This window comes from Pipistrellus hanaki (assembly GCF_964339955.1).
Source record: "Pipistrellus hanaki genome assembly, chromosome: X".
NCBI classification, from domain to species: domain Eukaryota; kingdom Metazoa; phylum Chordata; class Mammalia; order Chiroptera; family Vespertilionidae; genus Pipistrellus; species Pipistrellus hanaki.
Genome location: NC_140524.1, coordinates 71,457,516 through 71,524,498, shown reverse-complemented (window position 1 = coordinate 71,524,498; position 66,983 = coordinate 71,457,516). Strand labels below are relative to the sequence as shown.

Genomic DNA, 66,983 nt, shown 5'->3' with positions numbered 1-66,983 from the left:
AAAGCATGGAACAGACTGTCAAATTACAGCTGGAAAGCTGAGGAGTGTTGGGGAGGAGGGAAAAGAGATGAATCAAAGGACTTGTATGCCTGCATATAAGCACAACCAATGGGCACAAGACTCTGGGCAGGGGGTTGGGTGGGATGAGGGCATTTGACAGGGGTAGGGGATGCTGGGAGAAGGTCAATTTGGAAAGAAAAAGGAGACATATGTACTACTATATGTAATACTTTAAACAGTAAAAAAAGAAAATAGAAATAAATTTTAAAATGGTATTAGTAAAATTGGACATATTTATGCAAAAATGAAACTAGACCACTTTCTTATGCCAGAGACAAGAATAAACTCAAAATTAATTAAAGACAATGCAAGACTAAAAGAATGAATTTGAAAGAATATGTTACTCCTATGTTCATTGCAGCATTATTTACAATAACCAAGTTGTGGAAGCAACACAAGTGTCCATGAATGAATTAAGAAAATGTGGTTTATACTGCCGAAACCGGTTTGGCTCAGTGGTAGAGCGTCAGTCTGCGGACTGAAAGGTCCCAGGTTCGATCCTGGTCAAGGGCATGTACATTGGTTGCGGGCACATCCCCGGTAGGGGTGTGCAAGAGGCAGCTGGTCAATGTTTCTCTCTCGTCTACGTTTCTAGCTCTCTACCTCTCTCCCTTCCTCTCTGTAAAAAATCAATAAAATATATTTTTTTAAAGAAAGAAAGAAAATGTGGTTTATACATACAATGGAATATTATTCAGCTTTATAAAATAAGTAAATCTTGTTATATGCACATCATAAATGAACTTTGGAGACATTATGCTAAGCTAAATAAGCCATTCCACAAAAAGACAAATATTGGCCGAAACCGGTTTGGCTCAGTAGTAGAGCGTCGGTCTGTGGACTGAAAGGTCCCAGGTTCAATTCCGGTCAGGGGCATGTACATTGGTTGCGGGCACATTCCCGGTAGGGGGTGTGCAGGAGGCGGCTGGTCGATGTTTCTCTCTCATCGACGTTTCTGGCTCTCTATCTCTCTCCCTTCCTCTCTGTAAAAAATCAATAAAATATATTTTTTAAAAAAAAGACAAATATTGTATGATTTCATTTACATGAGGTATCCAAAGTAGTCAAATTCATAGAATCAGAAAGTGGAGTGGTGACTATCAGAAGATGGGGAAAGGGAGAAAGCAAATTTGTTGTTTAATGGTTATAAAGTTTTAGATTTGCAAAATGAAAATTTCTGGAGGTCTGTTTCACAATAATGTGAATATAGTTAACACCACAGAACTGTGCATTTAAAATTATTAAGGTGTCAAATATTGTTTTATGTTGTGTGTTTTTTACCACGATAAAAAATAACTTAAAAAATAAAATCCTTGACTAGTAGAGCACCTGGCTTTAACTGGGGCACAGATTAGAGAGAGAAAATCCAGTAATAAGCCTGTAACAATTGTCCAGAGGAGAGATGCTAAGGGCTTAGAACAGGACAAATGAAAAGGAATGGAAAAGAAGCGAGGCTTTCAAGAGATGATTAGTAAGTAACTCTGCCAGTAGTTTACAGAAGGCCAGAAAAGTCAGAGTGGCTGAGATTTTGAAAGCAGGTGAGTGAGGTAACTATACCATTAACAAAAATAGAGAAAGGAAGTGATTTGAGGAGATAAATTTTGTTTTGAACACACTGGATTTGAGGATTGCATGGATAACAAAGCATAGATGTTTGGTAGGCAATTGGAAGCACAAGTGTGGAACTCAGCAGACTTCCCTCCAAAGAGGTGGGAGCTGGAGATGTCGATTGGGAGTTTTCTGCTTAGAGGTAGTGGTTGAAAGCAGGGGTCAACTATAGCTCACAGTCCAAATCAAACCCACGAAGTTTTTGTAGAGATTGTGAGCTAACAACAGTTTTTCCATTGTAAATGTTTACCTACATAAGTACCTACACAATTGCCTTGATTTTGCCTAAAGCCAAAATATTTATTCTCTGACTTTTAATAAAAAGTGTGCCAACTCTTAGTTGAAACCATGGGAGTAGAAAGCTCACCAACTGAGCGGTGTCAAGGAAAGAGCATCATGAGTAAGGAAGATAATAGAGGAAAATCCATAATAAAGCAGCAATGGAAATCAAGGAAGGAGAGTGATTCAAAAAAGACAGCTAGGCCAAAGTGGCAAGTGCTGTATGGAGGATAAGGATTGTCATCTGAGTTTGGCAGCTAGGATACCTTTAGTGGTCATTAGGTTGGAAACTAAATAGAGTGGTGAAAGCAGAAGTCATTATAAGGGATTAATTAGTGAGTAAGAGATGAGTAGGTGGGCAGAATGTGTAGAATATTCTTTGAGGAAATGTTATGTTGGCATGGATTGGCTTCGGATCGTATCTGAGGGGAAGGCCAAAAGAGTGGTTTTAGAATGGGGGAGATCTGAGTTTGTTACCTGCTGGGAGGAGGAGATGTAGAAAGACCAACTGGAGAGCCAATAACAGGGGAGAAAGACCTCGGGGAGGCTCTATACAGTGGGAGCCAGGGCACCTGTCAGGAAGACTGATGGCAAGGAAGGGGATGATTCTTTCTTCGTCAGGGAGAGATATACAGACTTTCCGGTGAGGAGGGTGCTCTCATAACATAGGAGGAAATGACTTTTTTCTCCTGCAAACTTGGACATTTGGATGCTAAAACAGTAAGCAGAGTTATCCTAGTCCCGGAGGTCATCCAAAGAAAGGGAATGTGGAAATGCAAAGTGGTGGTGAGAGCACAGTGGAATGGCTAGCCATGGGGTTCTGGCTTGTCAGAAAGGTTTCTGAAACCAGACCATGGTGGTCTCAGAGAATGAGGATGGCTTGAGAGGCTATTAGCCAAGCGGGAGGAAAGTGACTTTTGTGGAAGAAAACTGAAAGAATCAGAGGTTATACTCAGAAAAGAGGATTTCCAAGTTTAACTTTTGAAAATGAAACTTTGGTTGAGTAAAGATGGCATCCTAGGTGTGATTAAATGTGTGGGAGGGTGAATAAGAGTAGAGATGGAGATTACTGAAATCGAAAGGAACAGAAATGGCCTCATTCTTCATTACATACCTAAGAAATAGAAAATGAAGAAACAGGCACTGGGAGTTTTCATAGCCAGTCCAAAGTCATACTGCTAGGAAATGGCAGACTTGAAATTTGAACCCAGATCTGTCACTCTGATATCCAGTTAACTGCGTCACAGAAAAGACCTGGTGCTCTTCTGTCACTACGGAGAGTAAAAAGATGGCACGGAAAGAAGACAATGTCCTACAGGTGAAGGCAGAATTAAGCACAAAATTAGTTTCAACAGAATAAAGCAATAAAGAGAGTTTCATCTGTAGGACCAACTTCCCAAATTAGGGGCTTAATTTTTTATAACTCTTGTTCTGGGACATTTTTAACTACAGTGCTTCTTAAGAGGTTGTTATTAGTGTAAAGTGCATGACAATTTGCAGAGCACTTTCACTTCTCTCTTTACCTTCATGACAGTCTCTGAGGGTAGCGATTATTATTGTGCTCATTTTACTAAGAAGAAACAGAAGCTTAAAGATTATGATTTGTCCCTTATTGCACAAGAAGTCGCAGATACAGGCGTGCAGTGAGATATTGTGTTCTTTTGTTGAGCAATCTAAGTGAAAGTAGGATTTACTGCCCCTCACCATGACTCTGCTGAAGACCTCTCCAGCTCCAGCACAGTTAGGCTGAGGTGACTGAGACCAGGAGGAGGTCTGAAAGAATGAGGAGCCCCCTGTGCCTGAAACCATAGCCTTGGAAAGAACTATTGAGAATTTTACAAAATGAAATAAAGAACTCATCAGTGGAGAAGAAAGAATTGTTTTTCAAATTACAGTCTAGTATGCTAATTTATACTCCATTCTAGTGCACACTGTACTATGAAAGCCCAAAGGAGAAGCAGTTACTACTGCATTGTGCATTCAAAGCCAGCTTCTGAAATGATCAGCTTCCTGATGGATAAGGAGGCAAGTAAGTTAGGGCAGAGCAGAGGGCAACAGCAGGCACATGGCACAGTGAGGAGCCCTGACCTGTTTGGTGAATGAACTTTGCAGCATGCTTGTAAAGTGAAGTCGTTGTTAAGGAGACAGTCAACCTTGTGTGGCCAGCTCAGAGCATCAGCTTATGTGTATACAGAAGTGGGCAAAAGTAAGTCTACAGTTGCACTGTGACATTCTTTTGAGTTAATAAAGCCATTATAATAATCATAACCTGCCTGTGGTTTTCCATACCAAAGACTGTAAACCCTCTTTTGCCCACCCCTGTACAGAGGACAGTGGAGAAGACCATTATAGTTTTGAATAGGGAGGTGATATGATTGGGTATTCTGAGCAGTCTTTCCATAGCGTGGCAAGTCTAAGTACTGGAATATCAGACGGGAGGCTGTCACAGTGAGCTAGGTGAGAGATGCCAGCTTGAACCAGAAGGAAAGCTACAGATGAGGAAAGCTATTTGAAGACAACTTTGTATGCATGTTTTTGAGCACTTGTGCTATTGGGTTGCTGAATCATAGAAGGTGTGCTTGTTTAGTAGAGACTGCCCAATTGCTCTCCAAAAAGGCTGGCCATTTTATGTAGGCACTGTTGGGCATCCTGACTATTTTTCATTTTCTTTTAGTGTTCCTATAATGATATTTCATATAAACTGTTCCATGGAGGAGATTATATTCTGTGATTGTGGATAAATAAAATCAAAAGCTTCATTTCAAGCATATGATTTTCTATATAACCACATGGTTTCCTTCTGCTTTCTCTCCCCCTGTGCCCAAACTCCTCTGTAGATTGAAAATTGTGTTTTTCTTATCAATCCCAGACCATAATCTAGTATGCAAGAAATATTGCCCTTCTATTGTTTTTCTAAATCAACTTAATTTCAATTCTGCACCCCACCTCGGTGGAGTGTCTGGAAATTCTACCTGACTCATTCTTGTAGTTCTTGCCTCCCTGAGATCAAGACGAGGTCTGGGAACCTTCAATAGTCCCAGACACCTGGTTATCAATGGTTTGGAGTATGTAAGTTGCCAGTCAGCCATTTATTGTTCCCTCTCATTGTTTCTTCTGTGGGAAGCTGAGGAAATCTGTCAAATGGCTGCCAGCCCTGATGTTTCTGGGTAAACCTGGGAGGAGGGCACTCCACTTTGGGGAATTAACAGCTCCTCAGAATATTAGTAGGAAGCAGAGTGAAGAAACCCATAGTTCTCTCTCTCCTCTCTTTACCAGATTGTGGAAGGTGGTATTAGAACAGATAGCCCACCTCTGGCCCTGGCCACATGAGCTCTTAGAAATCAATGTCCTTTCCTTGCCCTCCAATCCATCCAAAAGGCAAGTCTTGGCTAGAGACAAATGCTGACGGGTGGCAGAGCTACAAACACGTTCTCCTTCCAGGCACATGGTGGGACTGCACTTCCCATCTCCACTGAAGTGAGGAGTGTCCATATGGCTTGCCTTAGTCAATGAAGCTTTAGGAGATAGTGTGCAATTCATCTCATTCTCATCCCATTGCTGCAGTGACCATGAGAGCATGAGCCAAGATAGGGCCACCAGCAGCCTGGGTCCTCGAGTGATTATAGTGAGCCAAGCTCTCACTGACTGCTGTTGAATATCTAACGTGAGTGGAAAATAAAGTTCTGTTTGGTTAAGCCTGTGGGCCCAGGGGATTTTTCCATTATCACAGTATAGCCTTGTTTCACCTGCACTGGGTCTTATCTGGAGCTCTCTCTCTCCTGGCCAGCCTCTTCAATTCATGTGGCCACAAATGGTGGAGCCTGAGCTTCCTCACTTTAGGCACGACTATGTGCAATATGGACTCTGGCCCCAGCCTCATGCCTTTTGTCTCACTTGAATCCAACTGACCTCTGCATTCCCATGGTCTACTCTGGGACACTGTATCAATGAGGATGATTTTGGCTGTGAGTAAAACAAGTAAGTGATAAGAATTTTTATTCTCTCACTTCATAAATCCAGAGTGATTCCAGGGTTTATTCAGGAGCACAAAGACTGCATGAAGGACCCCAGACTTTTTCTATCCTTCAAGTTTGCTAAGCATATTCACATTTGTTCTCAGGTTTGTTACATCACAGCTGCTTCATACAGCTGTGCTCAAAGATAAGAGGGACACCTCTCACCAGGGTCTCTTTTAAAGCATAAAAGCCCTTCCCTGAAGTCTTCTAGCCAAGTCTTTCCTATGTATCATGGTTCAGAACTCAGCCATCATACATGACTACTCTCACCTGCAAAAGAAGCTGGGAAAGTGAGTACCTGGCATTTCCAGGCTCTTTTGTGGGAGAAAGGCTCTTCCAGTGGGGGGAAAAGGGAAGGAGCTTGGATGTCAGGCAAACAACCAACAGATTTCCAGAACCGCCATCTACCACATTCAGCCAGCTTGCTTCTACACAGGAGCACCTTCAACTGGATAACCTGCTCCTTCCCACACCAAGAGAGACCCCTTTCTTCACTTTAAGTTGTGAATGTGCTTCTTCTGCTCCCTCCCTTCACCTGTAGGACATGCTGGTGAGATGACCTGGGTTATGGCACACCGGAAACACAAAATGGAATGTGACTTGTAGCTGAAACACCACTTGAAGGTTTAATGGCAGTTCTTAGGGAATTTGATTCCTCTAACTTTTGTGATTATTGAAGGGGCTGGCATTTCCTTTGAGACAGGCAAGAAAAATAGGGTTACTTTTAGGAGGTTTCCCACGCACTTAAATGCAAAAATTTTTTCCAAAATGTCAAATTTTTGAAAAGGTACTTGCCTCCTTCATGTCTGGTAGTAGCAGCAGAGATGGAAGAAGTGAGGGCCATACCTTTTGTAAGAAATTTGCTTCTCAGATTTAGCCTGGACAGAAAATTCCAGGCATGAACTTGTTTCTCTTTCTCCTTCAAGCTCCTTCTGAGATCTATAGTAGTAATGTTCAAAAATAAGCATGCGCTATTGGAGACCAGGATGTCAGGAAGCCTTAGGAGGCAGAAGGTATGGGAAGAGAGGAGAGAGACCCCAAAACCTTCCTTTTGGTCAGAAACAGCATAAATGTCACCCAATCAGAGGATCTCAGCCATCTGGTTCTGGGGGCTTGTGAAGATAAAGAGAAAGCATTCTCCATGATGGCCTTCACTACTGGGCCCAGTCCAAACTCCCGAGGGTGTGAATGGCCAGTTCATAGGATAACTAGAGGTGAAGGTGGAAGAGTGGAGAACAGGGCAATTGTTTCTTTGGAGGCCACCTAGCCCAGCTAATGAGTAGGACTTGTGTCAAGCCAGCATTTGAATCCTGGCCCTGCCACGATTTGCTGTGTGATCCATTCTGAACCTCACTTGCCTCTCCTGCAAAATAATAATCCCTATTATAGCAACATTATTCACAATAGCCAAAAGGTGGAAGCAACCAAATGTCCACTGAAGGATAAATAGATAAAGTATAGTATATCTATACAAAGAAATATTATTCAGCCTTAAAAAGAAAGGAAATCTTATCACATGCTACCATGTGAAGAACCTTGAAGATATTATGCTATGTGAAGTAAACCAGTCACAAAAGGACAAATACTGTGTGATTCTACTTATATGAAGTCCCTAGAGTAGTCAATTGCACAGAAAGAGAGTGGGTACAGAGGTTCAGTTGAGGAAAATGAACAGAATTCTGGATATGGATGGTGACAATGGTTGCACAAACTTGTGAATATACTTAATGCCACTGAACTGTACACATAAAAATGGTTAAGATGTGAAAGTTTAATTATACATATTTTGCTACAATTTTTTGAAAAATTGGATTCTAGCCACCTAAGTAAAAGCACTTACATTAAAATACTGAATGTCAAACCTAAATAGATACTTTTCAAAAGAGGACATAAAGAAGGCCAAGAGACATGCTCAAAGTCACTAATCATCCAAGAGATGCAAATCCAAACAACAATGGGGTACCATCTCACACCTGTCAGAATGACTATCATCAACAAACAACAAGTGCTGGCGAGGATGCAGAGAAAAAGGAACCCTTGTGCACTGTTGGTGTGAATGCAGACTGGTGCAAGCACTGTGGAGAACAGTATGGAGTTTCCTCAAAAAACTAAAAATGGAAATTCCATTTGACCTAGTGATACCACTTCTAGGAATATACCCCACGAAGCTAGAAACACCAATCAGAAAGGATATATGCACCCATATGTTCATAGCAGCACAATTTACAATAGCTAATTTGGAAACAGCCTAAGTGCCCATCAGCAGAGTGGATTAAAAAACTGGGGTACACAATGGAATACTACACTGTGGGAAAGGAACTCCTGCCATTTGCAACAGTATGGATGGACCTGGAGAGCATTATGCTAAGCGAAATAAGCCAGTTAGAGAAAGATAAATATCACATGATCTCATTCATTTGTGGAATATAATGAACAACATACATTGATGAACAAAAACAGATCCAGAGACAGAGAAACATCGATCAGACTGTCAAACCTCAGAGGGAAGGGAAGGTCGGGTGGGGGTATGAGGGAGAGATCAAGCAAAGGATTTGTATGCATGCATATAAGCCTGGCCAATGGACACAGACAACAGGGGAGTAAGGGCATATAAGTGTGTGGGGGGGCGGGGAGCAATGAGGAGATAAGAACATATGTAAAACCTTAATTCTATCTAATAAATGAGTAATATGCAAATTGACCATCATTCCAAGACACAAGATGGGCACCAACTTGTGGTCAAAATGGCTTGTCCCCATGTAAACACGAATGGCTGCCACAAGATGGCTGACAGGGGAAGGCAATTGTGGGGAGTTGGGGGTGATGGGCTGGCAGAAGAGGGTAGTTGGGGGAGATCAGGCCAGTAGGGAGAGCAGTTGGGGGAGACCAGGGCAGCAAAAAAGGGCAGTTGGGGAGAACCAGGCCTGCAGTGGAGGGAAATTGGGGGCACCAGGCCTGCAGGGGAGGGCAGTTGGGGGGCACCAGGCCTGCAGGTGAGGGCAGTTGTGGGTGATCAGGCAAGCAGGGAGGGCAGTTAAAGGTGACCAGGCCGGCATAGGAAGGCAGTTGGGCGAGACCAGGTCAGCAGGGGAGGGCATTTGGGGGGGACCAGGCCTGCAGGGAAGGGCAGTTGGGGGGGACCAGGCCTGAAAGGGAGTGCAATTTGGAGGGCCAGGCCTGCAGGGAAGGGCAATTGTGAGCGATCAGGCCATTAGGTAGGGCAGTTAGGAATTATCAAAGCAGAGGAAGGAAATTGAAGGATACCAGGCCAGAAGGGGAGGGCAGTTGGGGAAGGAGGGGGTTACCAGGCCTGCAAGAAAGGGAAATTTGGGGGAAGGTCAAGCCTGCAGGGAAGGGCAGTTGGGGGGACCAGTACAGCAGGGGAGGGCACTTGCGGGGGCGGGGGGGACCAGTACTGCAGGTGAGGGCAGTTGGGGCGATGATGCCTGCAGGGAAGGGCAGTTTGGGGGAACCAGGCCTGCAAGGGAGGACAGTTGGGGGGTTCCCAGGCCTGCAGGAGAGGGCAGGTGGGGGGAACCAGGCCAGAAGGCACTTGGGGTGGGGCTGCGGGGGCGGCCTGCAAGTAAGGGCAGTTGTGGAGATCAGGCAAGCAGGGAGGGCAGTTAGGGGTGACCAGACTAGCAGAGGAGGGCAGTTGGGAGAGACCAGGCCAGCAGGGGAGGGCAGTTGGGGGAGACCAGGACTGCAGGGGAGGGCAGTTGGGCAGGACCATGCCTGCACATGGGGGCAGTTATGGACTATCAGGCAAACTGGGAGAGCAGTTAGGGATGACCATGCCGTCAGAGAAGGACAGTTGGGGGAGACCAGGCCTGTAGAAAAGGGTAGTTGGAGGGGGAGAGGCCTGCAGGGGAAGGCATTTGGGGGTACCAGGAGTGCAGGTGAGGGCTCTTCAGGGAGACCAGGCCTGCAGGGGAGGGCAGTTGGGCGGGACCATGCCTGCACATGGGGGCAGTTGTGGATGATCAGGCAAGCAGGGAGAGCAGTTAGAGCTGACAGGGCCGGCAGAGAAGGGCAGTTGGGAAAGACCAGGTCTGCAAGGGAGGACAGTTGGGGGGTTCCTAGGCCTGCAGGGGAGGGCAGATGGGGGGAACAGGCCTTCTGGGGAGGGTGGATGAGGGGGGGAATCAGATATGCAGGGGAAGTAAGTTGTGGGCGATCAGGCCAGCAGGTAGGGCAGTTGGGGGCTACCAGACCAGCAGGGGAGGACAGTTGCGGGGACCAGGCCTGCACATGGGGGCAATTGTGGGCAATTAGGCAAGCAGAGAGGGCAGTTAGGCATGACCTGGCCAGCAGAGGAGGGCAGTTGGGGGAGACCAGGTCAGCTGAAGAGGGCAGTTGGGGAGGAATAGAACTGCAAGGAAGAGCAGTAGGAGGGGGCACCAGGGCTACAGTGGAGGACATTTGGGGGGAAACCAAGCCTGCAAAGGTGGGCGGTTGGGGAGGACCAGGCCTGCAGGAGAGGGCAGTTGGGGGGACCAGGCTTGCAGGAGAGGGCAGTTGTGGGCAATCGGGTCAGCAGGGAGGGCAGTTAGGTGTGACCACAGCAGAGGAGGCAATGGGGCAGACCAGGCCAGCAGGGGAGGCCAGTTGGGAGGACCATGTCTGAGGGAAAGGGCAGTTGGTGGAAGGCAAGGCCTGCAAGGGAGGGCAATTGGGGAGGACCAGCCCTTCAGGGAAGGGCAGTTTGGGGGACCAGGCCTGCAGGATAGGACAGCTGGGGGTTCCCAGGCCTGCAGGGGAGGGTTGTGGGGGGCAGGATCATGCCTGCAGGGTGGGGCAGTTGTGGGCAATCAGGCTAGCAGGAAGTGTAATTAGGGGTGACTGGTTGGGCAGAGGAGGGCAGTTCGGGGAGACCAGGTCTATAGGGCAGTATAGTTGGGGGGGGGGGGACTAGGACTGCAGGGGAGGGCAGTTGGGTGGGACCAGGCTTGCAGGAGAGGGCAGTTGTGGGCGATCAGGCAAGCAGGGAGAGCAGTTAGGGGTGACTGGGCTGGCAGAGGAAGGCAGTTGTGAGAGACCAGGTCAGCAGGGGAGGGCAGTTCAGGGTGAATAGAACTGCACAGAAGGGCAGTTGGGGGCAATCGGGCTAGCTAGGAGGGTAGTTAGTGGTGACCATTCTGGCAGAGGAAGGCAATTGGGGAAGACCAGGCCTGCAGGGGAGGGCAGTTGGGGGAGACCACGTGTGCAGGGGAGGGCAGTTGGGGGGGGACCAGGTGTGCAGGGGAGGGCAGTTTCGGGGGACCAAGCCTGCAGGGAAGGGCAGTTTGGGAGATCAGGCCTGCAGGATAGGACAGTTGGGGGGTTCCCAAGCCTGCAGGGGAGGGCTGGTGTGGGGGACCAGGCCAGCAGTGGAGGATAGTTGGGAGCGGGGACCAGGCCTTCGGGAGAGGGCAATTGCAGGGGATCAGGCCTGCAGGGAGGGCAGTTGTGGGCTATAGGGCTATCAGGAAACACAGTTAGGGGTGACTGGTCCAGCAGATGAGGGCTGTTGGGAAGATGAGGTCTGCAAGGGAGTGCAGTTGCGGGGGACTAGGACTGCAAGGGAGGGAAATTTGGCAGGACCATGCCTGCACGTGGGGTCAGTTGTGGGAGATTAGGCAAGCAGGGAGAGCAGTTAGGGGTGACTGGGCCGGCAGAGAAGGGCAGTTGTGGGAGACCAGGTCAGCAGGGGAGGGCAGTTCGGGGTGAACAGGATTGCAGGGAAGGGCAGTTGGGGGCATTCGGGCTAGCAGGGAGGGTAGTTAGTGGTGACCGGTGTGGCAGAGGAGGGCAGTTGGGGGAGATCATGTCTTCAGGGGAGGGCAGTTGTGGGCCATCAGGCCAGCAGGAAAGGCAGTTTTTGGTGACCAGACCAGCAGAGGAGGGCAGTTGGTGGAGTCCAGGTCAGAAGAGGAGGGCAATTGGGAGCGACCAGGCCTGTAGGAAAGGGTAGTTGGCAGGTGGCAGGCCTGCAGAGGGCATTTGGAGGGGACCAGGAGTGCAGGTGAGGGCAGTTGTGGGCGATCAGGCAAGCAGGGAGGGCAGTTAGGTGTGACTGGGCCGGCAGAGGAGGGCAGTTGGGGAGAACCAGGCCTGCAGGAAGGACAGTTGGTGGGGGGCACCAGCCCTTCAGTGGAGGACAGTTGGGGGGACCAGGCCTTCAGGGAAGGGCAGTTTTGGGATGAGGCCTGCAGGGTAGGACATTTTGGGGGTTCCCAGGCCTTCAGGAGAGGGCTCATGGAGGGGACCAGGCCAGCAGGGGAGGGCAGTTGGGGGAGGGGATCAGGCCCTCAGGAGAGAGCAGTTGGGAGGAATCAGGCCAGCAGGGGAGGGCAGTTGTGGGCAATCAGGCTAGCAGGGAGCTTAGTTAGGGATTACTTGTCCGGCAGAGGAGGGCAGTTGGAAGAGACCAGGTCTGCAGGGGAGTGTAGTTTGGGGGAACTAGGACTGCAGGGGAGGGCAGCTGGGGGGGACCAGGCCTGCAGGGGAGGGCAGTTTAGGGGACCAGGCCTGCAGTGTAAGACAGTCGGGGGGTTCCCAGGCCTGCAGGGGTGAGCTGGTCGGGAGGGACCAGGCCAGCATGGGAGGGCAGTTGGGGGGACCAGGTCTTCAGGGTAGGGCAGTTGGGGGAGGGGGGATCAGGCCTGCAGGGAAGGGAAGTTGTGGGCAATTGGGCTAGCAGGGAGAGTAGTTAGTAGTGACTGGTCCGGCTGAGGAGGGCTATTGGGCGAGACCAGGTCTGCAGGGGAGGGCAGTTGGTGGGGACCAGGACTGTAGGGGAGGGTAGTTGGGCGGGACCATGCCTGCATGTGGGGGCAATTGTGGGTGATCTGGCAAGCAGGTAGGGCAGTTAGGGGTGACCAGGCTGGCAGGGGAGGGCAGTTAGTGGTGACCCAGCCAGCAGGGGAGGGCATTGGGGGCCACCAGGTCTGCAGGTGAGGGTAGTTAGGGGCAACCAGACTGGCAGGGGAGGGTAGTTAGAGGTGACCAGGCTGGCAGTAGAGGGCAATTAGGGGCAATTGGGCTGGCTGGGGAGTAGATAGGTGTAAATCAGGCTGAAAGTGGAGTGGTTAGAGTAGGGGTGTCGAACTCAATCAGAGAAGGGGCCAAAATCTAAAATCCAGCCTAAATCGCGGGCCGAATGGTTTACTGAACAGTCATAAAATGACAATGTCATAAACTGACAGCGGAGTGCAGTGATGACAGCGCGGTGCGGGCCACATTGCAAGGCCTGGCAGACTGGATTTGGCCCGCGGGCCTTGTGTTTGACACATGTGGGTTAGAGGGTGATCAGGCTGGCAGGCAGAAGCAGTTAGGGGCAATCAGGCAGAGGCAGACGAGCAGTTGGGAGCCAGAAGTCCTGGATTGTGAGAGGGATGTCCCAGGTTGGACAGGGTGCAGGCTTGGCTGAAGGACACCCTCCTCCCCCCATGCATGAATTTTGTGCACTGGGCCTCTAGTAAAGAAAATAAAAAATAATGAGTTTAAATTAAATGACCTGAAACAAAGGATCTGATTCCATGTTGACATATAGTTCCTACTCCACCCCATATTTGTGGGGAAGAAGAATGAGAGTCAGACATAAAATGTAACAAATACTGTATGCTTCCTGATTTATAATTATTCTAAGTAATCTAGAACTTTAAAGTTTACACAAAACAGTTTCAAAGACATATCCCATTTTATCCTTTCAGTATATTGAAATGATTTGGGATTTTGAGGTTAATGTGATGTTCTATATGTGAAGAGTACATTGCTTATCATAAACATGTATCTATGATTCATTGCCCCCCCCCCACAAAAAAATGGTTAAAATTGTAAGTTTTATGTTACATGTATTTGCCACCATTTTTTAATGAGGAAAAAATAACAATAATTCCTGCCTGGCTTATCTCCCCAGGGAGCTAAGGGGCTTCAGGAGACATGGATAAGGAAGCCCTAGATAAGACCCCATAGAGAAAGAAATGAGGATTCCTTTTTGGAAGCTCCAACCTCAAAAAAAGAAAAAGGTTTAGTGCACCCTTTGTGAAATCTCATACCAGTTAGCTTGAACCTCGCATGTACATTTAATACTTTGGCACTAAAAACATTCAACCCATCCTAAAGGCCAACTTCTCTATCCATCAGAGAACAAAGTTTCCAAAAGCACCCCTCCGTCTGGCCACACTCTGGCCTCAGCACTCAAGGCAGGGTTGTCCCATCCTTCTGGGCCAGAAGGGAGTAGATGCCACTGACCAATGGGCCAAGACCAAGGGCTTTTCCCTTTTTTATTCAATGAACAACACCTTCTCTTTCTTCCTGACCATTCTTGGCAGCCCTATGACCCCCAGCTCCGGCCCTGCAGCTTCCTTCTGTGGGCTGAGGCTCTTGTACATCACTGGCTCCAAAGATGCTTTCTGCTTTCTCTCTGCACCTCCCACTTGCTAAGCATCCCCCACCTCAGCTCGTGTAGGTAACCAGTGTTCCTGACTCTTCTACATTTATTTTCATCTCACTGAGTTGGTCAAGAGGGTTAATTATTGATGTCAGCATTATGAACTTCGTTGCTACTCTGAAAGATAATGTTCATTAACAGCTGTATTTTGAAATTCTCATTGCCTCAACACTATTATCTAGTGGTTTTCCACTTACTATGCATTACAATTACCTGGAGAGCTCTTGAAAACCATCCCTACCCAGATACCCTCTCTGGCCTAATTAAATGAGAAGCACAGAGCAGTCACTACTCTCCATCAAGTGTAATTACCTCTCCATGTCTTTGTACCAGTGGAGTCCAGTCTTGACACAAAAAGAATCAGCAGGATACTGGGGATGTGCCCGCAACCAAGGTACATGCCCTTGACCGGAATTGAACCTGGGGCCCTGGAGTCTACAGGTCAATGCTCTATCTACTGAGTCAAACTGGTTAGGGCCCTATAATCTTTCCCAGTGCAAATGTATATTAGAAAATTGTTAAAGTGGTTTTTGGTGATATACCTCGAAATTCACGTTGCTTGTCAGTTATTTTACCTATTTAAATTTTATGAAATATTTACAAATTGTTCTCTAATTATTGTTACTAATTTATACAGAATCACTTCTAAGTTAATATAAATTTGACATATTGTATTTTTTTCTGTTTTCAGACATATTATTTCTTGGAATAAAGTTTTCTGCAACCATTAAAAAAAAAAAAAGAATCAACAGGAGAGTTTAGTCAATATTCATCCCATCTTGAGGAAGGCCTGACAAATGTTGCGCCTTTTAAATTTTCAAGAAGTTGTTTCTTTCTATACTCTACCCCTATGTCCACCCCCATTCTTTCTAAAAGCTAGTTTTTCTCAAATCACCATTTTTCAAAGTATACTCTGTAGTGATAGTAGGGGTGTGTGAAAAATAGGGTAGTGATTGTGGTTGGCTGATAATGGCTCCCAAAGATCTAGCCCAGTGGTTGGCAAACTCATTAGTCAACAGAGCCAAATATCAACAGTACAACGATTGAAATTTCTTCTGCGAGCCAAAAACCGACTTCTGCACATGGGCCACGAAGTTTCAATCACAAGATGGCTTCCCCCATGTGGTCAAAGACCCTGCCCCCATGTGGACAAAAGATAGCCACCACAAGATGGCCTGCAAGGGAGGGCAGTTGAGAGGGACCAGGTATGCAAGAGAGGGCAGTTGGAGGCAATCAACCCTGCAGGGGAGGGAAGTTAGGGGTGATCAGGCTGGCAGAGGAGGGAAGTTGGGGGCAAACAGGCTGGCAGGGGAGCAGTTAGACATCATTCAGGCTGGCATAGGAGTGGTTAGGGGGCGATCAGGCTGGCAGGCAGAAGCGGTTAGGGGCAATCAGGAAGGGAGGCAAGCGAGCAGTTGGGAGCCAGCAGTCCTGGATTTTGAGAGGGGCCCCAGATTGGAGAGGGTGTAAGCTGGGCTGAAGGACACTCTCCGTCACCCCCATGTGAAATTTGGGGGTGACTGGGCTTGCAGGGAAGGGCAGTTGGGAGGGACCCAGACCTGCAGGGGAGAGCAGTTGGGGGGGACCAGGCCTGCAGGGGAGGACAGTTAGGGATGACCAGGCATGAAGGAGAGGTCAGTTAGGGGCAAACAAGCTGACAGGAGAGCAGTTAGGCATCAATCAGGCTGGCAGGCAGAAGCAGTTAGGGGCAATCAGGAAGGCAGTCAGGTGAGCAGTTGGGAGCCAGCAGTCCTGGATTGTGAGAGGGATGTCCAACTGCCCACTTAGGCCCAATCCTGGTGGGATTGTGCCTAAATGGACAGTTGACATCCCTCAAGGGGTCCCAGATTGGAGAGGGTGCAGGCTGGGCTGAGGGACAAACCCCCCCTCTGTGCACAAATTTCATGCACAGGGCCTATATATATATATAGGCCCTGTGCATGAATATATATATATATGTCATGTATCTACCTGCCTCCAACCTTCTCACCCTTGGAACTCTTCATATATATATGTCATGTATCTACCCCTTCAGAACTTACTATCAATTTATTTATTAACTCATTCAGTAAATATTTATGAGTACCTACTATGTATCAGAAATTATTCAATGCATTGGGTATAGAGTGATTTAAAAAACTAAAATCATATTTCTTGTGAAAAGTATACTCTAATGGCATAGTCAATAAACAAATAAGCAAATAAACAGCATAGTCTGAAGAATACAAAACAAGCTAAAGGTATAGAGAAGGATGGGGGTGGCTACATTCAAGTGGGTGTCAGCGAAGGCCAAGCGTTGCACCAGGCGGTTTACCTAAATTAATCTCATGTAATCCTTCCAATAACAATCCCATCCTTATCATATTTCCACTTGGCAGATGAGGAAACTGGGGCTCATAGAATCAAAGTGATTTGCCCAAATTATACAGCTATTAAGTGGCTAACATAGGATTGAAACCTAGCCCTGTCGGGCACCAAGCAAAGCCCATTTACTACCATACTACACAGTTTCTGCACTCAGTCACTCCCATTGAGGTCCTGTCTTGGCCTTTCTCAGTGGAATGAAGAGTTCCAAGGGTGAGAAGGTTGGAGGCAGGAGATCAGATGCCAAAAGATACTTGTAGGCAGAGACCTGCCCTGCAGAATTATTCCAACCTATTTGGGAAGGTAGCCATAGGGTACTGAAACTTTCTGCTTCTTCTTTTAGGTCTTCTCACATCTCCTTTCTGTCCTGCTCCATCTCCTTGGATACTCTAATGGCATAGTCAATAAACAAATAAGCAAATAAGCAAATAAACAGCATGCACTTCAGCTCCTCTGAGCCTGGCTTGGGGATTTGCATAATGAGCAGCACCGTGCCAGGGCGTGGAGGGGGATAGTTTCACATTCCTCTGTTCCTCTTAAATTCACATGATTGCCTTTTCAAACCCACACAGTAGAGGAGGGTGGTTAAGAGTGTGGACTTTAAGCCAGACTGCTTAATTTGAACCAGACTGTCACGTATTAGCTGTTTAACTGTGGGCAAGCTACTTAACCTATTTAAGTCTGTCTCTTCACCTTTAAAAAAGGAATAAAAATAGAGCCTATCTCAAAGACTTGCTAGGGGTATATGTATGTGTAAATATGCTTCCAAGGCCACCTGGTACATAGTGAGTGCTTACATGTTACTGATTAAGATTATTATTGTTGTTGCCCATCTGACAGATCATCAACAGACATTCTGGCTGAGTCAGCAGTCACTATGGTATTCTCTGAGTGAGGAACCTATGGGTATCACAGAGGAAAGCATGTTTTCAATTCGGAGTCTCCTCAAGCTCATATTAGGCCCAGCTTCTAGGCCCAGACTCTTTGTCAACTGCAGCACAGAGGGTACCGCCCAGCCAGCTGGGCTCAGCATCTGTAAGGGACCCTACACACACACCCATTACTCCTGACCATCTGGCACAGGACTCAAACTGGCAATCAGGCCCCACAGCCAAAGGCAGCAGTGCTTTAATGAAATCTACCACTCAGGCAGGGCCCAGGCTCTCCAGTCAAGGTGTGTTCCCTCAGGGCCCAACCTTGGGAGGACCTCAACAGCCACAATGAAGAGGGTAGCTGAACACCTTTACATATATGGTATATTGACTCTTCATTCAGAGAGGGAGACATCACCTGGGCACTGTCAAACAGCTAGTGATATTTCAGAGTCATGGATGCTATCTGAACAGCCTGCTGCAGAGTCCATGTGCTTCTCCTCTGTGCTGCTGTTCTGCATGGCCCAGCTCAGCTCTGGCCGGACAGGCACCTCTGCCTGTGCCTGTGCAGTTGACACAGTGCCTAGTTGGGGAAATGTGGGCTCGACATGAACAGGAAGCAGGGCTTAACCATGGCAGCCCAGCGCAAGACATGTGGACAAAGCCTCCAAAGCCAATCCAACACCCTTTCTTGATAAAAACTCTCAGCAAAGTGGGAATAGAGGGATCATACCTCAACATAATAAAAGCCTTATATGACAAACCCACAGCCAACATCATACTCAATGAGCATAACTAAAATCATTTTCCCTAAGAACAGGAACAAGACAGGGATGCCCACTTTCACCACTCTTGTTCAGTATAGTGCTGGAAGTGCTAGCCATAGCGATCAGACAAGAAGAAATAAAAGGCATTCAAACTGAAAAAGAAGAAGTAAAAATGTCATTATTTGCAGATGACATGATTATTGTACATAGAAAACTTTAAGCCTCCATCAAAAAACTACTAAAATTAATAAATGAACTCAGCAATGTAACAGGATACAAAATTAACAACCAGAAGTCTATAGTATGGCTTTCTTATACACCAATAATTAACTCACAAAAAGAGAATCTAAAAAAAAAAAATCCCATTTACTATTGCACCAAAAAAAAATTTAAGATACCTAGGAATAAACTTAACTAAGGAGGTAAAAGACCTATATGCAGAAAACTATAGGACACTGAAAAACGAGGTAGAGGAAGACATAAACAAATGGAAGAACATGGTGTGTTCACGGATTGGTAGAATCAACATCATTAAAAATGTTCATAATACTCAAAGAAATTTATAGATTAAATGCAATCCCTATTAAAATACCAATGTAATATTTCACATAGAACAAACTCTTCAAAAACTCATCTGGAATAAAAAATTAAAAAAAAGACTCCGAATAGCCACAGCTATCCTGAGAAAGAAAACAAAGTTGGAGGGATCACAATACCAGATATCAAGCTAGTATATTACAGAACCCAGAAATCGACCCACGCCATTATGCTCAATTAACAATTGACAAAGATGGCAAGAGACAATCTCTTCAATAAATGGTGCTGGGCCCTAAGCGATTTGGCTCAGTTGATAGAGTGTCCGCCTGTGGACTAAAGGATCTCAGGTTCAATTCTGGTCAAGGGCATGTACCTTGGTTGCAGACATATTCCCAGTGGGGAAAGTGCAGGAGGCAGCTGATCAATGTTTCTCTCTCATCGCTATTTCTAACTCTATCCCTCACCCTTCCTCTCTGTAAAAAAATAAATAAAATATATTTTAAAATAAATAAATAAATGGTACTGGGAAAATTGGTTAGATACATGAAAAAAAAAAAACAAAAACAATGAAACTAGATCACCAATTTACACCATACAAAAAAAATAAACTCAAAATGGTTAAAGGATTTAAATGTAAGATGGGAAACCATAAAAAATCTTAGAAGATTCCATAAGCAGCAAAATATTAGACATATGTTGTAGCAATATCTTTACCAATACAGCTCCTAGGGCAATGGAAACCAAGGAGAAAATAAACAAACGGGACTACATCAAAATAAAAAGCTTCTGCACAGCAAAAAAAATTTATCAACAAACAACAAGAAAAACATATTTGCCAATAATACCTCAGATAAGGGATTAATCTCCAACATTTACAGGGAACTCATACAACTTAACAAAAGGAAGATAATCCAATCCAAAAATGGGCAAAGGACCTAAATAGGCACTTTTTGAAAGTGGACATACAGAAGGCTGAGAGACATATGAAAACATTCTCAAAGTCACTAATCACCCGAGAAATGCAAATCAAAACGACAATGCAGTACCATCTCACACCTGTCAGGATGGCTATCATCAACAAATCAACAAATGGAACCCTCTTGCACTGCTGCTGGGAATGCAGACTGGTGCAGCCACTGTGGAGAACAGTATGGAGTTTCCTCAAAAAATTAAAAATGGAACTCCCATTCGACCCAGTAATCCCACTTCTGGGATTATATCCCAAGAAATGAGAAACACCAATCAGAAAGGACATATGCACTTCTATGTTCATAGAAGCACAATTTATAATAGCTAAGATTTGGAAATAGCCTAAATGCCCATCAGCAGATGAGTTGATTAAAAAACTGTGGTACATCTACACAATGAAATCTATTCTGCTATAAAAAAGAAGGAACTTTTACCATCTGCAACAAACAGCATGAATAAACCTGGAGAGCATTATGCTAAGCAAAATAAGCCAGTCGGAGAAAGTTAAATATCACAGGACCTCACTCACATGTGAGGCATAATGAACAACATAAACTGATGAACAAAAACAGATCCAGAGCCTAAGAAACACTGATAAAACAGTCCAATCTCAGAGAGAAGGCAGGGGAAGGGGGAGGGTAAGAGGTCAAGCAAAGGACTTGTATGATTGCATATAAGCATAATCAATGGACATAGACACTGGGGCAGTGGAAGCTTGACCTGGGGTCAGTAGTGGGAGGGGTCAATCAGGGGGAAAAAGGAAACATGTAATACTTTAAACAATTAAATAAACAAACAAACAGCCCTCAAGGCCAACATCTCATGCTGGTAGGATTTTAGGCAATGCGCTTTGCTGGAAGAGAAATTTTCCAGAAGGCTGGAGAGTCCAGGAAGGTGGACTGGAGTCAAGCCTATCATCACCAAGGGGCCTCATGCAGAGTCCCCGGGGGGCAGCTTAGAGCACAACTGGGTACCTCCCAAGTAAGGACCCATAGAGGGACACTTTCCAGCAGCTTTTGCTAAGTGGAGTGCCTATGGGGTGGGCACCATGCTTTTCAAGATCTGCCTTTTTTTCTCCATAGGAACCCAGCTGCAGCCAAGTACCCCAGTGCAAACTGCCTGCCTCTCCAGCTCTGCAGGCCCACTTCTGCTTGGGGGAAAAAAAAAAAAACCTCCAGGCTCTCAGCTGGTGACACCCTCTAAAGGACACAAGCCTCAATCTCTTCTCTTCAGCCAGTCTGGGCCAACGATAGTGTCTTTCTGACAGCCTCGGACACAGTCTATATTCTCTCAGGGGCTCAGCGTGGCTCTGAGAAGCTCTTGAGCTGCTAATGCTTTCTACCTGGTGAGCAGGCAACACTTTGCTTCCAGGTTCAAAGTCTGCAGGGAGTGAAACAAGCCAATCTGAGAAAGACAAATAGATATTATCTCACTTATTTGTGGAATCTAATGAGCAGAATGAATTGACCAACAAAATAAGAACTAAAGCATAGAGGCATGGAACAGACAGACATACCTCAATGTGGGGTTTGGGGGACGAGAAGAGATAAAGCTTAGAACTTATATACTTACTAGAGGCCTGGTACATGAAACTCATGCATGAGTAGGGTCCCTAGGCCCGGCCAGAGATCAGGGCCAATTGGGGCCTTCTGGCTGCTAGCCAAGGCCTTCCTTCATTCAGCGCTTCCCCTGGTGGTCAGTGCACATCATAGCAAGTGATCCAACTCCACGTGTCCCAGTCAAACTCTCAAGGGAACACTTTGCATATTAGCCTTTTATATATATAGAAGATATGCATAGCCCATGGACATGGGCAATAGGGTAGTGAAGACATGGAGGGTGGGTAGGGGCTAGGAGGAGGGGGGTAAAGGGGAAATAAAGGGGAGATATCTATAATACTATCAACAATAAAACGTGTTTTTTTTATTGATTATGGTCTCACATTCTCCTTATTCTCCCATTCCCATCCCAAACCCCTCCCTAGATATGCCCCCCCCAACCCCGTTGTCCATGGCCACTGGCTAGGCCCATATGTATGCACACAAGTCCTTTGGTTGATCTCTTCCCCTTACCCCCATCCTCCCTTACTTTCCCTCTGAGGTTTGAGAGTCTGATCGCTGGTTCTCTTTCTCTGGGTATGTTTATGTTGTTCATTATTTCCTCTAGATGTGTGAGGTCATGTGACCCAAGGAATACCCTTGTAAGAACCTAAACTGCAATAAGCCATAATGGTTATGCTGAGAGGCAAATGAATCAGTCTGTAGTGAGTTCCTTTCTGGGCCAACAGTTCTTTTGGGTCCCAATTTCAATGCCAGATAGTTCCTTATGTGTACATGCCAGCCATGATATTTCAGATCTGGTTGGTGGGCAAATGTGGTAATGCAGGTCCGTCCGTCTCTGGTTTGGTCCTGGGAATCCTTCAGCAACCCGCAGCTGCTGTCTGCTGGTGTGCTGAGGCATCGTCAGCATCTTCAATCTCTGAATTGTATCTCTTCTGTCTTCATGGCTGGAGCGCTTCTGTCTTTTCCTCTCTGTTACAGGTTTCCAGATGGTCTCGGAGTTGTTTTCTGAAAATATACAAACATATTTTCAACCAAAAGTTAATAAAGGGATATTTTCTTTAAATTTGATTTGGGATTTTTTTCCATTTTTTCCCCCCAAATGATTTTCCCCTGGCTTGTTTTGTCACCATGTGTGTATTTTCATGGGTATCTTGCTATTAGCGTTTCTAAAGTACAAATTTTTTAGATGTAAATTATTCTCAGGATATTTTTCCTTACATGATATTCTTCCACTATTACCCCCTTTTTTATTTTAAATAATAGGAAACTTTTGGAAATTTTATACTGTAGTCTTGATAGCTTTTACATTTTAACTTATTTGCCCTACACTATGACTACTTTAGGTTCATAACATGTGCAATTTTACCGTGGGACGCTCTGCCAATAAGAATTTTTGTTAACTCTTTAGGAACAGCTTTTTGAACAGTACAATCAGGTTTTTGTTGGTTTTTTTTTTTTTTTTTTTTTTTTAGAATATTCATTTATTTCCATTAGCCACGTTACTTTCCTCTGAGAAATTGGCTCCCATTCATCTGTCATACTCAACCCTCTAACATCAATCTCATTTACCATGTGTGTATTAGTGGAGTTAATTATTTCCCTTCTTGAGAAGGGCCTGAGCATTCCTGCTGCTAGGCTGGACTTGGATATTAAAACCCCACTTTCCCACACCATGGGTATGAGACCTCTCAAATAAGTCTTGTTGCAGTGAGAGGGCAGCTGCTGTCAGCCAAGTCTCTGTCTGTTACCTGGGTCCCACTTTGAGCTGGGAATGGGAAGCAAAGCAGCCAAGGGGGCAGGAGACCTCCCTCAGAATGGGAGAAGGTTCAGGCACCTGCCATGTTGCAGGGGGGGGTTGGTAATGGTCTGTGCCCCACCTCTGTTGACTCCCAAGTTCTCTCCTGATGGCCCCTCTGCGACTGTGCCTGTCTTAGGTTGTTCCTTCCCTGAGGAATCTTACCCGTCTCTGGCTAACCAGCCATCCTCCGGGTCCAAGCAGGGTGATGTGAGGCTTAGTTCTGTCTCCTTGGTAGCCTATGCCCCCATGGGCTCCACACCCAGCACCTGCCTCGGGAACCCCTCACCTGCTGGTGGGGCCCAGGCATTGATCTCATATTTTTGGGAACCCATGTTTCTTTTCCAGAGAGGGCCCAGCTCCCCCAACTGGCCGGGCAAGAGATCTGTGGTACCAGTCACCATGGTGCTTCAACCTCGGCATGAACTGAAAGGTCAGGCAACAGCTGTGGGCACCTGGACCACAAGAAGAGGTTCATTTTTGGCCAAAGGGCAAGATGGGCCAATATAGAATGCTCAGGTGCCTTCCCAGGGGGCCCTCTGCATAGTGGAAGGGATGAAGTCCTTTGATGTCGTTTTTAAATTGCTGCCAGACATTCAAAGGATTGGTTTGTATGTTTGTTTGGGAAAATTGTACAATGTGCTGTTGTAATTCTAAAATATCTAGAGCTGTGTTACCTTTGTCTCCAAGCACCAGCAACAAATATATATATATATATATATATATATATATATATATATATATATATAATAAAATAAAGTAAATGATTTTTTATTGATACCCCATGGTGCAAGGTACTGTTATACTATTATAGGTAATGGGATAACCCAGATGTGGGAAAAAATATATAGTGACCTTGTGGAATAATATCATGTACGGATATTCTTTGCTCTAGGCCATGGAAATTCCATTTTAAACTGGCTGTCAATTTCTTTTTGTATAAACAAGGTCTTTGTTTCATTTTCTTTCTTTTTTTTAATATAATTTTTATTGATTTTTTACAGAGAGGAAGGGAGAGAGATAGAGAGCTAGAAACGTCGATGAGAGAGAAACATCGACCAGCTGCCTTTTGCACACCCCCTACCGGGGATGTGCCTGCAACCAATGCCCCTGTCCGGAATCGAACCTGGGACCTTTCAGTCCGCAGACCGATTCTCTACCACTGAGCCATACTGGTTTCGGCCTTTGTTTCATTTTCTACACCTCTCCCAGGAGGAAGGAGTGATGATCCCTTCCTTTGGTGCCCTCACCAGCTAGAAACCTCTGTTTAATTTTACACACAAAGGAACAATGGTTTAATTTTGTGTCATACAGAAGAGGAGATGGATGGTGACCCCTATGTAATTATACTTTTTTGTCCCGCCTATGGTCCTCCTGGATGACCAAGGTGTTTGGTGTCATCAGTGACTACTTTGGGCAGGAGGATAAGCCCAGGTAAGGGCTCCCACCAGTGAAGGATTAGGAGTTTAAGTCCAGAAATACTTACCCAATAGCCCTAGGTTATATTACCATACAGCTGATGCCTGTTAGCATGGCAGTAAAGGCATTCTCGGGTGTTCTTGGGGTTCTGGTTACCTCACACTTCTCTCTCTCTCTCTCTCTCTCTCTCTCTCTCTCTCTCTCTCTCATAATAATATTATGTGTTCTTATCCCCCCCTTATCTTCTACCCTTCACTCTCCACCCCCATGTTATCTGTGTCCATTCATGAGGCTCATATGTATGCACACAAGTCTCTTGGTTGATTTCTCCCCCTTACTCCCAGCGATCCCCTCCTTTCCTGGGATTTGAGGTTCTGATCAATGTTATTCAGTCTCTGGGTCTGTTCTTGTTTGTCAGTCTATGCCATTCACTATATTCCACAAATGAGTGAGATCATGTGATGTTTATCTTTCTCTGCCTGGCTTATTTCACTTAGTATAATGGTCTCCACCTCCATCCATGTTGCTGCAAAGGGTTGGAACTCTTTCTTTTTTACCACAGCATAGTATTTCATTGAATAGATGTACCACAGTTTTTTAATCCATTCATCTGCTGATGGGCATTTAGGCTGTTTCCAAATTTTAGCTATGGTAAATTGAGCTGCTATGAACATGGGGGTGCATATATCCTTTCTAATTCGTGTTTCTAGTTTCTTGGATATATTCCTAGAAGTGGGATCATTGGGTCAAATGGGAGTTCCATTTTTAGTTTTTTTAAGGAAACTCCATACTGTTCTCCACAGTGGCTGCACCAGTCTGCATTCCCACCAGCAGTGTAAAAGAGTTCCTTTTTCTCCGCATCCTCACCAACACTTGTCGTTTGCTGATTTGTTGATGATAGCCATTCTGACTGGTGTAAGATGGTACAGTGGTGCCTCACACAACGAACTTAATTCGTTCCAGGAGCAAGTTTGTTATGCGAAAAGTTCGTTATGTGAAACGCGTTTTCCCATAACAATACATGTTAAAAAAAAATAATTCATTCTGTAGCATAAAATATGCTAAGATGACATAAAAAAAGATAAATTTTTTGTTATTATTTTTATTTAGATACATCTAAAAACATAATTTTTTAAAAAAAAAAAACACACATTTTTTAGAAGCCATGATATAAAAAAAATATTGAGTTTAACTTAAAAGGACGACTGCCGTGATACGTGCGTGATTTAATTCGTAATGAAGAACGATTGCCGCGATACGTGCTTAAGTTAAGCGCAGTGACTAACGACTGCCTGCAGTGCCTGCGCGGAAGGATGCAATACATCGGCAGCGATCGTGGAAGCTCAGGCGAAGCAGTCGTGGAAGCTCGGGCAAAGCGGTCGTGGAAGCTCGGGCGACTTCGTTATGTGAAACGAAGTTCGTTGTATGAATCATGAAATGAAGTTCGTTGTGTGCAGCGTTCGCTGTGCGAGGCGTTCTTTATGCGAGGCACCACTGTACCGCATTGTTGTTTTGATTTGCATCTCTCTGATGATTAATGACTTTGAGCATGTTTTCATATGTCTCTTGGCCTTCCTTCTGTCTTCTTTTGAAAAGTGTCTATTTAGCTCAGTTGCCCATTTTTTGATTGGGTTGTTTATCTTCTTTTTGTTGAGTTGTATGAGTTCTCTATAAATTTTTGAGACTAAACCCTTATCATTGATATCGTTGGCAAATATGTTCTCCCATGTAGTGGGGTTTCTTGTTGTTTTATTGATGGTTTCCTTTGCTGTGAAAAAGCTTTTTATTTTGATGTAGTCCCATTTGTTTATTTTCTTTTTAGCTTCCATTGCCCTAGGAGCAGTATCAGTGAAGAAGTTCTTTCAGCATGTGTCTGAGATTTTCCTACTGTGGATTCCTCCAGTATTTTTATGGTTTCCCATCTTATGTTTAAGAGTTTATTTTTGTGTATGGTGTAAGTTGGAGGTCTAATTTCATTTTTTTACATGTATCTGTCCAATTTTCCCAGCACCATTTGTTGAATAGACTGTCTTGACTCCATTGTATGTCCATGCCTCCTTTGTCAAATATTAATTGAGCATAGTGGTTTGGGTCGATATCTGGGTTCTCTATTCTATTCCATTGGTCTGTATGTCTGTTCTTGTGCCAGTACCAGGGTGTTTTGAGAACAGTGGCTTTATAATACAGCTTGAAACCTGGTATTGAGCTATCTCCTACTTTATTCTTCTTTCTCAGGATTGCTGTGGCTATTTGAGGTCTTTTTTTATTCCAGATGAATTTTTGGAGTGCTCTTTCTAGGTCTGTGAAGTAGGCTGTTGATATTTTAATGGGGAGTGCATTAAATCTATAGATTGCTTTGGGTAGTATGGACATTTTAATGATGTTTATTCTACCAATCCATGAACATGGTATGTTCTCCATCTATTTACATCTTCCTCTATCTCTTTTCTCAGTGTCATGTAGTTTTCTGCATATAGATCTTTTACCTCCTTAATTAAGTTTATTTCTAGGTATTTTAATTTTTTTGATGCGATGGTAAATGGGATTGCTTTTTTAGTTTCTGTTTCTGTAAGTTCATTATTGGTGTATAGAAATGCCATAGATTTCTTGGCATTAATTTTGTATCCTGCTACCTTGCCGAATTCATTTATTAAGTCTAATAAATTTTTTATGAGTCTTCAGGGTTTTCTATGTACAATATCATGTCATCTGCAAATAAGGACAGTTTTACTTCTTCTTTTCCAATTTGGATTCCTTTTATTTCTTCTTCTTGTCTGATCATGATGGCTAGTACTTCCAGCGCTGTATTGAACAGGAATGGTGAGAGTGGGCATCCCTGTCTTGTTCCTTTTCTTAGGTAAAATGGTTTTAGTTTTTGCCCATTGAGTATGATGTTGGCTGTGGGTTTCTCATATATGGCTTTTATTATGTTGAGGTATTGTCCTTCTATTCCTACCTTGCTAAGGGTTTTTATCAAGAAAGGGTGTTGGATTTTGTCAAATGCTTTTTCTGCATCGATTGATATGACTATGTGATTTTTATCTCTCAATTTGTTTATGTGATGTATCACATTTATTGATTTGCAAATATTGTACCATCCTTGCATCCCTGGGATAAATCCTACTTGGTCATGATGTATGATCTTTCTTATGTACTGCTGGATCCGATTTGCTAGAATTTTATTGAGGATTTTGGCATCTATGTTCATGAGGGATATTGGCCTGTAATTCTCTTCCATTGTGTTATCTTTATCTGGTTTTGGTATTGGGGTGATGCTGGCTTCATAGAAGGAGCTTGGAAGTGTTCCTCCCTCTTGCATTTTTTAGAATAGTCTGAGATTAGGTTTTAATTCTTCCTTGAATGTTTGGTAAAACTCCCCTGTGAAGCCATCTGGCCCTGGGCTTTTGTTTGCTGGAAGCTTTTTGATGACTGCTTCAATTTCATCCATAGTTATTTGCTTATTGAGATTTTTAGTATCTTCTTGATTAAGTTTTAGAAGGTTGTATTTTTCTAGGAATGTGTCCATTTCCTCCAGGTTGTCTAGTTTATTAGAATAGAATTATTCATAGTATTTTGTAACAATCCTTTGTATTTCTGTGGGGTCTGTTGTTATTTCACCTCTTTTGTTTCTGATTTTGTTTATTTCGGTCCTCTCTCTTTGCTTTTTGGTGAGCCTGGCTAGAGGTTCATCAATCTTATTTATTCTTTCAAAGAACCAGCTCTTGGTTGTATTGATCTTTTGTATTGTTTCTTTGGTCTCTATGTCATCCATTTCTTCTCTGATCTTTATTATTTCTTTCCTTCTTTCACTGTGGGTTTTTCTTATTGCTCTCTTTCTAATTCTTTGAGTTGTTGAGTTAGATTATTTATTAAGCCTTTTTGTAGTTTTTTGAGGTAGGCCTGTAGAGCTATACACTTCCCTCTTAGGACTGCTTTCATTGTATCCCATAGGATTTGCAGTGTTGTGTTTTTATTGTCATTAGTCTCCAGGATGCTTTTAATTTCTTCTTTGATCTCATTGATAACCCAATCATTGTTTAGTAGCATGCTATTCAGCTTCCAGGTGTTTGAATGTTTTGGAATGTTTTATTGTAGTTTATTTCTAATATTATGCCATTGTTATCTGAGAAAATGCTTGATATGATTTCAGTCTTTTTGAATTTGGGGAGACTTTGCTTGTTACCCAATATGTGATCTATTTTTGAGAATGTTCATGAGCACTTGAGAAGAACGTATATTCCTTGGCTTTGGGGTGAAATTCTCTGAAGATGTCAATTAGGTCCATCTGGTCTAGTATGTAATTTAGGATTGCTGTTTCTTTGCTGATTTTGTGTCCATAGGATTTATCCATTGATGTCAGTGGTGTATTAAAGTCTCCTACTATGATTGTATTGATGTCTATCTCTCCCTTGATATCTTCCAGAAGATTTTTTATGTATTTTGGTGCTCCTACATTGGGTGCATATATGTTTACCAAAGTTATATCTTCTTGCTGAATTGCTCCCTTATCTCCCTGTAGCAAGAGATAAGGCAGGTAGTAGCCTGCCTTATCTCTTGTTAAAGCCTTTGCTTTGAGGTCTATTTTATCTGATATAAGTATTGCAACCCCAGCTTTTTTCTCATTTCTGTTTGCCTGAAAAATGTTTTTCCATCCCTTCACTCTCAGTCTATGTGAGTCCTTTGCTCTAAGGTGGGTTTCTTGAAGACAGCAGATACATGGGTCATGTTTTCTTATCCAATCAGCTACCCTATGTCTTTTTACTGGTGCATTTAATCCATTTACGTTTAATGTTGCGATGGATAAGTACCTATTTGTTGTCATATTTACCCTTAGTGTTTTTGTTTCTCCTTGCCTTTCCCTTTCTTCTTTTTACAGCAGTCCCTTTAGCATTTCTTGCATTGCTGGCTTGGTAGTGATGAATTCTCTTAGCCCTTTTTTGTCTGTGAAGCTTCTGATCCCACCATCAATTTTGAATGATAGCCTTGCTGGGTATAGTATTCTTGGATTCAGTCCCTTGTTTTGCATCACTTTGTATATTTCATTCCATTCCCTCCTGGCCTGGTGTGTTTCTGTTGAGAAATCAGTTGCTATTCTAATAGGAGATTCCTTGTATGTAACTTTCTGTCTCTCTCTTGCAGACTTAAAGATTCTTGCTTTGTCGTTGGTGTTTGTCAATTTAATTATGATGTGTTTTGGGGTTCAATTTGTTTGGGACTCTCTGTACTTCTTGGACTTGGATAGTTTTTTTCTTGCCAATATCAGGGAAGTTTTCTGTCATTATTTCTTCCAGGAGGTTTTCTTGCTTTTCTTCTTCTCCTTCTTGTATCCCTATTATTCTAATGTTGATTCGTTTTGAGTTGTCCCATAGCTCCCTTACGCTCTCCTCTCCCTTTTTAAGTCTTCTTTCCAGTTGCTGCTGCGTTTGTGTGTTTTTTCTACCTTGTCTTCTACTTCGCTGATGCGGTCCTCGGCCTCTTCTATTCTACTTTTTAAGCCTTCCACTGTGTTTTTTATTGCAGCTATGTTGTTCTTCATTTCCTCTTGGTATTTTTTCATGTTGGTGACATTCTCATTCAGCTCCTTGTAATTATCATTGAGTTGTGTGTAATTGTCATTGAGTTGTGTGCATTTATACTCTAGCCATTTAAACATCTTTATAACCATTACTCTGAATTCTGTCTCTGATATACTGCTAACTTCGAATTCATTTAACTCCCTTTCTGGTGATTCCTCTTTCCCTTTCTTTTGTTGATTGCTTCTTTGTCTTTCCATGTTTTGCTGTAGTGTTTTAATTGTAGGTCCAATTGCCTTACTTGCCAGGTTCCTTTGGGGATGGTGCTACTGGTATAATTTCTCAGTTCCCCTGGGCTTGTTAATCTAGTGTAGCTCCCTTCTCAAGCTATTTGGGTTCTCTTGATGTAGACCTGTAAACTTGGGATGTACAACCGTGGTGTCTACAAGTCAGCTGATGTGGAGGGGAGTTTCTTAATTTTTGCTGTCTTGTACCCTTCATTGTAATCACACATGCCCTGAAGGGACTTGCAGTGGTCCCCAGGAACCGTCTGTTGGGGTGTTGTGGTTCAGGGGACTTGCTATTGGAAAGGTGTGGCTGAGGTGCCCAGAGATATGCAGTCGTGGGATGGGTGGTTCCAGCTTTTGTTGTTGCACTTGTGGTGAATAGGTGCTTACTCCCAGTGGTGGTTCACTGGAAAACCCACTTTAGATTGCCAGTGAGGTGCACTAAATGACTCTGAAGGGCCCTGGCAGTGTAGCCCAGCGCAGTTGAGGTGCCTGTGTGTCAGTATCTAGGCAAAATGAATTCAAAGCTTCTACTGCTGAATGGGTGTGCGCCTCCTGCTTGTTCAAGATTGCATCCAAGGCAAGCTCACTGTGGCTCCCACTAGTGGCTTACAGAGGTCTGCCGGATGCGCACTCTCAGGGCTCTGAGCTCCCATGTACACCTAGGGTTCCCAGCACTCAGTTGAGCAGCTGGGCTAACCTTTAGGAAGGGGGCGTTCAGAATTTCCACTGCAGGGCCTCGAGCCCTCATCTGTACAGAATCCACTCCCGGGTGCTCTTTGTGTCTCTACCACACTGCCCCAAGAGAGACATGCAAGCACGGATTGGGATGTCCTATTGTCTATGGGGTTGAAGTAACGAGTGCCCCAGGATAGGCACACAACCTTGGGATGGGGTGTTCTTGCTAGTCTTAGCCTGCGCAAGCCTGTTAAGGAGTGAATCCAAGGTTTTGCTGTCAGGCAGGAGTGGACACGTGGGAGCAAAAATGGGCAAATCAGGTGCGAACCCGCGAATCTGGGCGCGAGCAGAGGCGAGGTGGGGGGTGGTGACAGGCGGCGAAAGCACGAGTCCGGGTGGGGGGGGCGGTGAACCTGGGAGTCCGGGTAAGGGGCAGCGAACGCGGAATCCAGGCACAAGCGGAGGCGAGGGGGTTAAAGGGGGGACGGGCGCGAGCTCACAGCGCGCTAACCAGGGTCTGGCTCAGGAGCAAATCCGGGAATACCGGCAATCCAGGGTTTTGTTATGTGGCACAAGCAGAGGCTGGGGGGGTGGGGCGCGAATGGAGGGGGTGGTGCAGACAAGCAAACAGGGTTTTGTGGTTGGGGAGGGGGAGTGCACTTACAGCTGCCGCGATCAGCGTACCTTTGGATGTGGAGGTCCGGGAGTCTGCAGCTGGTGGTGGTGTTGCTGGGTTTCTAAGAAAGGCCCTCAAAACATTTATTTTTTTAAAAGAAAATTATAATTAGTCACTCAAAAAAAAACCACACACAAAATCTGCAGAGAGAATCAGGAGAAACTCAAGGCTGAGAGGATGGGGGTAACTATAGAGTGGGAAAAGTAAATCAGCCCTGGAATCTAGAAACAAAGTGAGCCTGCTGGGAGGAGGGGTAGAGACTGAACTGTCCCCAGAGGCTACAGAGGGGACTATGTGTTCCAGGCAGCTTTGACCCCAGGTGTTTGTCTCACAAGGCCTCTAAGTTGGTCCTGGAAATAGCATCTGACAACAAATACATTGTGCTTGTGCGTGAGAGATATTCTTTCAGTAACTTTTATTTTTATGTAATTTCAAATTCACAGAAAAGTTGCAAGAATAGTTATGCCCTTTTACCATATCATCAACTATTTTTTCCTATCATCAACTATTAGCATGTTTTCCCATTTACTTTATTCTTTGCACACCCTCCCACTGCAGATTTTTCTAGTCATATGAAAGTTGCCAATGTGATAGCCATTTACCACTAAGTACCTCAGTGTGTATTTTCCACAAAGAAACACATTCTTTTACGTTGTCAAAATTAGCAAAATAGCATTGATATAGGTTAGGGTTTTTTTTTTAATCAATTCCCAGACTATACTCAAATTTCATCAGTTGTCACGGGTTTTTATTTTTAAGATTTTTAAATTAATTTTTAGAGCAAGAGGAAGGGAGAGGGAGAGAAAGAGAGAGAAACATTGATGTTGAGAGTGAAACATCATGCATGCCTTACACACACACACACACACACACACACACACACACCAGGAATTCACTCCAGGCATGTGCCCTGATAAGGAATTGAACCAGTAACATTGCGGTGCACAAGACAAAGTCCAACCAACTGAGCCACCGGTCAGGGCTGTCCCAGTTTTTAGCTTAATTTTCATTTAGTTTTTTAATGGCTTTTTAATCATACAATGAATACATAAATACAGTCTCCATGTAAAATATTACACATAAGGTCAAACTAATCCTCTCTGAACACCACCCTCCACCCTGGTCCCTCTAACGTTAACAGTCATTGCAGTGCACTGGGGAGAATATGAGGTCTCTGCCACTTGCTGGCTGTGTGGCTTTTAGCAAGTTCCTTAAACTTCCTGTGTTTCTGTCATCTCTAAAATAGGAATGAAAGATAATAGTAACAAGTCATAGCCACTACATAGTTGTGGGTATTAAATTAATTCATCCCAGTAAAGCTCTTAGAGTAATGCCCAGCACATAGTTAAGTAATCAACGTCAACTGTTATTATCCTCTTTGACTTCAGTCTGTGGGGAAACTCAAGGGAAAGCAAGAAGTGAACGTTGGGCCTGATGATGACTTCATTTCAAGGGGCCGCCCAGCTGAGCAGTTCAGGGGGACAGCTTCCACCTGGGAATCCATCAAGGTCAGGCTTCCATAATCAGATTTTCATGCACTGGCAATGTTGCCACCTCCACCTCTGGAGAGTCTGGACAGGCTTGAGCTGAGATGGAGTCCCAGGTACAAGGTAGACTGAGAATAGAGGTGGAACAGCTCCCTAGTCAGGCCTGCAGGAGCCAGCCTGCGCTGGGCTGGAGATGGCTGGGCGCATTTACAGACTCTCCTGGGGGCATTGCAAAAGGGCTCTGGCACCTGACAGATTTTTTAAAATATGTTTTATTGATTTTTTACAGAGAGTAAGGGAGAAAGATAGTTAGAAACATCCATGAGAGAGAAACATGGACCAGCTGCCTCCTGCACACCCCCTACTGGGGATGTGCCCACAACCAACGTACATACCCTTGACTGGAATCGAACCTGGAACCTTTTAGTCTGCAGGCCGACGCTCTATCCACTGAGCCAAACCAGTTTCAGACACCTGACAGATTTTTTCTCGATCCTCCAGGCCCCTCATTCTGGAGATTCTGATATTTCTCCTTCCTGGTAAACCGGAAAGAGCAAGGCAAGAAAAATGGGGATGTCGTGAGGTTTACCAAAGCTCCAGCTGTGGCATTAATGCTGGGTGATCACCTACCCTTACATAAGATGCCCGGTTGGGCCCTGTGGTGAGTCACGTGTGGCGCCTGAAAGAACCAGTCCTTGGGCCACGGTGTTTTTGTGAGCGGGTGAGACAGGGATCTCCCACCCTAGCAGTGAGTATAGCACATTAGAAAGCAACCTGGATAGGAATATTGGCAGAAATCCTACTAGCTGACTAGCCTGGGACAAGTCACTTCAGCACTCTGAACTTCTATCTCCATTCTGCAAAATGTATACGGTACCCTCTGCCTCCCCAGGTGGCTGAAGAGTTTAAAAGTTAGGGCTTGCTGGATGAAAGCTATTTTTTATTTAGCAGTTTCTCAGCCCTTCTGGTGACAGAATGACAGGAAGGTTATCATGCTTGGGGTCCTGAACTACTCTCCAACCCCCCTACCCTCCTGCTCTCGCATGTACCTTCTTTTCCAACAAACTGGCTGCCCCTGGGCTGACAAGCTACTCCATACTTCCTTGCCTTGACATTTGCTGGTCCCACAGCCTGAATTGCCTTGTTTCCCTTTGCCACCTGACATATGGCAGCAACATCCACCTTCCCTGGTCCCAAAAGAATAAGTACCCCATAGCTTGAGAACTCACCCTCACAGGTCTGGACTAGCTAGGCCCACCCCATGATCCCAGCACTTAGAAAGGGCTTGTCTCCCAGTAGGGCTCAGAGCTGCAAAAGGACGGGCAGAGGAGGGAGAGGTCCCCAGCTCCTGGGCCTTCCTTCTCCTTCCCTTGGGAAATTCAGGACAGGTAGAAGGAGGCCTGGAGTCCCAGCATAGTATGGGGCAGACCCCTGCTCCTTCTGGGGGCTAGGACTCTTGTTGATTTCATGAAAGAAAGGTTCTCCCTCAGCTGGGGTCACTGCCTGAGCCCACGGAAGCTTGGGCCTCACTGAGCCTGCTCCTCGGACAGCCTGGAGCTGGTGGCTGAGTCCCAGGGGTTTTAGAGCGGGCTCTGAGAGACATTCTGAAGGGCTGTGAGGCAGCAGACACTGAGAGGGAGGAGGAGGAAATGGCCCCCTTCCCTGGGTGCTCTGACAGACAGCTGTGGAGGCCCTCCTTCCTGTGAGGGACTGGGCCCAGAGCTCAGACCTCCGAATCTCCCATCTCCCCAAACCACAGCCCAAAGGTGTGAAAGAAAGAAAAAAAACAGGGGGAGGGGTGGCGGAGAAGAGACAGGTGCACATTTCACACCTTGACCACAGGTGGGGCCCAGAGCAGCTTCACTCTGACTAACTTCCTCCTCAAGCTTCCCCACTTGCCACTTGGGAGAGCAGAACTCAGAGCAAAGGTTCCCCGCTAGTGTGTCTCCCCAAGGACTAGCCCTTCCTTTGACCTGGTCTGGAGGCTACTTGGGACAGGAAAGGACCAAATTAGAGGGCCAAACAAGGGCTTGGCTCAGTACCATGACACAGGCACCTTCCAAGGCACCTGGGCGTGAAAGACCACAGAAGCCCAGCACACACTTGCTGTTTTGAGGCCTGGGAAGGCATGAAACTGCTGCTCACTGGGACCTTCCCTGTGTCAGACTCATTCCACAGTAGCACTTGCAGTCCACAGAGCAAGCCAATCACACATGTACTATCTTTATCCCTTTTTTTCAGATTGAGAAAACTGAGGCAGAGAGGTGAAATGACTTACCTGAAATTACACAGCGGGGAAGCCAGAGCATTAGTTTAGGGCTGGCCAAACGTTCCCACCTTAGGGGAGTAGCAGCCTTTCTGGAGGAGCAACCCTTTGACAAACACCAGCCTGCCCACCCCATGAGGTAGCACACTGTCTCCGAGGGCTCCCCCAACACAAAGACTCCCAGCAACTCTAGGTCTGTAGCCACTGCCTCCCACTCAGCATTCTCAACTATGTGCCTACAAAGTGCGGGGCCCTATTCCCAGGGCCTTCCAGCCTTGGTTATCTCAGTTTATCTTGTAACAACCCTGCTGAGACCAGCTCAAAATAGTTACGTCATTTATCCAAGGTCATACAGCTTGAACAGGGTGGATTTAGGGCTGGAACCAGATAAGTTCAATGTTCTCGACCACACAGGGAGCAGGAAGAGCAGCCTGCCCCCAGGCTGGCCTATCAGGATGCGGCCCTGAAACTCAGAAAGGAAAGCTAGCTGCACTTTTGCAAAGCTCTTATCTAACATGCTTGTGCTGTCGTTTCTTCATCCCAGTAGTCCAAGAAGGTGAGGAACATCGTCCGCATGTGACAGATTAGGAGACTGGGGCACAGGAAGGACACCAGGGTCCCTAGACTTTGAAATTCCCCATGGACCAGTAACATTCCAACATATATTTAGAGGACCCACAGTGGGTTGTCAACTTCTGACAACAGGAGATACTTCCAAAACCATCAGCTATTTCTACCATCATCTCATAAAGAAAAAAAAAAATCATTTTAATACCACAAAGGTGATTAAGGACAAACTTGCAGAATAGAAGACCTTCCATTAAGTTGAACAAATAAAGAGGACTGGAGATGCCACAAATGCATGAGAGCAGTTGCTCCTGGGGCAAACAGAAGTGGAATAGAGTTGGGGAAAGAGTACCTGGGGATTTCCTGGCTTTAAAGAAAATCTGTAAACAGCGTTTTTGTTGTCCCTTTTCATTGTCCTCATTTCTCTCATGTGTAGAAGCCCACTGAATGGAAATTCTTCCTGTATGAGCATCACGAAACTGGTCCTGGCCCCCACTTCTCTTCCTCACCTGGCAGGCAGTTCCTTACCAAGTTCATCCTACTTCCATGTCTTCTGTCACCCTCCCAGTCCCCTCTACTTACACTGCTCCTGACCTCCTCCTGGCTCTCAGTTCCTTCTGGCCTGGAGCTTCCAGGTGACAAGCTGCTTGGAGCAGGGATAGTCACATCTTCTATCCACAGGAGGAGGGAAGGGCCTTGGGGCTTATCAAGTGTGCATCTTGTCAATCAGTGTGAACTGAATCTCAGGCCCTAGGAGGAAGGCTCTTGTGAAGTGCTCTGGCTGAAAATTGGACCCCAAGACCATGGGCTAGCATTGCCTGTGTCCTTTTCATCTGGGGCAAGAGAGGAAAAGAGGAAATGCTTGGGAAAGGCAAGTTAATGGCCAGCTGCTAATGAGAACAAAGTGACAGGGAGCGGAGCAGAGGACAGGAGAGAGCTGAGGGCAGGGTGGGAGTGGAACTCCCCCACAGTGGACAGCCAAAAACGACTGATTGGCTCCGCAAACGCTGTTTATAGATGTTCCTTAAAATCAGATCCCAGGTACTCTTCCACAACTCTATTCTCCTTCTGCTTGCCCCAGGAGCAACTGCTCTCATGAATTTGTGACATCTCCAGTCCCTCCAAACTCTAGAACAAACATCTGTATCCAGAGTGATACAGTGTTTTTGTTTTTTGTATGGTTTTTTTTTTTTGTGTGTGTGTGTGTGTGTGTGGTTTTCAGAATTTACGTAAGTGGTGACAAACTATACACATTTTCTGTAACTTGCCTCTTCCATTATGTGATCATTGGCTTTTCCAGATGCACCCACATTAAGATATAGAACTCTAGTTCACTTGGTTTTAACAGCATTATATGTCATAGTTTCTTTATAAAAACTGAAGGCGGTGTGATATGTGGCAAAAGGAGAGTCAGACAGCCATGGGTCTATCCTTAGCACCCACCCTTACTTGCTGTGTCTGCTGAAGACCTTTCTCCTTTCTAGGTTAGTCATAAGGATAATCCCCACTTGATGAGGGAGTTGTGTGGTTGGAATGAGGTGGTGACAGAGAAAGCACCTAAAACAACTTCTGGCACATAGCAATTCCTTTTCCTTGCCCGCCCCCCCAACCCCCCCCCCCCCCCCCCCCGCCATTGATTAGCACATAGGGGCAATAGTAAAGGATTAGATTTACTAGCAGTGTAGTCAATTTCTTTAAAATATTTTTATTTTTAAAAGAGGTTTAATCTCCTTTTATAGACATAACATGTTTAGCGAATCAGTCTATAATCAGGCAAAAATTGACTCCCGACCAGGACAGATGAGCACACGTTCTCATTTATTTGAGTGTCGACATACCGGTGCAAGAGAAGCAGTTTTTTCCCTGGCACCAGGCAGGGCTTCACTCCCCACCTTCCCTGCTTCTCCTTCAGGCATCTCCCCTTCCAGCCTCTACCCTTCCCTAGGACTCAGCCATTCTGGCCCCAGGCTTGTGTCAGATACTTCAGAGCAGCTTCCCTGGTCAGGGGAATGGCGTTGGGTCTAGGAACGTCTGGTATAGGCAGCTGTCAAGAACCACATGAAACCCTTACTTCCTCTGTATAGTGCAAGTTCGCAACCACAAGCGCCAAAGCAGAGGGGCAGACAGCACGCGCCAGGCAGCCGGAGCACCAACCCAGCCATGGTCACTGAGGTAAGTGCTGTTGTCCAGCCAGACCAGACCACTCTTTGAGTGGAGAGCCCAGGACACTAGGGGACCGGCAGGGCTGGCCCATGAGCCAGCACCACCAGAGGGTTGGGTGAGTAGGTAGAGAATGCAGGGGTTGTGTAGAAGGGTCACTGGATGGGGAATTGAGAACCCACCTTGACCCTTGATTAGTGTTAATGACCACTGGCGAGTCACTTCCCTTCTCTGGCTGGTGCCTCATCTGCAAAATGCAGGAGGTGGTAGCTCACCGTCAAGAGCTTGCAAGGCTCCCTTCAGCTCTGACTTGGAACTTTGGCTCCTCTGTGCTGGACTGGATTGGCACTGGGGAGGCCTGCAGCTCTGGGGTGGTTCTTGGGAGAAGGCTGGAAGAACTATTTCTGCTAAAGCTTGGTAGAGGAGCCCCCATTGGTGGCAGTCCTTGGTGTAAGGGAGGAAAAGAATGGCAGAAAGCATGCATAGGGGGCACAGTGATTTGTAGAGGCACTCCCATGGGGAGCAGGAAGTAGGAGTCCCAGATAAGGGCTGAGTAGTGAAGAGGAGGGCCAGTAACTGGGAGAGGGGATGGTGAGGTGCTGCCTGGGGAGGAAGGTGGTAGAATTAGGTGTGGCCAGGACACAGAGAACAGCAAGCCTTGAAGGAAGAGAAAGGTGAAAATGGAGAGGGGCAGGAAAGGCTCTTGGCACAGGGCAAATTTCCTCCAGCCCATAATCCCTGAGCTGAAGGGACGGCCCCAAAGGGTGCCTTAGAATCAGCCTTTGAGAAGGAAAATTACATACCAGCACCAAGGCTGGGCAGGTGCAGTTCAGGAGGTGTGGCCTTGAAAGAAATGTGGGGACAATTACAGGGTGTGGCCCATGCCTCAAGACCTGCCTTACCGCAGAGAGGCTCCCAGAAAGGCTACATCTCTGAAGGAGTCGGTTTACATGGTCTGTTCCTTCTTCTTTTCCCTCCCTCCACAGATCACTGACCCTGACTATTTCCTGGCAAACTATAGCTCTTCCTTTGACTATGGAGGAGAAAACGAGAGTGACGTCTGCTGTAATTCCCCACCCTGCCCACAAGACATCAGCCTGAACTTTGACCGGGCCTTCCTGCCAGCCCTCTACGGCCTCCTCTTTGTGCTGGGGCTGCTGGGCAATGGCGCTGTGGTGGCTGTGCTGCTGAGCCAACGAGCAGCCCTGAGTAGCACCGACACCTTCCTGCTTCACCTGGCCGTGGCTGACGCCCTGCTGGTGCTAACCCTCCCCCTCTGGGCAGTGGACGCTGCGATCCAGTGGGTTTTTGGCTCTGGGCTCTGCAAAGTGGCAGGTGCCCTCTTCAACATCAACTTCTATGCAGGGGCCCTCCTGCTGGCCTGCATCAGCTTTGACCGGTACCTGAGCATAGTGCATGCTACTCAGCTCTACCGCCGGGGGCCCCCAGCTCGTGTGACCTTCACTTGTGTAGTTATCTGGGGGCAATGTCTACTCTTTGTCATCCCTGACTTCATTTTCCTGTCGGCCGACCGTGACGCACGCCTCAATGCCACCCACTGCCAGTACAACTTCCAACAGGGGGGCCGCACGGCACTGCGCCTACTGCAACTAGTGGCTGGCTTCCTGCTGCCACTGATGGTCATGGCCTACTGTTATGCCCGCATCCTAGCTGTGCTGCTGGTCTCCAGGGGCCAGCGGCGACTGCGAGCCATGCGGCTGGTGGTAGTGGTAGTGGTGGCCTTTGCCCTCTGCTGGACCCCCTACCACTTGGTGGTGATGGTAGACACCCTCATGGACATGGGGGCTTTGGCCCGCGACTGTGCCCGAGAAAGCCGTGTGGATGTGGCCAAGTCTGTCACCTCAGGTCTGGGCTATATGCACTGCTGCCTCAACCCGTTGCTCTATGCCTTCGTGGGTGTCAAGTTCCGAGAGCGGATGTGGACGCTACTTCTGCGCCTGGGCTGCCCTGGCCAGAGTGGGCACCAGCGGCAGCTGCCATCTTCCCGCCGGGATTCATCCTGGTCTGAGACCACAGAGGCCTCCTACTCGGGCTTGTGAGGCTGGGCTTGAGGGTGACCCCTTTGCCATGCAGCCTGATTCCCTCCCACATTTCAGGTTCCTTTCTCCCTCCCTCTCCCCTGGTCCTGGCTCCCCAGGTGCACACTCCTGGGATTTCCTGGGAGCCCCAGCACCACCAGGTCGCCCAGGGAGCCACCCTCCTGACTCTTGGGACTTCGCCATCGCTGCTCCTTAGTTACCAAGCCTTATCCTGCCGATTCAGAGTTGGCTGCCTTCAGGCCCTTCTTTCTTTGGCTGCATGAAACCCCACCACCCTCTTAATTCAGTAACTAGACTTTGGCCTTCCCCATGTGCAAAGAGCATGAAGCAAGCAAGCATGGTGGAAGCTGTCCCTATGGGATCTTAGCCCAGGCCTCCAGCCCAGCGGTGACTAGCTATTGTCCCCAACACTTATCTATTTGCTCATTTTTATGTCTAAAATTCTGCTTAAAACTTTTCAATAAACAAGATAATGAGGATCAAAGTGTGGTAGTAGTGCCTCATTCCAGCCAGCCCTGTCCAGGCTCTGGGATGCACTTCCTGCTTCTCCTTCCCTATCCCTGGGACTGGGCCAACCAATGCTGCCTGTTCATGTTTATGTCTGGCTTCTTCTCCGCCCTCCTGGGCACTCCTGTCACTTTCAGGGAAGCACCTAGGTACATGGGTGCAGGATAAGCAGCCAACTGGCTGGCTGAACACTGTATAGCAGGGTTCTTCAAACTACGGCCCGTGGGCCACATGCGGCCCGCAGAGGAGTCTGATCCGGCCCGCCAGGTTTTTTGGGCAGTGAGCGCAGCCAAGGTATTACAGTAGGAATTAGTAGTTCATATAGTCCGGCCCTCCAGCTCTCTGAGGGACCGTGATCTGGCCCCCACTTTAAAAAGTTTGAGGACTCCTGCTGTATAGGTATACTTTAGGGAAAGGGCCTTCAGACATAAATAAGACATAGTCCTGAACTCCAAAAGCTTAGGCCATCAGGGAAGATGTGATGAGAATTAACAATACCAAGCAGTCTAGGCCATAAAGCAAACATGTGGCACACATGGTGAACCTGGGGATCAAAGCACTGTGGCTAGGGCCATTTGGGATGGCTTCATGAAGACAGAAATGAGCAGACCTTAAAGAGCAAGTAGTATTTCCTGGGACAAGAAGGAAAAAGGGCATTTCCAGGAAGGGAGGGCCAAAGCAAAACTGGGAAGGCTAAAAACAGCAATGCTTATTGGAGGAATTATAAGTGGTCTCATCTGGCTAGAGTTAAGGATTCATGTAGGAAAAGAGTTGAAAATAAGACAAAGTTAGTTAGTTTGGGGTCAGGTGGTGGTATTCTAGAGACCAGTGGAGTAGGCTGTCATGGTTAGTCAGGTGAGCCAGGCTTTTCCTTGGGAAATGGCAGATGATTAGCTGACAGTCATTAGCACAAAGGCCATCTGGAGGCACGGGTGGGCTGTGAGGAGCTTTGTCCCACGCTATAGCTAGGGAGAAACAACCAGGGCTACCCAAAATGGTGGCTGACTGGGTTACTGAGTTAAGGGAGAGGCCAGAACCCTCCCTTTGTAGGGCAGAATCACCACAGTCAGCTCCCCCTAAGCCCCCAGAGTGTCATGATCCAGTCTTACAGGCCAGCAGGGCCTTTAATGAGACCACAGATATGGCTGGAGGTAGGAATGGAGAGAAGGGACTGAAGGATATAGCTGGGGAAGCTCATGCCATGCTTTGTACATAACCAATCCCATCTAGACTGGTGGCGAGGCTTCCGTCTATGGCCACTGAAAGAACACTAAGTACCTGCTGAATGAAGGAATGACAGCACAAGCAGCCTCTAAACTGGAACAGTGATGCCAGACTAGTGAAGATGTGTGTGGCAAATTCCCACAAGCTTAGTGACATTGAATGAGTCCCCAGAGATGGCCACATTTCAATCCCCAGAATTTTGGAATATGTTACCTTACGTGGCAAAGGGAACTGAGGCAGTTAATCAGTTGACCTTAAAATAAGCTTCTCGATTATCCAGGTGGGCCCACTGTCATCACCTGGGTCCTTAAAAGTGAAAGAGGGAGGTAAAAGAAGAGTCAGAAAAGCAGATACTGACAGCTTTAAAGACTTGAAGTTGGAGGAAGACTTAAATTTGGGATTGTAACAGCCTCCAGAAGCTGGGGAAAGACAAAGAAATGGTTCCCTGAGCCTCCAGAGGGGAATGCAGCCCCACCGATACCTGAATTACAGTTCAGTGAGGCCTGTGCCACACTTCCAACCTACAGAGTGGTAAGATAACAATGTCACTAAGCTTGTGGTAATTTGTCATAGCAGCAATCTGAAACAAATACATCCCAGATGTGGGGAGGCTGCTGACATACTTGTGAGCAGTCACAAGAATCAGAGAAAAACCCAGAACAGAGAATGCTCTTCCTGGCACATCCAGGAGAGCTTCAGGTATCCGGGAGCTTGTTCTGCTCTTGGCACAGGTTGTCAATAAACAGACTTCGTTAACAAGTGAATTTCAGAAAACATTTTATTTATTTTTATGAACAATTGGCAAGAGAAACTAAATTCATGAAACATGCTTTTTATTTCTGGGTAGGTGTTACTGGTTATATCTGCCAGCAGTCCTTGATGCCTTTAAAATGTGTTCCCTGCTGAAACCGATCTGGCTCAGTGGATAGAGCATCGGTCTGCGGACTGGAGGGTTCCAGGTTCGATTCTGTACATTGATTATGGGCACATCCCCAGTAGGGGGTGTGCAGGAGGCAGCTGGTCGATGTTTCTCTCTCATCAATGTTTCGCTCTATTCCTCTCCCTTCCTCTCTGTGAAAAATCAGTAAAATATATATATATTTTTAAATGTGTTCCCTTTCCAGCATTACTCACATTCTCTCTGCTGGCCACTCTCAAAAAATGTATTTTGATTTTGCATTTGATTCTACAAGTTACAACTCTGGAGTGTAAATAAGACACAAGGTGGGCCCAAAGGGCTTCTGAGCACTGTCAAGGGCACAAAGTGCTGAGTAATATAATCTTTGGTTAAAGAACAATTATCAACAATAAAAGCTTTATAAAAAGGATTTATATTATATTATTCATAACTTTATAGAAATAAAGGTATTTTTCTAAAACTTCTTCACAGTAGAGGACTCGGCTCACACAGATACCCTCTCACATAACCTCAAAGTTTTTTCTTTTCTTTACAGATAAAGTAATCTTTGCTGAGCGTTCTCATCACATCCCCATGGGTGATGCCTGCCATCTGCTCCCTGACTAATCTGTAATGCAGCTTCACATATTTGGCAAAGGGTCTCACATGGGGCTTTATGGGGGTCCCATCTTTCCGAGTTAACGGCAGCAGGACCAGAGGTCCCTTGCATTCAGCACGGACAAAGCGCCCAACATCCAACGATCTGGTGTAGCGGCCAATCCTAAGAAGGAAAGACATATCACACAACAAAGGGTTGGTTACTGTAACTCAGCCTCTTCTTTGTGCTAGCTTTGGGCCCAAAGCCAGATTTTCTGGGGATTCTCAGAGAGTGAAACACCAAGCAGCAGCAGTGGTCAGACTGGCTCAAAGTAGGGAAGACTGGAGAAAAGAGGACACAGAAAGGAGTAAAGAGGTTTTACTCCTCAAGTCAGACAGCCATGTACTTACTAATGTAATTACTGAAGAACCACTTGGAGGCCTTAGTAAAAACATAATTGGAAAAAGTTTGAAAAAAAGGATCTTACCTGGTTTTGCATTGAGCACACTCATAATAAATCTTGTAGTTAATCTTGTAGTTATGGCAACGGGTGACCAAGGGCAGCTCTGGGTGCACCATATTACATTTTCTGGCATAATATCTCCATGCTTGACCATGAGAATCACGGATGCCATCAAGCAGCCAGGAGGCTGCATGGCATAGCTCATGGATCAAAGTATCTCGGATTCGGTCTTAGAAAAGGAATAAAAAGAAACCATGAGCACTTAGCCCGATTCCCTTCTGATCACTATCCAAGCAGCCCTGGACTCTCAACCCCACCACAAAAAATACCACCTTATATAAACATATGCAGGTGAGCATGAGTGTTATCTTCCCAGGATTCTGAAAGGGAAATTTCTATCCATTTCAACCCGATATGGTAAATGGCAGAACCTTGAATGATGAATCTTTTGGAGCAGCTCAATCTTGCTTATCTTTCCATGGGGCGCTGCCAGAAATACACCTGGCCAAGACCTGGTTTCTGCCCTCCAGGTAGATAAGTGGACAAGGTGGGGAACAATCACCAGAGCTATGCCATTTGGTCAGAAACAGCACCATAGAGAAACTGGGATCTGAGCTGGGCCCTTAACAATTGATTGGATTTGCAAAATTAGAAAAGCTATTCTAGGTGTGAAAAAGTGTGAACAAAGATTGAGTTCAGGAAAGCCTGGGGTCCATTCTGAAAGCCAGTGGAAAACCAGCCTTGCTGGAGCGCAGGCTAGTGGTGGAAGAGTGGGAGCCAAGACAACAACAGCCTTGAAAGCCAGGCTTCAGGCACTGGCAAGCCCCAGGTTTCTTAGCAGAGAGAAGAGTGAGGTGATGAGGGTCCATACCTGGGCAGAAGCAAAGATAGAGAAGGAATAACAGGAGAGTGATTATGAAGATCTGGTGATCGACTAGATGTAAGGAGCCTTGACCCTCAGGTACGGGGAGAATAAAGCTGCTGCTGGTGATGGATTTAGAGGCAGAGAAGCACCCAACAGACTGTCAAACTACAGTAGGAAGGCTGGGGAGAGTTGTGGGGGGTAAGAGATCAACCGAAGGACTTGTATGCATGCATATAAGCATAACCAATGGACACAGACACTGGGGGGAGGGGGGGGGCATGTGCTAGGGGGTAGGGGAGGCTGGGGGAAGGTCAATGGGGAAAAAAGGAAACATATGTATTACTATTTGTAATACTTTAAACAATAAATAAATAAATAAATAATAAATAAATAAATAAATAAATAAATAAATGAAAAATATGCTGCTGCTGCTGCTGCCAACAGGAAGCTGCAGAGAGAAAGCTAGGCTTACTAGAAAGATGGGCAAGTGGGACTCTCAAGATGGTGAGACATCCAATAATAATGTCCTCTAAGCAACACACAGTAGGTCTGTCCACCCTAAAATGACAGGTAAGGCTGTGACATAGTATGCCAGAGAATATCAGCACCTAAAAGTAACTTAACAGGCACTGTGTCAGAAGACAAAAGCCCAGAGGGAAAGCTGCCATGCTGCTGCTGTCACCTGCAGAATCGCAGACTTTCAGAGAAATCTCAATCTTAGTATAGCGCTCCTTCTGGTAATGAAACAGGCCAGAGCTGCACAAGCCAGCAGTTCTCAGCATCTTATTATTCCAGTGGATATCCAGTCTCTCTGGCAGCTGAGAAAGACAAGCAAACAGTGAATCAGAAAGCAATTCTAAGCAGACCGTAAAATATTAACTCAAAAGTTTTTGCAGCCGAAACCGGTTTGGCTCAGTGGCTAGAGCGTCGGCCTGGGGACTGAAAGGTCCCGGCTTCGATTCCGGTCAAGGGCATGTACCTTGGTTGCAGGCACATCCCCAGTGGGGGGTGTGCAAGAGGCAGCTGATAGATGATTCTCTCTCACCGATGTGTCTAACTCTCTATCCCTCTCTCTTCCTCTGTAAAAAATCAATAAAATATATTTATTTTTTAAAAAGTTTTTGCAAATCTAAACATTCTGGGGAGAATAAAAGGCAAGTCAAAACTCAGACAAAGACCATTAACAGGCCATCAGGATGCAAGGGAGACTCTGAAAGCATGGTAGTGCAGGGGCTGTGCTCCCTCGCATGGAGACCAAGTCAGGGGTAGCCAGGAGAGGACAAACCAGCTGATGTAGATGTGACCTGTGTGAGAGGGTGAGGCACAATTGAAAACACAACTCAGAACTTAAGGTTCCGCTAATCAGTCATCTGATGTGGCATCAAGAAGGACACCAAAAAATGGGGAACCTTTAAAATGACAGAACTTTCACTGCAGAGACAATAAAGTCTGAAAAACCTAATGGCCAATGGGTCTGTCTCTCTGCCCCCAGATTTCTCCCAATCTAGTCTGAACCCATGTTTCTGATTTCTTCCTTTCAGCAGCCGCTTCATAGCATATCCCTGTGCAGTGGTGCCTACTGATTTCAATTTAAGCTCTCCCAACCTGATTCCCAAGGCTGTCCATTATCTGGTCCTACACTATCAAAAAAGAGCTAACAAGTCTCACTTCCTCTAGGCAATCCTATTTCCTGTCCATTGAGGTCTTAGTGATTTCTCCCTCTCTTGATCTCCTGTGGTAGTAACAGTCTGTACCATATATTATAATCCACAAACATTCTCTATTTCTTTCACATAAGCATGTCTCATCTCCCCATCTAAATTGACACTTCTTTAGGACAGGAAATATACCATTAGCACATCTGCACACCTCACAGCACCCAAGAGTGCCAGGCATACAGCAGGTATTCAATCAGTGCTTCTTCATTGATTTTACCTTGTTCTCAAAGACAGTGTTGTTCATCAGGGTATATAATTTCTGAACCAGTTCATCCTTATTTCTCTTGAATTTCCTTCCAGAATACTGCTTTAACTTTTCAATGTCACCCAAACATCCAGGTATATTGCAGTCAGTGTTCCTGCAAAAGGAAATTCAACTGAGTCTTGTATAGCTAAAAAAATAAATTGAAGAAATACATACATGTCAAGAGAGACTTGGAAAACTTGCTGGTTCCTTCTCCTTCCAGCTCCTTATATGAGGGCAATTCTCAAGGTTCCATTCATAGCCTTTTCCTCTTCACTCCTTGCATATCCTCAGATATGTGAAGCCCATGGTTTCAATCTCAACAGGAATGATCCTATACCTATATCTTCAGTCTCAATTTCTCTCCTAAGATTTAGTTCTGAGTTTACTATTAATTGTCCAATGCAAATTACCAACTGGCTCACATGAGCATGTCTCCAGCTCAATGTGTTTAATTATCCAACTTCTGTTATATACAAGCTGCAAACCTCAAAGACATTTCTTGATTCATTTGTCTCTTAGGGTTAGGGTTAGGGTTAGGGTTAGGCACAATGGCACTCCGCTATCTCTTTCGTACCACCTCTTCTGTCCTTTCCACCTCACTGTCACCACCCTAGTTCCTCACCTCCCCTTTACACATTGATATTACAGCATCCCTTTGTGTTCCTTGCCTCCAAGCTCTTTTTTCTAATGTAACTCACAAGCATACCTCCAGATTAATTTTCCTAGGCCATGTTCCAATTATGTCTCACTGACTTCTTGGCCGAGGTCAATCTAGCCCTGACTTGTATTGCTTTTTTTTTTTTTTTTTTTTTTTAAAGATTTTTAAAACTGATTTTTAGAGAAAGTGGAAGGGAAAGAGAGAAACATCAATAAGCTGCTTCCTGCATGCCCCCTACTGGGGATCAAACCCACAAGCTGGACGTGTGCCCTGACCAGGAATCCAACTGGCAACCTTACGGTGCATGGGAGGGCTTTCAACCAACTGAGCCACACCAGCCAGAGCTCCTGACTTCTATTTCTAACTGCCATTCCCATTCTGGTCAAAGTGAGCAACTTAAATATTCCCTTGATGGGAACTGTGATTTCCCAGTTCATTCATGCCTCAGTATGACCTATGTGCCCATGGCTTAGAATGGCCACATCTCCACTGAGAACAACCTCCTGGGTAACACTTTATAATTTGCCAAGAACTTCCTTTTACATTATCATAGCTCATTCTCACAACTACCCTCCAAAAAAAAACTATTACTAGTCTTATGATCTCCACTTTGCAGATAAGAAAACTGAACCTCAAAGGTTTTAACTTACCCAAAATTCACAGAGAACCAAATCACATGACCAGTATTGCTGCCCCATCTTTAAAGGCCTAATTCAAATGCACAAACAACAGTGCTGAACACATAAAGGCCTCACCCTTGTGATAACTATTTATTGAAACGAAAGCATTTTTATCTCGGCTGGAACAATTCACAAGTCCAAAGAGACAAGCCCACAGAGCTGGAAAGATAAAACAGGAGCAAACACAGGGAAGTGAGTTTCTGACTTACCAGGGCACTCATTAACTCTTAAGTCACAAAATAAACCCTATGTGATGTGGCTGGGGTTAGGGAGAGGGGAAAAAGTACCAGACCAGGCAAATGCAGCTAAAGTAAGGTTCTTCATCCCAAAGCCTGATATGACTAACATTCCTGCCTCAAATTACTTAGTTCTGAAAGCAAATTTATATCAGAAAAGGTGGCAGATGAAGACCAGAACCATCTGCAGACCTCAGCAGAGACTGTGACCCCTGTTTGTATTTGTGCTCACAGCAAGCAGGCCTTGTGGCTTAGCATACCTTCACCTCAATGCCTGTGCCATTTTACTGCAGGCTAGGTGTCACTACATCAAAGGAGTTAACAAGACCCAAAATGGGTACATTAGACACCATGACCAGTAAGCAGCATTTCACAGGAACAATACTAAGCACAACAGGAAGCCTACAGACTGAAACAGGAAGTACCAAGGCAACACCGGGGAACCTAAACAGACTAGTCTCCTTTGCATGAAGCAGAAGACAATGACAAAGGGGCAGCTTCTTTCTTCTTTTGTCACACTGTCCAGCCAAGCAACCTTGGAGCAAACAAAAACACCCGTTCCTATAGGCAAAGCAGCTTGAATGTGTATCTAGGAATCCAAAGAAGAAACTTTGCTGGGAGGGGGCCTTCTAGTACAACAAGCCAGGCTGCTGTCAGCTGCCTCACCCGGTGAGAAGTGCAGAAACAGAACCTTTCTCCTCAGGCCCAATGCCTGATACATCACTCCTCTTCTCTCCTTAAGATGCACTTACTGGCCCGGAACACAAGTAAAAAAAATAAACATACAATCCTTCGAATATATGCTTTCTATCATAATTCAGATGTAAGTATATACTGCTCCTGAATGCAAGTAAAAACAAAGACATTATGCACACTGCATTATATTATTAAAGAAAAAAGTGAGAAGTCCCAGAATCTAAATGAAAAAATGTATTCATTCTTTGCTTCCTTTAAGTAGTAGCATGTCTTCGGTCAAAATGGCCTATTGCTTTCGATTATCAATAAAAATAAAGGAACTATAAGCAATCTATTTCACCCCAATGTTTAATAAAGCTTGAAAATTATGCAAGAATATATAGAAGTAGTAAGAGTAACCGAGTTCATGAAAAACCTGGAAGACGATCCTGCCTGCCCTCCCCCTGATACCAACGGACTGCAACATGTCAATACTGCCTTCTCACCATTTCCACTGCATTTGCTTGTGCAAACTAGTGGCCATGAGGCTGGCGGAAAAAATAGTATCTTGTTTGGCTACATATCATTTTTTCATCTGAGTTAAAGGGCAAAGGAAACCTCTGAGGCCAGAGTTGCTACAGGGGCAAAAGCTTCCTAGTTGCCTGCAAACTGCAGGGGTCTCTGCGGAGTGCCACCCCAGTTCTGTTGGGGGAAAGGGAGGAGAGGAGCGGCTAGAACCTGGGCCTTTCCCTCCTGCTTATGCCTTCCCAGTTCAGGGATGGAAACTTTTGTCCCTCTCCTTCACCAGTCTCCTTCACCCACCTTGAATCTCCCAACACGTAACCAGTGGGCTACTTAACATCTGATATTTATTCAATCAATTCCTGGTTGTTTGAACTTGAGCAGTACGTACCTAGGCTCATGCTTCTTAGGTCGCGCTGCTCTGCGTTTCTTCTTTGAAGGCTGTACCCGCTTTTGTCCTCTAATAGCTGAAAAGATAATAGTTCATTTGTACCCCGAAAACTGGTACCATCAAGCAACTGGCAGAAACCTAGAAGGACCACCCCCCATAGTCATGCCCAGATCAGCATCTATAAGCAACAACTGTCTGCCTGAAGGCTGAATACTGCTCCATCAATCAGCATGAAATATTTATATACTGACTCAGAACTGCCCGCAGAAAAAGCTGTATACAACTCTGTCACGAGCACTGAGACATATAATGAGGTCACAGGAGCAAGTGATGAGGTTGGACTGTGAGGGCAACTGAGGTGTTAGGAGTACAAGGAGTGGCATAGCATATCTCCCACACTTGCTCTAAGGAAAATGGCTCATATCTCAGGAAGCACCTTCACTCTATATGAAAGCCAATCTTTCCACCATTGTCTAGCTCCCATACTGCTGGTGGCTCTAGCCAGAGACTTATGTATCAGGAGTGTCATTCATTCAATTAAAATATTTATTAAGCATCTGTTATGTGCCAAACACCTAGTTAGAACCTGGGAGAGACTGAAAAGTAAGAGTCCTCCAATAAATAGGCTCAGTGTCTACTGAGGGAACAGATTCAGATGTGAGTGCTTTAACAGAGGTGGGGTCTAAAAATCTGGGAACTCATGAGGAGGAGCAACTATGATTTATAGCTTCCTAGAAGTGACAACTGGGCTGGGTTCTAAGAAAAATCAGATAGCCTCAGGACAAAAAGCTCAGGGACAGCTCTAGTTGGTCTGACTCAGGGGTTAGAGCACATGTGTCAAACACAAGGCCCGCGGGCCAAATCCAGCCCGCCAGGCCTTGCAATGTGGCCCGCACCGCGCTGTCATCACTGCACTCCGCTGTCAGTTTATGACATTGTCAGTTTATGACTGTTCAGTAAACCATTCGGCCCGCGATTTAGGCTGGATTTTAGATTTTGGCCCCTTCTCTGATTGAGTTCGACACCCCTAGGTTAGAGTGTTGGCCTCTGTACTGCAGGGTCCCGGGTTTGATTCTGGTTGCAGGTTCAATCCCTGATCCCCAGCCCTGATGGGGCTGTGGGTGGAAGGAAACCAATCAATGTTTCTCTCTCATATGGATGTTTCTCTCTCTCTCTCTCTCCCCCTCCCTTCCACTCTCTTTAAAAAATCAACGGTGGGGGCAAGATAGCCTCAGGTGAGGATTAATAACAAAAAAGCTCAGGGAGAAAGCACTCCAGGCAGATAGGATTGTGAACGTTAAGACTTGGGTACTCCTCCTGCATTCCTGGAAAGATCCAGTTCATTGGAATTTTAGGCTTAGTGGCCAAAGGATGGTGACCTCCCTCGGCCACCAAGCAGCTGTTGAAATGGCTCAGGGTTGATCAGAGAACTAAGGCTGCAACATAGGTAAGGTGACCAGACGTCCCGCTTTTGGCGGGACAGTCTCGATTTTTAACAATTTGTCCCGCATCCCTAGGCTTTTTAAAAAAAGTCCCGATTTTTGGGAAGAATGCACGACAAGCTAGGGAACGGCGGGAGAATGGGAAGGGAATATATGGTTTTTTGGCAGCCATATGGCTATTTAGCCAGGATATGAGTTTTATATTATTTTTGTTAATTTTATAATGTTAAACTTTAATAACAAATAATTGTTGAGAACTGATTATAGAGAACTGTTTATCAAAGTTTGCATTGTTGATCAGTTGTTAGGATTCAACCACCATTGTTTTGACTTAATGAACAATGGCATTTTTGGGGATTGGCAACGACGAAAACATTTTGTAGCTGTCTCTCAGACGATACACATCGTACTTCGTGCTAGTAAGCTAGTTAAACAAGTGATGTCATTACAAATCAGCTATTCAGATAATTTAGGTAAGTAATTTATTTATTTCATAAATACATAAATTTTCTTAAATTTAGCAGACAGTACTTGTATTATTTATATTTTATAGTGGCAGCAATAAGTCTAGTGCCAGCCTGACACTTACAACTATACATAATTATTTATTTATTTGTTATATTTGTAAATTGTACTTATGTTGAAATTAAAAATATATATATATTACAATACTATTTTTGCGTTCTATGAAAATTTTTGTTGCTCTATATAGACCAAATTTTTAATCAAGAACACCCCCCCCCCCCCAATCAATGGTGTCCTGCTTTACCAATGTTGAAATCCGGTCACCTTAGGCATAGGTAAACACCTATACTTGCTGCCTTTCGCAACCACATAAAAATTACAACTAAAAGGCATAACAACTACCATCAGGAATGGTGGGAAAGCTGGTTGACCATAAGTTCCACAACTAAAGAGGTGAAGAAAGCACATTGAGACTGGTAGGATGTGCATGAGTGTGGAATGTGCTGGCACCTGGATGCGCTGTTCTTTTTTCTTTTTTTAATTTAATAAATACTTCAGATTATTACAATTGTTTCTCCTTTTTCCCTCCATAGCTCCCCTCTACCCAGTTCCTACCCCACCCTCTTCCCTTACCTCCCCCACCACTGTCCTCATCCATAGGTGTACCATTTTTGTCCAGTCTCTTCCCATACCCCCCACACCTCTTTCTCTCTGAGAATTATCAATCCACTCCCATTCTATGCCCCTGATTCTATTATATTCACCATTTTATTCTGTTCCTCAGATTTTTAATTCACTTGATTTTTAGATTCACTTGTTGATAGATATGTATTTGTTGCTCATAATTTTTATCTACCTTTTTCTTCTTCCTCTTCTTAAGAATACCTTTCAGCATTTCATATAATACTGGTTTGGTGGTGATGAACTCCTTTAGCTTTTTCTTATCTGTGAAGCTCTTTATCTGACCTTCAATTCTTAATGATAACTTTGCTGGGTAGAATAATCTTGGTTGTAAGTTCTTGCTATTCATCACTTTGAATATTTCTTGCCATTCCCGCCTGGCCTGCATAGTTTCTGTTGAGAAATCAGCTGACAATTGTATGGGTGCTCCCTTGTAGGTAATTAACTCTTTTTCTCTTGCTGCTTTTAATATTCTCTCTTTGTCTTTGCCCTTGGCATTTTCATTATGTTGTGTTTCTGTGTGGTCCTCTTTGGTTTTCTTTTGTTTGGGGTTCTGTGCATTTCCTAGACTTGCAAATCTATGTCTTTCACCAGGTGGGGGAAGTTTTCTGTCACTATTTCTTCCAATAGGTTTTCAGTATCTTGAGCTCTCTCTTTTTCTGGCACCCCCATAATTCTGATGTTGGTATACTTGAAGTTGTCCCAGAGGCTTCTTACATTATCTTCAAATTTTTGGCTTCTTTTTTCATTTTGCTTTCCTGGTTGAGTGTTTTTTGCTTCTTTGTATTTCAAATCTTTGACTTGATTCTTGCATTCCTCTAGTCTGCTATTGGGTCTCTGTATAATATTTTTATTTCAGTCAGTATATATTTAATTTCTAGTTGGTCCTTTTTCATATCCTCGAGGGTCTTGCTAAATTTATCAGCCTTTTCTAGGAAATTCTTGAAGAACCTTATAACCGTGGTTTTGAACTCTATATCCAGTCATTTGTTTTCCTCCATTTGTTTCATTAGTGATCTGATTCTTTGTCTCTGCATTTTCACTGCTTCCCTGAGTTGACTTTGTGTGCTAGGTGTCCTGTATGGGCCAGTGGGTAGGCCTCCCAGTTACCGGAGGTGGACACTCTTTTTAAAATATATATATATTTTATTTATTTTTTACAAAAAGAGAGAGGGATAGAGAATTAGAAACATCAGTCAGTTGCCTCCTGCACACCCCCCACAATTGCCTGCCTGCAACCAACATACATGCCCTTTACCAGAATCAAATCCAGGACCCCCCAGTCCACAGGCCAATGCTCTATCCACTGGGCCAAACTGGTTTGGGCTGAGGTGGACACTCTTGGTACACCCCTTTATGGACACTGTACAGCCTTGTTGTAGTTAAGTCTTGATTGTTATTGGTGTCACTGGGAGGAATTGACCTCCAGGCCAACTGGCTATGAGGACCTGCTGTGTCTATAATGGAAGAACTGCTGTGGTGGAGACATGCTTATGGGGCAGGACTTGTTTCAGTGGGGCTTTGGTGCTCAATGATTCTGCCTCTTGAATGTGTCACTTATGGATGTGAGTAGTGGAAATCTGGTGTTATCTCACACTGACCACTAGATACACTAGCTTCTAGATCTCCAATGGGGTGCAGGTCAGCTACTGTCTGAGGCCACCCAGCAGAAGCTACAGCAAGAACTACAGTTTTCTCCTCTTTGCTTGGAGTTTGGAGGTTTTGGAGCCATCTGACCAGATCTGCAGTTTGTTAGGTTAAGTTGTGATAAGGCAGACCATTTATATGCAAAAGCTGCTGCGTGGAACTTGGGTGGGTTTGCAGATTGTGTGGGGTGGGGTCTTAGGGAGTCAGTAGGCTAGGGCGTGGCAAACAGCGATGGCTGCCAGTCAGCCATCTCTGTGTTTCTGCATTTCCAAGTCCCTGTGTTCTGTGCCCCAGCACAGTAAACAATGATTGCTGGGTGAACCTCTGCAAGAAAGTCACCCTCACTTTCTGACCCAATATCAGACAGTCCAGCTTCTCCCAGTAGGAGTTTAGGTCCCCAGGGGCTCCCCAGAAACTGGAGTTCAGAGTAATTGGGAGCATGTCTCCCTTTGGGTTGAAAACAGCAGGACACCTAGTCGCCTGCTGCCAACCCTATTTGCATGTCTCCATACCTCAGCTTTTCAGTGCTTGTGCACGTCTCAATGCTCTTTTCTCTTTCCTTCTAGTTGTAGAACTTCCATTCAGCCAGCTTTCCCATGGTTGTGGGTGACAGACGTTTTGTCTTTTAGTTGTAGTTTTGAAATTGTGCAAGGCAGCAGTTTAGGTGTTTACCTATGCTGTCATCTTGGTTTCTCCCTTGTGCTGCTCTTTTAATTGGGAGGCAGATACAAGCTTCCACTTGCTCTGAATTCCAGTTCCAGGTGAGACTCTGGGGGACCCAGACACATATGGAGAGAAACTAGACTATCTGGCATTGGGACAGGAACATGAGTAAGGTTTTCTCTGAAAAGTGCTCACAGCAATCATTGTTCCTAGACAGGGGTGTGGGATTCACAGACCCAGGAACCTCTCTGGTACAGGGCTGACTGGCAGCCATTGCTATTTGCTCTCCCCTGGTGATTCCCAGAGATCCCACCCCACCCAATTTACAACCCCACCCAAGCTGTGCAGTGTGAATTTTGCATATGAATGACTTGTCCTTTATCAGCTTAAAACCTGTCAAACAAGCTGTAGCTGGGTCAGAGAGCCCCAAAGCTATCAATAAAATGCCCAAGGCCTGGCAACAGCAGCCTGCCTTGCTTCACAGCTGGGCCTTGTCTGGCACTTTCAAACCCCATACAAAGAGGAGGAATCTGAAGATCTCTCTGTAGCTCCTGCTGGGTGACCCCAGACAGTGGCTGATCTTGCACTTCCTTGGAGACCCAAGAACCAGTGTACCCAGAGGACAGAGTGAGACCATACCGGATTAAAACTCTTTATATCCATAAGTGGCACACTCAAGGAGCAGACTCAGTGAGCACCAAAGCCCCACTGAAGCAAGTCCTACCCCATAAGGGTGTCTCCTGCACAAGAGATCTTCAAGTGTAGACACAGCTGGTCATCACAGCCAGTTAGCCTGGAGGTCAAATCCTTCCAGTGATACTAACAGCAATCAAGGATTAACTACAACAAGACTGTGAACACAGCCTACCAAGAGCATCCACCTCAGGTGCCTGGGGAAGCTAAGCCACTGGACCCTATAGGACACCTACCACACAAGGCCACTCTATCAACTCAAGGCAACTTATCAGCTACCCAGTACATAGAAACAAACACAGGGAAGCAACCAAAATGTGGAGACAAAGAAACAAGCCACAAATTAAAGAAATGGATGAAAGCAAAATACTGGATATAGAGTTCAAAACCACGGTTATAAGGTCACTCAAGAATCTTCTAGAAACCTCTGAGAAATTTAGTGAGACCTTCAAGGATATGGAAAAGGACCAATCAGAAATTAAGCATACATTGACTGGAATAAAGAATAATATAGAGATCCAACAGCAGACTAGAGGATCCCAACAATCAAGTAAAAAAAATTGAAATACGAGGAAGCAAAAAACACCCAACTAGAAAAGCAAAAAGCAAAAAGAATCCAAAAATATAAAGATGGTGTAAATAACCTTTGGGACAATTTCAAGCGTACCAACATCTGAATTATGGGGGTTCCAGAAGAAGAGAGAGAGCAAGACACTGGAAACCTATTTGAAGAAATAATGACTGGAAACTTCCCCCACCTGGTGAAAGAAATAGACTTACAAGTCCATGAAGCCCGGGGATCCCCAAACAAAAGGAATCTAAAGAGGACCACACCAAGACACATCATAATTAAAATGCCAAGGGCAAAAGACAAAGAGAGAATCTTAAAAGCAGCAAGAGAAAAAGTTAGTTACTTACAAGGGAGTACTGTCAACCGATTTCTCAACAGAAATTATGCTGGCCAGATAGGAGTGGCAAGAAATATTCAAAGTGATGAATAGCAAGAACCTACAACCAAGATTACTTTACCAAGAAAAGCTATCATTTAGAATTGAAGGTCAGATAAATAGCTTCACAGACAAGAAAAAGGTAAAGGATTTCATTACCACCAAAGCTGTATTATATGAAATGCTAGGGTATTCTCTAAGAAGAGGACGAAGAAAGAGGTAAAGATAAAAATATTATGAACAACAAAGTGACATCAAATACATATCTATCAACAAGTGAATCTAAAAGTCAAATGAATAAAAACCCTGATGAACAAAACAGACTGGTGAATGTAATAGAATAAGGGGTATGGAAAGCGAGCAGAATGACAATTCTCGTCAGGAAGGGGATGTGAGGGGTACGGGAAGAGATTGGACAGAGTTTACACCTATAGATGAGGTCAGCAGGAGGGAGGCCTATAGTGAGGTTAGAACTGGGTGGAGGGGTGCTATGGTGAGAAAAAAAGAGGACCATCTGTAATAATCTGAACAATGAAGTTTTTTTTAAAGGGTAGAGATAAAAAGAAAGAAAGAAAAAGAAAGAAAGAAAGAAAGAAAGAAAGAAAGAAAGAAAGAAAGAAAGAAAGAAAGAAAGAAAGAAAGAAAGAAAGAAAGAAAGAAAGCAGGCACAGGGTTTGCAGGTAGGAAAGGCAGACCCAACAAGACATATATCCAGGGGAAAGGGCAGGGCAGGCACGGCTGGCACACTTGGGGGAATAGGGAGTACTTGGCTTGACTGGCTTACCAGGTGTCACACATATATTTTTGGTTTTACATTTCCTTTTCCTTGGTACAGGTACAAGCTCTCCATCAGTTAACATATTTATATCTGAAATGTCTACTTCAACCTCGGCAGCATTTGGTAGTTGGCAAAGATTTTCATGAGATGAATTGCATGGAGACAGAGCACACTGGTCCATCTTCTTTTCAATTGAGGCCATTTCATCAGCTGCATCCTCTCTGTTGTCACAGGGCCCTCCACATTACTATCATCATCATCACTGATAATTATTGGAAACTCATGGATCATAATGTCATCAATATCAGATAACACTTCCAGAATCTCATCTGAAATTCAAGAGGCACATTCACATATAAGCAGACTTTCCACCCTATGCTACCACCCTGAGACACTCAACTTCCAATTATTGAGCAGAAATTAAGCAAGCAGGAAACTGTGACATTATGAATCACAGTTAAGAATCAGTTATTCTAGATTATTTTCCCTATATTACTTTTTTACTTTATAGAGAACAGTTACAGATAAAACCAATCCAAGTCCAGTGGAAATCTTCAAATCACATTCTCTAAATAACATGATGTAGGTGATCAGCAGTTCCCAAATACAGGTCTATAGACTTGTATATTCTCACTGGTCCATAGACAAATAAGAGACAATAGAATAATACAGTTGGCTTTTTCCCATCAAGTTCAATTTCTATAATTTAAAAGACTGTCCTTTATTTTGAAATTATGTTCTCACTAAACTTTTGGGGCTTTTTACTTTATGAAATATGGTGATAGCAGATAGTAGTTGGAGTGTATTTCCATCACCAGACAAATTAAAAATTGGCAATTCTATACTAGCCACCAAAATTTAATTTTCTATCCATTGATGTAAGAGTGAGGAGTTAAGTCCTGATGTCAGCACTGAGAGGCCTTGTGAGCATTCAGAATGTCATCACCTTCAGTTGAAGGAGACCTTCACCTGATTTGAAGGATGGCATGTCTAACACCACATGCTCTCTGCAGTCTGTTCAGAGCTCAGCTTCTGGTTTCTGATTCTGGATGTAAAAATGTAAACCAGAGCAGAGGCAAGATGTGAAACAAATTCATGGCACAAAAAAAAAAATCTTTATCATAAAATTTCAGATTTGGGAGAATGTATATTGAGACTCTCATCTATTATTTCAATTAATTACCAAACAACTTTAGATGTGCAATAAGGAAAGAGAAAGGAGTAGACATTCCTATTGTAAAAAGCATGTTTCCCAGAAAATTTGAAGATTTTCCACTTCAATTAAAATTTTTAAAACAAAACAGTGGGGGGACACTGCTCACAATCCATAAAGCATGACCCCGTCCATTGACAAAGGTTAGAAGTGAGGTTGGAAGAGTTTTAAAATTCTTCTGGCCTATTTTTCTGTAAAATTACCAAAATTCATGTGGAGAATAGTAAAGAGACAAAGCCAGTCCTTTGGAGACTTCTTCATCCCTCCATGACTAAAATGGATGCCCATAGTTATAGCCCACTGGTCAGGTAAGAGCAGCCTGAGTTGAAACTTCACCCTCAAAAGACTACAGATCTTCTGACTCAAGGAGTCAGCAGCTAGTGGCCTATGGGCTCTGTCACTCATTCTCTACTCTGCAGCTACCTCCCAGGGACCCCTTTGCATTACAGTACCTGGACCCCTGTGGACAGGTGGTGGAACAGGAGACTAGGGCTCTAAGCCACCTCTTTTCCCTGCTCTCATATCCCATGTTAGCTAGGAAATGCTAGTAACCAGTACCTTAACTAAGCACCTATGTATCATGCCCTACACCTTGTACTAAGCAAACAAAAATAAATAAAAGACCATCCCAGATCTTAAGAAGCTCCTAGTCTTCCTGCATTTCACACCCACTGAGCAGGTTCTAACCTGGGAGAAAAGCTCCACCCTCCCACAAGGTTAAAAGGGCCTCTGATTCTAAAGAGGCAAGGTCTTACTGCAGGAAATAGGTGGTAAGAAAAACAGGAATCTCTAGAAAACATACAGAGAGTAGCAAAAGGCAAAGGCAAAGAGCTAGATGAAGAAAGCACTGATTCCCCTGCAGGCTCATGATCATCACCCACTCAAGTCTCCATCAGGCAGAAAGAAGGAGCCCATGCCTCTCTCATTCCTCTTTGTTACTCCCACACAGAGAGAAGAAAGAAGGTGTCTTTGGCTTGCTTCCCTCTGCTCCCTTAAAGCAGTGCTACGTAGGTGAGAACTCCATTGAGAGAAATGCCCAGAGTCTCAGGCAGCAGCAGGAGCAGTTGCTGCTGTATTAGGAACCCTACCAAAAGCTGTAGGGAATCCAGCCATATCCACATCTGGCACATACGAGGAAAGAAATGGTGGCATTCATTACTAAGTAACTCAGAATAGAACTTTGGCTGACTTATCCTGCAATGCTTGTGTGATGAGCTTGCAGAGCTCAGCTGCTTCTCTAAGTTTGTGGTATACTTGCCTCTGCCACTTTTGGAGTCCTTACTTCCATCTTTCTCAGGGAAGTATTCGTCATCAGAATCCGAGTCAATCACTACGTAACTGAATGTAAGATAGGGAAACACCAAAGAAAAGTGTGAACACATTCTTTCCATGACATTTTCAATCTTTTCTATTGTACAATGAACAGGTTCACTTTGTTATCCCCTTGACCATTCCATCCTTAAAATTATGTTGTTTTTTGATTTCCAGGATACTGTTCTGTTTCCATTCTCTTCTAACTTTTCCATCTACTCCTCACTCACTACTTAACCTCATCACGTTCCCAGAGTTTATCTAATAGCCCTTTCCTACCAATCTAATCAATTCCTTGGGATTGAGTAAGCATTATCTATCTGCCCACCCAATCCATTCTATCCAGTCTGATTTTGCCTCTGACTTCTGTCTCCTCAATTCCAAATTCCTGCCTGAATGTCCTGTGTGGAGAGCCAATTTTTAGTCAGCATGCATAGAAATAGGCAGCCATGCTAATTCCTATCTGTACTCAAATGGTCGTTAAATGTTTTGAATATCAGCCCTGGTTACTGGCCCCTTAATTTCAACATGCCCCAAACTAAACTTATCACTTTCGTCCCCAAATCCACCCTACCTACAGTATCCCACAGAGAGAGACCACCTGGCACTGAACCAGGATCTATGAGCACTCCTGACAGGTCCCTTAAAATGGATTTTCTTTACATGTTCAGTCTATTAGAGGCAGGAAGAAACTGATTTTTCTATTTAAAAATTAAACAATTTTAATTTATCAAATAAAGATTTTATTATGTATAATACTAGGGGCCCGGTACATGAAATTTGTGCATAGAAGCAGGGGGGGTTCCCTCAGCCCAGGCTGCACCCTCTCCAATTGGGGACCCCTTGGGGGATGTCTGACTGCCAGTATAGGCCCGATCCCACAATCTGGGAATACTGGCTCCTAACTGCTCATTTGCCTGCCTGCCTGCCTGCCTGCCTGCCTGCCTGATCGCCCCTAATTGCCTCTGCCTGCCAGGCTGATCACCCCTAACTGTACTCCCGTGCCAGCCTGGTTGCCACTAACTGCCTCTGCCTGCCTGCCTGATCACCCCTAACTGCCCTCCCCTTTTGGCCTGCTTGCCCCAACTGCCCACCCCTGCCAGTTGGATCTCATCCCCAACAGCCCTCCCCTGCCAGCCTGATCTCACGCCCAATGCCCTCCCCTGCTGGCCTGATCTTGCCCCCAACTGCCCTCCTCTGCTTGCCAATTTGGTTCTGATTGGTCAGTTTCTATGCCAGTCAGCATCAGAAACTCCACCTCCTAGGCAGCCATTGGCTCCCCACAGCACCCATATTTGTTTCTGATTGGTCACTTCCTATGCCAGTCAGCATCTCTGGGCCTATCAATGGGGCCTGATCAGAAAAGTGGGGCTGATCAGCAGCCCCAGTGGAGGTCTGAAGAGAAATGGAGGCAGGGCTGCTGGCTAGACTGGGAGAGAAAGAGAGAGGCAAGTGATGATCAAAAGCTGCCACAGAGGCAACGGATCAGTCCCTGCTTCTCTCTTTAGGCCTCTCTCTGGCCCTGATTCGCAGCCCCCACAGCAGTCAGTGCTGGGGCACCACACCTGCAGCGGCAGTCAGCACTGGGTTGGTAGCAACCCAGAGCTGACTGCAAAACTAACTTCTGGTTAGTTGAGCCTCAGTCTTTACTGGTTGTTAAGACCCAAGGTTTTTATATATTAAGATTATAAACCAGACTACTTTTAAGAATCCATGATAAACCATTTAAAATGAAAATGACAGTAATGGACATATTCTGCATCTTTGATCGTGGTGATGGTTACACAACAGTATATGAGTTTTGTCAAAATTCATCAAACTGTACATTGAAAAAGTGTGAATTTTTCTGTGTGTAAATCAAACCTCAAAAACCTGCCTTAAGTATAAATAATAAAACTGATCGTTTCAAATAAATAGCTTTATAAAATGCATTATTTGGTTCCAGAATTAAATCTGACTGCAACTGCTGACTTTAAATCACTTTTCACACACTGGTGGCAGGCTTTATGGTTTACATATTGCAAAATAATCAACAGAGATAAATCAGAGCTAACTAGAAAAAAATTTCCCACTTGACAGAACTATTTGGATGGGGGAGGGGGGGGAGAGGCAGAAATGACTAATTGGCATTTCTACAGAGGGGTAAGGAGTATATGTGGAAACCATAGTCATCTAGCACAATATTTCAGATTTATTATAATAATTGTAACATCTCCTATAGCTTGGCACAAGGGCATCACCTGTTCATCTAGCTCTGGCTAGATTAGAAGACTCCTTAATAGAAATAGAAGATAATGCTGAAAGATGGAAGAGGGTCGGACCACAGAGAACTTTAACTACTCAACTAGACAGCTTGATTTTCCTATGACAAGCAATTGAAATAGGGGATCAATATGGCCAAAACAATATCTCTGGAGATGAATCTGGAAGTGGGATGCATACTGGATAAGAGGATGAGCCACTTAAAAAACACTCTTACACTAACACAACAGTGAAAACTGATCAGGGACTGTGAAGTGGATATGAGAAGTTAAGAGATGGTTCACAGTGACATTCTGAAGAAGAATCTGACTAATTAGATAATGGACCAGAATTAAGGAATCTAATATTTTCCTTTCTTTTCTTTTCTTTTTTTTTTTAGTTTGTCTGAATTCTCTATTTTTTTAATAAATCTTTATTGTTCAGATTATTACAAATATGTTCCTCTCCCCCCCTCAATTGCACCCCTCCACCAGGTTCCCACCCCACCCTTTGTCCTTTCCCCATTGCCCATTGTCCTCATCCATAGGTGTACAGTTTTTGTTCAGTCTCTTCCCGCACCCCCACATCCCTTTTCCCCGAGAATCGTCAGTCCACTCCCCTTCCATACCTCTGATTCTATTATATTCACCAGTTAATATTGTTCATCAGATTTTTGTAATTCACTTGGTTTTTAGTTTCACTTGTTGATAGTTACATATTTGTTGTTCATAATTTTTATCTTTATCTTCTTCCTCTTCCTAAATAATCCTCTTCAGCAATTCATATAATTCTGGTTTGGTGGTGATGAACTCCTTTAGCTTTTTTTGATTTGTGAAGCTCTTTATCTGGCCTTTGATTCTGAGTGATAGCTTTGCTGGGTAGAATATTTTTGGGTGTAGGTTCTTGCTATTCATCACCTTGAATATTTCTTGCCATTCCCATCTGGCCTGCATGGTATCCGTTGAGAAATCAGCTGACAATCGTATGGGTGCTCCTTTATAGGTAACTACCTGCTTTTCTCTTGCTGCTTTTCATATTCTCTCTTTGTCTTTTGCTCTTGGCATTTTAATTATGATGTGTCTTGGTGTGATCCTCTTTGGATTCCTTTTGTTTGGAGTTCTGTGCGCTTCCTGGACTTGTAAGTCCATTTCTCTCCCCAGGTGGGGAAAAGTTTTCTGTCACTATTTCTTCCAGTATTCTTTCGGTATCCTGCTCTCTCTCTTCTTCTGGGATCCCCATAATTCTGATGTTAGTTCACTTGAAATTGTCCCAGAGGTTGCTTACACTATCTTCAACTTTCTGGATTCTCTTATCTTCTTGCTTCTGCAAAGGAGTGTCCTCTGGCTCTTTGTGTTCTAAATCTTTGTCTTGATTCTTGAGATCTTCCAGTCTGTTTTTAGGACTCTGTGTAATAATTTTTATTTCAGACAATGTTTTCTTTATTTCTAGTTGATCCCTTTTTATTTCTAGTTGATCCCTTATAATTTCTAGTTGATCCCTTTTCATATCCTCATAGGTCTCATTTATTTTATCAGCCTTTTTAGGATATTATTGAAAAGCCTTATAACAGTGGTTTTGAACTCAATGTCCATTCTTTTCTTTTCCTCCATCTCCTTCCTTGTGTCCTGCCTCTTGTCTGCATTTTAGTTGTTTTCCTGATTTGATGGAATAGTTTTGTGTGTTAGGTGTTCTGGTAGAGCCCAGTAGCACAGCCTTCCCAGTTACCTGTGGCAAACAGTCTTGGTGTAGCCCTTTGTGGGCTATGTGTGCAGTCTTGTTGTTAAGCCTTGCTTATCACTGGGAAGCGTTGATCTCCAAGCCAGTGGGCTGTGAAGATCAGCAGTGTCTCAGCTAGGAAGGCTTCTGTACTCTGCTTGGATGGGGCAGAGTCTCAGGGTTGCAGGGAATCTTTGGTTCCCCGTCAGTCTCGCCTTAGAAAAGTCCTGTTCATGGTGAGTCTCACAAGATTGGTTGCAGGCTCGCACACCTCTTTGGTAAAGGCACAGACGAGCTTTGGATTCCGGCCAGTTCCTCCTTAGAGAAAGCCAGCCTCTGGGAGAGCTTCTGTGCTCAGCTTGGATGGGGCGGAGTCTCGGGGTGGTGCAGACAAGCTTTGTTTTCCCGTCGGCTCCTCCCCAGGTGGCTCCTCCCCAAGTCCCGCAGTAATGGCCTCTGGCTTCACACACCTCCGAGAGATCTCTGCCCACTGCCTGACAGTCTGGCCTCTCCCTGACTGGGGCTGTCTATCAGAGCAATAGGGTGATTCTGTTTTCCTCTCGAACAAGAAAGCCAGCCGCCTGTTAGCTGTCTGCCCTCTCTGGGCGCTGGGAGTAAGCCAGTAGCGAACTCACCCCGGCCCGCCCTCTTCGCGTGCCAGGAGTAAGCCAGCAGCAATCTTGGCCCTTCCTCTCCGCGCCGGGATTAAGCCAGCGCCTTTTCACGCACACAGTTCTCCGTACCTTCAGTTTCTGAGGGTCAGCGCGCCTTCTCTCTCCTTCCCAGATGGCAGAGCCTCCTCTCCGCTAGCCGTCCGGTGCTTCAGGGAAATGCCTCCCCTGTTTTCCAGTTCTAAATTCAAATTTTCTGTGGTAGGCTGCATTCGGGTGTCTACTCTATGCCGCCATCTTGGTTTCTGACTGGAATCTAATATTTTCAACCTAATTGTGAGATCAAGTACCCATTGTGACCCATGGTGTTCACAGAGGAAAAGTGATGTCTATTCTACAATCTTACCCAGAACATTGTTTCTTTAAAAATGTCAAATATGCCCTGGCTGGTGTTGCTCATTTGATTGGAGTATCATCCTCTGTACCAAAAGACTGCATGTCCAATTCCCAGTCAGGGCACATACCTATTGTAGATTGTGGGATCGATCCCCAGTCAGGGCACGTACAAAAGGCAACCAATTGATGTACTCTTTCACATCTATGTTTCTCTCCTCTTCTCTCTCTCTCTCTCTCTCTTTTCTTCTCCTTCTTCTTTCTTCTTCTTCCTTCTTCTTCCTTCTTCTTCCTTCTTCTTCCTTCTTCTTCCTCCTCCTTCTTCTTCCTCCTCCTCCTCCTCCTCCTCCTCCTCCTCCTCCTCCTCCTCCTCCTCCTCCTCTTCTTCTTCTTCTTCTTCTTCTTCTTCTTCTTCTTCTTCTTCTTCTTCCCTTCCCTCCCCCTCTCTCTAAAATCGGTAAGCAGAGAGGAGAGCAAGATGGCTGCCGATAGGAAGGCACACTGCAAGATAGTGTGTGAGAAAAACAGAGAGTGTGTGGAGTACAGCAAGTATAGGTGAGAGTCGCCTATACTCTAAGGGACTGTTGGGGACTGCCAGACCAGGGCTCCACTGACTGGGAAAACTACACTGCTGCTAAAATCTCTCCCAGAGTGACGAGCTCTACTGCAGAGACCATGCCATCTTGAAGGGGAGAATGCCTGTTATCAGATGCCTATACATCCTGTTGACTCTACAAACAGAACACCCAGGGAACAATTGCAAAGCCAGGACCACTGGATCTCATGCTGCGCAAATACACTAACTTGGAAGAGCTATGCACCTTCTCAAGGAAAGGTCAGATTACGCCTAGGAAAAGGAGAAAGAGAATTACATAACCAGACACCCTGAGAAGAGAGATCATGGGGAGACAAAGAAAGCCCACATATGAAAGAAAAGTGGGCATCACCAGAAAAGGAAGTAAACTATTGTATATGGTGGCAAGCAACCTGTAAGAGAGAGAATTCAGAGAAATGGTTATAAGATGGCTGAATAGAATGAAAGACAAATTCAACAATATGTGTAAGAAACAAGATGAAATGAAGAACAAAGAATAAATGAAAAATAACATCATTGCTATAAAGAACTCAATAGAAAGCACCAACAGTAGACTAGAAGAAGCAGAGGATCGCATCAGTGAGCTATAAGACAAGGTAGGAAAAAATACCCAAGGAGAACAGCATCTAGAAAAAAAATTAAAAAACACGAGGAGAGTCTAAGGGAATTTTGGGACAACACGAAACGAAACAAAATCCACATAATAGGGGTGCCAGAAGGAAACGAAACTGAGCAAGGAATAGAAAACCTGTTTGAAAAAATAATGACAGAAAACTTCCCTGATATAGTGAAGAAAAAACTCACACAAATCCAAGAAGCTCACAGAGTCCCAAGCAAAATGAACCCCAAAAGTTCAAGGCACATTATAATTACATTGGCAAACACCAACAACAAAGTAAGAATCTTAAAAGCGGCCAGAGACAGACAGAAAGTTACCTACAAAGAATCACCCATCAGACTAGCGACTTATTTCTCAATAGAAACACATTAGGCCAGAGGGAATGAAATGAAATATACAAAGTCATGCAAAGGAAGGGTCTGAGTCCAAGAATACTGTACCCAGCAAGGCTATCAATCAAAATTGAAGGTAAAATCAGGAGCTTCACAGACAAAAATGGACTAAGGAATATTATTACCAACAAACCAGCAATGTAAGAAATGCTAAAGGGTCTAAGAGAAGAAATAGGAAGCAAAGAAGGAACACAGGGGTAAAGAATAAAAATGGGGACAAACAAGTACCAATCAATAATAACATTACATTTAAATGGAATAAATGCCCCAATCAAAAGACATAGGGTAACGGATTGAATAAGAAAACATGACCTATATATCTGCTGTCTACAGAAAACTCACCTCAGAAAAAAAAAGATGCACACAGACTGATGGTTGAAAAAGGTCTTTCAAGTAAATGGTAATGAAAGAAAAGCTGGGGTAGCAATACTTTTATCTGACAAATAAGATCTCAAAGAGAAGGACATAAAAAGAGATAAGGAAGTCCACTCCATAACACTAAAGGGAGTGATCCAACA

At 44.9% G+C, this 66,983-nt stretch overlaps 2 protein-coding genes across 2 annotated transcripts; one reads left to right on the top strand and one right to left on the bottom strand.

Moving 5' to 3' along the window:
* Positions 1 to 38,147: 38,147 nt before the first annotated feature.
* Positions 38,148 to 40,857, top strand: CXCR3 (C-X-C motif chemokine receptor 3). The gene is made up of 2 exons (XM_084871223.1): positions 38,148 to 38,328; positions 39,303 to 40,857. Exons 1-2 carry the CDS (start codon positions 38,215 to 38,217, stop codon positions 40,374 to 40,376), a joined length of 1,188 nt encoding a protein of 395 aa, XP_084727349.1. The 5' UTR covers positions 38,148 to 38,214; the 3' UTR covers positions 40,377 to 40,857.
* A 2,056-nt stretch (positions 40,858 to 42,913) lies between these two features.
* GCNA (germ cell nuclear acidic peptidase) lies at positions 42,914 to 61,585 on the bottom strand. The gene is made up of 8 exons (XM_084869724.1): positions 61,157 to 61,585; positions 59,777 to 59,925; positions 57,381 to 57,698; positions 50,059 to 50,134; positions 46,867 to 47,008; positions 45,614 to 45,749; positions 44,091 to 44,295; positions 42,914 to 43,786 (listed from the first exon to the last, which is right to left on the bottom strand). Exons 3-8 carry the CDS (start codon positions 57,574 to 57,576, stop codon positions 43,537 to 43,539), a joined length of 1,005 nt encoding a protein of 334 aa, XP_084725850.1. The 5' UTR covers positions 57,577 to 57,698; positions 59,777 to 59,925; positions 61,157 to 61,585; the 3' UTR covers positions 42,914 to 43,536.
* Between the last annotated feature and the right edge of the window lie 5,398 nt (positions 61,586 to 66,983).

Bases quoted from the DNA above. Each gene is read 5' to 3' on its own strand.
- CXCR3 (XM_084871223.1), top strand. From the start codon at position 38,215: ATGAAACCCTTACTTCCTCTGTATAGTGCAAGTTCGCAACCACAAGCG. The intron at 38,329-39,302 runs GTAAGTGCTGTT...CTCCCTCCACAG, and splicing joins ACCCAGCCATGGTCACTGAG to ATCACTGACCCTGACTATTT.
- GCNA (XM_084869724.1), bottom strand. From the start codon at position 57,576: ATGGCCTCAATTGAAAAGAAGATGGACCAGTGTGCTCTGTCTCCATGC. The intron at 45,750-46,866 runs GTAAAATCAATG...TGTCTTTCTCAG, and splicing joins ACACTGTCTTTGAGAACAAG to CTGCCAGAGAGACTGGATAT. The intron at 44,296-45,613 runs GTGACAGCAGCA...TCCTTTTCTAAG, and splicing joins GAAAGTCTGCGATTCTGCAG to ACCGAATCCGAGATACTTTG.